The 72,089-nt window shown below is 42.4% G+C and overlaps 1 protein-coding gene, 1 long non-coding RNA gene and 1 pseudogene across 20 annotated transcripts; 2 read left to right on the top strand and 1 right to left on the bottom strand.

Annotated features, from left to right (window-relative positions):
* Positions 1–25,964: 25,964 nt before the first annotated feature.
* Positions 25,965–55,521, bottom strand: CYSLTR2 (cysteinyl leukotriene receptor 2). Of its 19 annotated transcripts, none has more exons than XM_073894552.1 (7): positions 55,331–55,521; positions 39,217–39,515; positions 37,325–37,397; positions 36,221–36,380; positions 32,498–32,570; positions 31,504–31,613; positions 25,965–29,541 (listed from the first exon to the last, which is right to left on the bottom strand). In XM_073894552.1, exon 7 carries the CDS (start codon positions 29,538–29,540, stop codon positions 28,503–28,505), a length of 1,038 nt encoding a protein of 345 aa, XP_073750653.1. In that variant the 5' UTR covers position 29,541; positions 31,504–31,613; positions 32,498–32,570; positions 36,221–36,380; positions 37,325–37,397; positions 39,217–39,515; positions 55,331–55,521; the 3' UTR covers positions 25,965–28,502. The 19 variants fall into 19 exon arrangements, with proteins under 19 accessions (XP_073750653.1, XP_073750654.1, XP_073750664.1 ...); XM_073894553.1 differs by having other exon boundaries at positions 39,217–39,408; XM_073894563.1 differs by lacking the exon at positions 55,331–55,521 and adding an exon at positions 55,242–55,259 and having other exon boundaries at positions 39,217–39,408.
* On the top strand, positions 29,849–49,394 carry LOC112826723 (uncharacterized). The gene is made up of 3 exons (XR_003209024.2): positions 29,849–30,106; positions 40,855–40,988; positions 49,255–49,394. It is a non-coding gene; the product is annotated as an uncharacterized lncRNA (long non-coding RNA).
* Positions 55,522–71,105: 15,584 nt separating the features above from the next.
* On the top strand, positions 71,106–71,935 carry LOC112826855 (peptidyl-prolyl cis-trans isomerase FKBP3 pseudogene; annotated as a pseudogene).
* Positions 71,936–72,089: the final 154 nt, after the last annotated feature.

Here is a 72,089-nt window from a genome sequence, read left to right as displayed (position 1 = left end):
CTGAAAAGAACACCACTTTGCAAAGGAGCTCTGAGAGAGGTAAGAAGAAAGCTCCACTTCCCACTCCCTACCCCGTAGCCTGAAATGGATGTACAAATGCTGTCCTGGGCTCTCTGGGAAGTTCTGAGAAGCCTGGTAATGGTGCTCTGTTACAAAGCTCCAGGCTCAGCTATGGCGGACCTGGCAGGCTGACCAATGTCGTGTGGTCCAGACATTATATACATCCTGACGCAATCTCAAAGCCAAAACTGGGGAGGATGAACCTTGTTTTCCTATTAAACATAACTGCAGAGAAGAAGGAGATCACTGCCACGGAATGACTGAACAGAACACTCCCTGTTGTGTGCTGCTAGTAGATGGTGTGGAGGAGGCACAGGCTCTTCTCTAAGGGGTGAGACTTTGGGAAAGTCACCTCTCCCTTTGTTTCTCCATGGGACTGCCCTCCTCATGGTCTTCAGAACAACTATGTTAGTTGTATGCTTATTGGGCAAAGCCATTTTACCAAAATAGTAGTAAACCATGAGGAAGGTAATTTCCAGGCATGCGATGTCTTTAGTCAACAGGATTTTGTTTCACACAATGATTGGGCTTTAGCCTGGTCATTTCAGTCTTTTCTTGTTGGCTACCTGCCTAATTAGGTCACTTCACCTGGGCCCCAGGAAACATTTTGCACTTTCTCGATAGACATTCCAGACTTGGTACAGGTTGAACGGTACAGGTTGAACTGTTGTTCCATAGCCTCCTGAATGCCAACCTGATGTTTCTTTAGCATTTTTCTGTGTCTCTTAACCCAAGCTCCCCTCCTCGGCCCTTTCTTTCCTCACAGGGAATTTCTCTCTCAGAGATCACATTCCTTTGTTTAAGTCTTTGTAGCAGCCATGGGAGTCTCCCATCAGTGGCAGCGGTGGGGGACATATCACATGGGTCCAACACAGGGGAAACTGCTGTGGCATCTGGCTCTGGAACATGGGAGGACCTGGCACCATTTTTCTATTTCTGACTCAGATTTAGCATCCTGCTAAACCATGTTCCTAGTGTGCTGGGTCACAACATGGACCCTAGCTCTGCCACTGTCTTACTTGAATAATCTTAGTTACTTAACCTCTTTGTGCCTCACTTTCTTCGTCTGTAAACGGACACCCTAACGGCACTTGGCTCACGGGGTTGTCCTGAGACCTGGTGAGCTACAGCTGCACAGCACTGAGACAGCGCCGGGCCCCGAGCAAGAGCTGCTGAGTGTTGGCTTTGTTCTGGCCACAGCTCCTGTGCTCTTGTCTGCCTCCTTCCTGTGCTTCCTCCAGACATGAACAAATCAGCCGTTATTTCCCCCATGTCTTACTTAGTTAACATTTGCGTACAGAAATGCGTTGCCAGGGAGTTAGCGGTTTTCATTTGGGAAGCGGCATTCCTTCACAGTGACTTCCCCAAGACTCCAGAAAGACCACAGGACAATGTGCCCGCTCTCCACTCATTCCTCCTGCTGGACAAAATTACACTCTAGTTTCTCTAGGGCCGCCTTCCAAAGGCCCAACTGAAGACTGTTCTGGTTATTGTGCCCATTTCATCTTTAGTGTTAGTTCTGAGCCCTCTCAAGTAAGCTCGAATAGTAGGTGTAACCAGTTTATATTAGATAGCTTTCTATTAAAATTTGTAATTTATGCTCATGGAGACCAATATTCTAGTGTGCCATTTTCCACTTTTCGGTCTTGTGGTCTGCTGCATTCACTTGTGGGTTTCTGAATGGAATTGGGATAGATGTCTCTGTTGGTGTTTTCCATATATTCCATAAACCTGAACAAAAACCCGACATAGCACTGTACCCCCATCATTTCCTTCTCTTTAGGAATGGCTCTGTGCAATAATGAAATGCTATTGTTTCTTCATGATTTATTTGTGACAAAAGAGCCAAAAATTATATCCTGCTGGAGAAAGATAATATTTGCCTTTAAAAACAAAATTCTATTTCTTTCAGATATAATATAGTTTGATTTGTCATTTTCCTCATGGATATTGCATTTTCATCTTTGTTTTTCTGAATGCTAATATTTTGGTTCTCTCTGTTTATCGTGGAGAAGATGAGAATTGAAGGCAAAAGCTCTCAATACTTGAGTTCAGCTTTACTTTTACCTTTGCAAAAGTGTAAGAGATAAAATGGCTTTTCCTGTTGCTAGCTCCCCCCCCCCCAACTGCCCTGTAGAAGGGACCACTGTAGACTTAACTGGAGTCCATGTCCTGGTGACTTTGCAGTTAAGAAATGCTAAGAGTAAGTACTGGCATCTTTGTTTACTGCCGCAGCTGTTTGGCAACAAGGAGAAATACTCTGAGCTGTTAAGAGGAGCCCATTAACACAGTGGATGTGACATCTGAGGCAGGTCGAGATAGGTGCACTTTCTAGGATTAAGTCCCCTAGTCATTGGGTGGTTTCAAATTCATAACACTACCTTTCCATCATTGGATGGGAAACTAGGGAATCTCATATACTCCTTGGCAAAAGGCCTCCATGCCTCACCCTGAGCTGGGTGCTCCTTGACAGCGATATGCAGTAGGTAGTAGGCCATACTCCTCCACATCCCTCTCAGGGGCCCTTTGCCCCACTCTGGGCTCCCTACTCCTGTGGAGTTGGGGGCTGCCCAGAGCCCTTTTTTGTTGGGCCTTACCCTTGGCAGCTTTTACTTCTTATCCTTCTTTCTCGCTTCTCGCTGCCTTGGAGAGAAAAGATAAATATGGAACATTTGCTTTTGACACCTAGTTCCATTTCAAAACCCTTTGTCACAGTACTTATCATCTCTATCGATGATTTTAAAATTACTTTGTTGGGTTTTTCCAATAAAATAAAATATGTATAGAACTTGTATGCTGAAAACTACAAAATATTGATGAATGAAATCAAACAATATTTAAACAAGTGGAAAGACATATCATGTTCATGGATTGGAAGACTCAACATAACAAAGATGTCAGTTCTGCCCAAACTGATTTATTAACACAATTCCTATCAAAATCCCAGCAAAAATTTTTTAGTAGATATAGACAAGTTTATTCTAAAATTTATATGGAAAGACAAAAGAATTAGAATAGCTAGAACAATTTTGCAAAAGAATAAAGTGGGAGTCACTCTACTCAATTCTAAGACTTACTATAGTAATTGAGACTGTGTGGTGTTGGTAAAAAGGCAGAAACAGATCAATGGAACAGAACAGAGAATCAAGACAGAGACCTACACATACGCTCATCTGATTTTTTTACAAACCTGCAAAAGCAATTCAATGGAGGAAGGATAGTCTTTTCAACAAATGGTACTGGAACAATCAGGCATCTATAAGCAAAAAAAGACAGAAAGACAGAAAGGAAAGAAGGAAGGTAGGAAGGAAGGAAGGAAGGAAGGAAAGAGCCTTGACCCAAACCTCATACTTTAGATGAAAATTAGCTCAAAACAGATCATAGATTTAAATATAAAACATCAAACTATAGAACATTTAGAAGAAAACAGGAGAAAATCTTCGGGACCTAAGGCTAAGTGTGAAGTCCTTAGATGTGATACCAAAAAGCACAATTCATAAAAGAAAAAAATCAATAAATTGGACTTCACCAAAATGAAAAACTTTTACTCTGCAAAAGATTATTAAAATGATGAAAACCGAAGATCCAGTCTGGAAGGAAATATTTGCAAATCACATATCTGACAAAAGATTTACATCTGGAATAAATAATCTCAAAACTGAAGCATTAAAAAAATACAAAAAATCCAATTAGAAAGTGAGCAAAAGACATGAATAGACATTTCACCAAAGAAGATATACAGATGGCAAATAAGAACATGAAAACCTGTTCACTATAATTAACCATTAGGGAAATGAAATTAAATATCACTACACACCTATTAGAACAGCTAAAAAGAAAAAATAGTGATATCAAATGTTGGCAAGGAGCCTAGCACCTGTATTATTTGAACATTGCTGGTAGGAATGCAAATGATACAGTCACTATGGAAAATAGTTTGACAGTTTCTTATAAAACTAAACATATACTTACCTAATAACCCAGCAATCACAAACCTGGACATTTATACCAGAGAAATGAAAAATTATGTTCACACAAAAATGTGTACACAAATGTTCATAAAAACTTTATTTGTAATAGCCCCACATTGGAAACAACCCATATATCCTTTGGTGGGCGAATGGTGGTTCATTCATACCAGGGACTACTACTCAGCAATAAAAAGGAATTAACTACTGGTACATGCAACAGCTTGAATCTCAAGGAAGTTATGCTGAACAAAAAAATAGTCAGTCTCAAGAGGTTACATACCATGTGGTTCCATTTATATAACATTCTTGAAATGACAAAATTATAGAACAGATTATTGGTTGCTAGGTATCAGGCAGTGGGAGGAGAGGCAGGAAATGGGTATGGCTATAGAGGGGTAGCATGAGGGATCTTTGTGGTGATGGAACCATGGTGTATCTTGATTGTGATGGTGATTACACAAATCTACACATGTGATTAAATTGTATAGAACTATATATATGCCCACACACATACACAAGTGCATAGGATACTAGTGAGAACTGAATATTGTCTATGGATTGTGCCAATGTAAATTTCCTGGCTTTGATATCGTACTATCATTATGTAAGACATTACTATTGGGGAAAAGTAGATGAAGGGAGCACAGGATTCTCTGCACTATTTTTGCAACTTCTGGTGAATCTATAGTTATTTTCGAATAAGTATAAAAAGAAAAATACTGGCTCAGAGTAACCACTTATATACTACAAAAGTATCTCTTAAAACTGTGATAATTCCCTATGTCCTTTCAGTTCCAGCCTCTGAAGAAGCCCAAGTCTACTGTGTAAAGCTTCCTTATCTTTCCTATCAACACAAACAAAAACGTACGGGTTTCTGTTTCTTTGGATTGGAGGGGGTAGTTGTCTTTTTTCTTTTTGTTTATTTGTATACAAGTATAAATACCACATGCATTATTCTGAAACTTGTTTCTAGCCCTTAAGAATATTCCCTGGACATCGTTTTGATGTTAGGTCAATTTATAAGCATAGGTCTAGCTGATTATGTTTAATGGCTGCAGTGTTTTGGGCACAATAGCTACGCCGCCTTTTATTCAATTGTTCTTTTAATGACTGACTTTCAGGTTGTCTTGAGTTTTTTGTCACTAGCAATAGTAATGCCTCTGCTTTTATTTCTGGTAGGCCAGACCCCCCCACCAGTGATTCTCACACTTTATTTTAGTAGTGGAACCTTCTTTTGAAATTAAATCCTATGTAAAACTCGATAAATAAAACACAAAGACCTGCTCAGGTTGAATGGGGGTGGGGAGCTTGGAGTCCCCGAAGCATCTCTGAACCACTAGGGTTTAGGAAACAAAAACAGAAAACCATAGTCTTACGCCTTGTGATTCCTGGGCCATCACCTGACCTTCTCCGACCTGGATTCAGATCCTGTCCATATCCCCACTTCTTTCTAGGGTCCTGTTTTCTCGGATGGACCCTCTGAAGCCCAGATGCTTTAGGTCCAGCTTCTAATTCCATGGGTCCCCCCTCCACCCAATCTGCTGGGACATCCTCTTACCATCATCAGCCTGAGCTAGTCCTCCATTTGCCACAACTCTTGGGCTACCCTACTTAGGCAGCCAGGCTCACAGCCAAAATAGTTCTGTAGACAGCCTTTCTTTTCCTGACTTACTTCCCTCTCTCTCCCCACTCATACCCCATCCTGCTGCCAAGGGACCAGCGTGCCTTGCTGTGGAGCCCTCCTTTTCAAGGTTAACACCCTGGCCTATTCTCTTCACCCCATCTTCCCGGCTTTTCCTCCCTGCTCCTTCCATTGCACTGATCTCTCTGAAGACTTTCAGCATCTCCTCAGCCTTCTCCTGTCTTAAATCTCACACAGGCACACCCAATCTGGAGAAAAGTCAACATAACTTCACCATCCACTCCTTGCAAATGCCATCCAAATCTTGTTCGCAGCCCAGAATCCATTCTCAACCCCTGTCTCTTATCTCCAGTAACTTGCTGGCCATTTTCACCTTTACGTGCTGGTTGTGACACCAGACCTCAAATTTAACTTGGTTAAGCAGACGATACATCACCGGTAGACAAGCTCCAATTGTCAGCCTTCACACCATGGTGCCATTGCTTCTCGTGTCATCTAAGTCCATATGTTTTTGCCCTCCAACTTGTATTTCACTTGCCCCTTATTCCTCTTTCCCTCCAGGAGTATCTTAGTTTAGATTCTTACGGTTTTATATCAGCTCCTGGCAGTAGACCTCAAATTACTCTCCCACCCTCAGTCTGCTCTTGTGCTCCTTGATGACACCCCTCCACACCCCACCACCAACATTACTTTCCTAAAACACCACTTTCAGTATGCCATTTGTCTGCTTGAAAACTTGCAGTGACTTCACTACCTAAAGGAATAACCCCAAACTCCCCAGCGTAGAACTCAACCTCCCTTTCACTGACCCCAATTTATCTTTACCAACTTGATTCCCACTATTCTAAAAGAAATTAAGCAAATATGCAGGCACACTCTCCACGCCGTAAACACATTGGGCAAGTTCTCACTTTGGTGCCTTCACTTGAGCTGTTTCTTCCACCCAGAATGCTTCCCATGTTGATGTTCGTTTCCTCGATTCCTGTAGATCCTTGAATACCCCTCCACTTAATTCTTAGTTTCCAGATAACATCCCCGAACCTGTCGGTGTGTTGATTTATCTCTCACTTCGCACACCGCAAACATTGATCAGGTTTGCCTTCTCCACTTCAGCATGTCACATCTGCATCCACATCCTATCACCGGTTCCTGAGGTCAGGAACCACACTGTACAGATATATAGTCACCAACTTGCCTAGCACAGCCCCTTGCGTGTAACCAGAGCTCCGGACATAGCTCCTGCTCACTTATGTGCCTGAATGATAGACATTATTTCTGTCCTCAGGGCACATGGCTACATCTGTTTCATTTTTCCTTAAACTTGAGGCCAAAGTCATATAGACTCTAATGAAACCACAGAAAACTGGATATGAAGTGATGAATACTCATGCTGACGAAGCTACTTCCCAGAAATCATTGAAACACTGCTTCTCAAGAAGCACCACAGTTCAGCCAAATGAGGTCTACCTCTGTCCAGCCTGAGAAGCGGCGACCGGCGTCCACACTGCATTGGCAAGGGAAGCAAAGCATTTTACAGAAATCAGTTCGATGAAGATGGAGGACTTAAAAATTGTACTTTTGGCAATTGAATAACCAAAGGCTAAGAAGTCAGCATTACCAGCTCTGAAGCAGGATGTAGACACTTCAGTAGAGGCAATGAGGGAAAATCCAACATCAGACACAAGAGGGTCCCTAGGATGTGGCAAAGAAACATTACGGTGAGGGCCTCTGGATGGCCTCTGACACACTAGAGCAGTCCCCCAGTCCTGAGGTTAAAGAGGAGTTTGATGCCAGAATCCGGTAGGCGTCACCACACAGCAGTGTCTGAATGTTGTTCTCATTAATACAGGTAGGTTTGGCCATCTTTGGCAAATCCCTTAGTCATCTTCATAAATTCTCCAATGTGGGTGGAATATCTGAACAGGGTGGACCCAGGCAACTCTTCCAGAGTGGGCGGAGCCCAGTAAGGAGCCTCTCACACAGCCTTTCTTCATCCGCTGCACTTTTGCCCTTGTGTCTATTATAGATGCATATCTCTAAACATGGGCGTGAGGAAGAGAGAGCGCAGGGGCGGGGAGGGGACAGATGGTGAGGGAAACAGAATCGTAAGCAGACTCCCCACAGGGCATGAAGCCCTCCCCTGTGCCATGCAGAGCTCCCTCTCACGACCCTGAGATCATGACCTGAGCCCAAATCAAGAGTCGCATGTTTAACCGCCTGAGCCACCCAGGTGCCCCCAGACAACTCTTACTAACTACCTATTATATTCTGGACTTTTTGTTAGGCAGTTCATTCACATTACCTGCAGTTCCTACAGGTGTCCCAAAAGGTGGCCAACTATTAAGTTCATTAGGTAAATAAGGACCCTGAGGCTTAAAGAGGCAAGGCCAGCTGGGCTGATATTCCAGCCGGGAATCTACAGAGCCGGACTCCGCCCACCTCAGAAGCTCCCACTGTGTGGCCTTCCGTCCCTCTGGTCCTGAAAATCTACACGCAGCCTTCCTTCTCCATGCCCTTGGGGCCTGTAGAACAGGAGCTGTTTCTGAGATTAGCCAAGTTGTTTCTTAACACAAACAACAGCTATTTCATGTAAGGTAGCTTCTTGGTGAAGAGGTTCGGAAACGCTCGCAGGAAAGGACACGTCCCAGCAGAGCACAAGCCCTCCAGAAGGCAGCATGAGAAAGTGGCTCCGAGTGCTCGCTCAGAGACGACAAAAGGAGCCTTGACTCACCAGAAGGGAGTCATAAGAATAGTTTCCCTTTTTGCCTTGCAACCCCCCCTCCTGTATCCCCCCAACATTATCTAGTTTAATCCCTGTTTTCTGCAGAGTCCATGAGAGGGTAAGGAAATCATCAAGGCCGCACAGCTCCTAAAGAGCAGGGCCATTCGCACTCAGGTGTCCTGCCTCTAGAACTCATCGTTTCTCTGCTGTGGGGAAGATGCAACACTTTCCAGAAGACCCGGTTCATCCTCCCGGAATTGAAATTGTGCCACCAGCAGCCTCAGGCTGGCCAGCTATCTGGCGTGATTCAGACACTAAGGGAGCTGTCTGCTGACCCTTAGACTCTCCAGCCCACCTATTTCCTAAGGCTTGGATTTTTTTTTTCTGATAAGGAACAAGTCCTTTTATTCCGTAACTAGACATGTTGCAAAAGGCAAATACTGTTACAGAAGGTAGCAACATGGATTTAAATTTGCAAGAACATGTAAATGGGTTACACAGTGAAAAGAGAAGAGCATGGGCTTTGGAGTCAGAACAGAGTTCAGACTTGGCTCTACAGATGTGAGCTGTGTGGCCTCAGGCTTGTTGGTTCATCTCTCTGAGCCTGAGATGCCTCATCTATAAAGCGAGCAGGAAGATCACTTGAGAAGTGCACAGAAGTACCCAGTGCAAACCCTACGGGACAGTAATATGCTGAGTCAGTGATAATCATTCTTTTTATGACCATCACAACTTCTTGATATTTTTGAGTTCCCAAAAGGTGTAACCATACCGAAGAAATAGTAAATCTTACTTGCTGACCTCAGCTCTGCCATTTGGTAGGTCTGTAATCTCAGGCCCATCACTTACCCACTTAGCCTTGGGTTCCTCACTTTACAACCAGAGTGTTATGTGAGGATCAAGTGAGATAATGCATGTGAAAGTGCCTTGTCACATGGGAAAGCCTGCATCAATATGCAGCTGTGGTGGATATTTGGATGTGCAGGGTGAGTCCAGAGGTTGTAGCAGTTTACAGTTACAAAGCTATTGATCACAGTACTACTCACAGGTTCTAGAATATTAACGGCAGAATCTTGCCAAGCTGTAAAGAAATTTTGCCTCAAATTCTCTGTATGTCTAGTAGTGTGTATATATGTAAATAGACACTTAAGTTTTCTAGATCAGTGTCATAATACATTCTATGATGATATCAGTCTAATTATGCATCACGCAAATCCAGCAATAGACTTGTTCCTTTGCTTTGAAGCACTTTCCAGCACTACCCCCAGGCCAATCTGGGAATAAGTCCTGCTGTCTATGCTGATTCACAAAAATAAACCATGACGCTGCAAGCTGGGTCACCAGACACCCAGATGGAGCCCAAGGTCACAGCTAGGCCCGAAAGCAGCATGCCCCTGAATGGGAGATTTCAAACGACCACGGTTGGTATGAAGGCATTCACAGACATGAGCTTCCTCTGAGGTGACTGGACAACAAATATGAAAGAGTCATTTGCAAGTTTCCCCAGACACATAAAGGTCAGGAATAGGCTCCACAGAGCGGAAAGCACCTTTGAGGTTGTTGGCAGATGCTGGGTTACGGTTTCCGCTGGCAGCCCAGCTCTACCTGCGGGAACCTCGCAGAGCCTGAAGGGAAAGACACTGCTCACCAAATGCCTTCGCTCTTCCACTCTCTTCCATCAGCTAACGCAGCGTTCTTACTGTTCATCTGTTTGCCCCACATTCTTGATCTGTGTCTTACTAGAGGATTCTCTTCCCACCAGAGAATTTGCCAATATGGCCTGGCATACAGAGCAGTTTTACTCTAGAAAAGTCAATATAGCCTTTTAGAATGCAAATAAATGCAAGAAGGAAAAACCCAGACTGTTTTATGGAGCCACTGGCCAAGTGGATATAGTTAACAGCTATCAGGCCCTTGAAATATGAAAATTAATTAAATTCAGTTTGATGAATGACAGTAATCACTTCAAATAGGATAATGTGATAAATAACCCCTTACCTAAGGAAAGGAATCATTTTAGTGCTACAGATGCCTTATTTCAAGGATGGCTGAAATGCAAAAACAAACAAACAAACAAAAAACAAAACCAAGTTTATCATGTGTTAATGGTAATGGTGTTAATGATAATAAAGTGCTGCCCTGAAGGCCGCATCTGTGAGACTCCTGCTTCTCAACACTGGGTTTGTTCTCACATTCCAGCCAACTGGGGTGTTCTGATCCCTAGAGGTATATACTTCTCTGAGTACTCAATTCCTGCTGGGGCTGTAACAGATTACCATAAACCTATTAACAACACAGATTTTTACTCCCTTTGCTTCTGTAGATCAGAAGTCCTGATACAAGTCTCACTGCGCTAAAATCATGGCAAGCCTGTGTTCCATTTGCACAGTCTAGGGGAGAATCATTTCCTTGCCTTTTCCAACTTCCAAAAGCCATCTACATTTCTGGCTCATGGCCCCCTCCTCCTTCTTCAAGGCCAGCAACGTAACAGCTTCAAATCTCTCTCACTCTGACCCCTGCTTCCAGTTTAGTCCACACACATCTGGTGTACACACTTTTGCCCAAACCCATAGAAAGTACAACAGTAAGAGCGAACCCTAAGGTAAAGTATGGGCTTTGGGTGATTGTGACATGCCCAAGCGGCTTCATGAGCGGTAACAAATGTACCACGCTGGTGCAGGATGTTGGTAGTGGGGGAATCCGTAGGTATCTGAGTGAAGGGAATAAGTGGGAAATCTCTGTACTTTCTGCTCAATTTTGCTGTGAACCTAAAGCTGCTTTAAAAAAATAAAAAATAGGGCGCCTGGGTGGCTCAGTTGTTAAGCGTCTGCCTTCGGCTCAGGTCATGATCCCAGGGTCTTGGGATCGAGCCCCGCATCGGGCTCCCTGCTCTGCAGGAAGCCAGCTTCTCCCTCTCCCACTTCCCCTGCTTGGGTTCCCTCTCTTGCTGTGTCTCTCTCTGTCAAATAAATAAATAAAATCTTTTAAAAATAATAAAAATAAAAAAAATAAAGTCTTTTTTTTTTTTTTAATTTTACTATGTTATGTTAGTCACCATACAATACATCATTAGTTTTTGATGTGGTGATCCACAATCCATTGTTTTCGTATAACACCTAGTGCTCCGTGCGGTAAGTGCCCTCTTTAATACCCGGGAAAGAATGATCTGAGCAATGTTCCTGGAAGGGTTTATTTGCACTAAACCGTTAGCTCCTTGAGAGAGGAGACCTAACAATTCGACTTTCTATCCGGGGAGCGGCACTAATGCCTGCCCATGGTGGGAGCTAAACCCGAGTGAGGACCAGCGTGTGAGCAGGTGGTGGTGAAGCTTCACGCAGCTCATGTCCCCCCTCAGTGACAGTGAGTCCTTTTGCAGTGTGACGGCTCCTTTTGTGGCCCAGAGCAGGAGGGGGGAGCCAGAAACCAGCCCTGTTCATTCAGCCCTGTGCCAAGTACTTCTGATTGTCCCACGCCAGGCTCGAAAGAACCCCACAACGTGAACATTAACACTTCCATTTTGGAAAATGAGATGAGTGGGGCCCAGAAAGCCTAAGTAATTTGCTGAGCTACAGGTTGAAGGGCCTGGATTCAAATCCAGATTTGTGTGCTTCCTCGCCAAGCGACAAGAGTAGAGAAGAGCAGTTCTGCGTGTATTTTGAGCTTCGGATGTGGGGAATGATGCAGCAAGATGGCCCTGCAAACCAGGAGAGGATCCAAGGGAGGACTCACTGTTGAAGGCAGCCTCGTGTTGTCCCATCGAAGACTGGTTGCCACTGGAGGCATTCCCAATCTGGTAAGATGCCAGCCGTCCCTGGGGCTCTCCCCATAAAGGGGAGCCAGGGCTAAGCCACAGCACCAGACCCAGCGGTGCTGGAGCTGCGAGGGGCCACCAGAGGGCACTGTGCTGATGTGGTGGCCCAGGTCTTTCAGAAGCCCGGCCCCGCTCTCCCAGCAATGCCCAGAGCAGTGCTCCGAGCGAAGCCAGGGATGGAGAAATGCCGTTTTGAACTAAATTGGTTTCCCTCCCTTGAGACAAAGTAATGCAGAGAATATTTTTCAGAAAGCAGTGGAGAGTGTAGTTTGCCTCTTGCAAATCACTAATTGTGGTTTTCTTTCACTGACTTAAAATGTCCTTTCGCTACAGCGGATATCAGGAGGCAGGGCGGAAGAGTGAGCATGTGCAGTCCCAGATCTGTCTCTTATTAGAGAAGTGGGTTTTGTGTTTTCTGAGGCTCCTTTTTGTTTTCTGTATGCTGGAAATCAAAGGCTTTATCTTAGGGGTCTGTTCTGAAGACTAAAGATAATGTACCGAAAAGGTAAGTCTGATCTTCTGCCCTTTGCAATTATTTTGGTCTTACAGTCCCTTTAACTCTTACAAGTTATTGAAGACTTAAAAAGCTTTGTTTATGCAGATTCTGTCAATCAATATTTACCACATTAAAAACTAAAATTTACTTTTCAATTAAATTTCTAATTAAAATATTCATTTCATTAGAAAATAATAAGCCCATCACATGCTAACTTTAAAAACATGTTTTTATGAAAAAAACTATATTTCATAATAAAAAAACTAGAAAAATGACAGCATTTTCCATTTTTGCCAATCTCTTTAATATCTGGCATTCACTTATATGTCTTCATCCAGACTGTTATAATATCACACATTATGTAGCTTCTAGAAAACTCTTCCGTGCAGCCAGGAAAGAATGAGAGTGAAAAATGCAAATAACTTCTTAGTGTTCTATGAAAATAGTTTCCATCTAGAACTCAGTAAGTGATAGTGATTACATTGTTCCCTGAGAGAGTCCATTCCAAATTTCTGGGTAGCAACTCCAGCCTGTAACATGGGATGCTCTAAGAGGTAACATGGTCCTTGGAGAAAGTGCCTGACAAGAGGGTTGTGAGGATTATTACTCACCATGCAAAGAACCTGATGAGAGGTGGACTAATCTATGAGATGAGTCAGACTTTGCACAGTTGGACAAGCCTGAGCTCACGGGCCTTCTCATGTATGCCAAGATGATGTCTATCTTGAACACACAAAATCAAGAAGTTCCTCCGAGAGCAACTGTTTAACCAAACACTTGATTTCAAATTTACATAAAGTCTGTCTTGCACTGACTTCCAAAATGTTTTGTTTCCTTCCTGCTTTTGATGATGAGACGCATTAACTGTGTTTCCATCTCCTCCCCAGCAGGCATCCAAGCCTGATGAAGCCTTGTCAATCTCCTGCAGAGACCTGTGAGACTTCCATGGGCCTTGATTGCCCCGCGTCTGCCCAGGTGGGCGCAGGGCTTCCCCAGGCGCCTTTGGCAGGGGGGTGACACCAGCCAGCTCTGCAGCAGTGGGGCGGGCTGCTGTGTCCGCGGGTGTCTGCCAGATTCCTTCTTCCTCCCCCTCTACTCTCCTCCTCCTCGGCTGCTCCCTCCGGGCCATCCCCTTACAAAGCCCCCTCTTTTTGAGACTTTGGAGGCTCAGCCCTCTTTGCGACCCTCATTTCTCCGGGGTTTCCTCAGTCTGCCCTATCTGCATCCTCTGTACTGACACACCACTCTCTCTCTGGCCGGTCCCACCTCTCCATTTAGATCCTTCTCCCCTCCCCTCTCCTTCATGCATTGCACACCTCCCTGTGCTGGGGCCGTGCTGGACTCTCACGCATATGATTCAGAGACAATCTACAAAGTCAGTAGCATTTTGACTCACTTTCCAGGTGAGAAAAATAAGGCACAGAAGAAGTAAGCAGCTTGCCCAGGTTCCCATAGCCAGTTACCACTGGGACCAGGGAGTGACCCTGTGGCCGCCTGGCTTTCCATCTCATCACTGATGCCTCTTCTAAGTGGCTTCTTCATTTGATGCTGTCCATGTTCTCTGTCTTTCCCATGCGCCACCTTCGCTAGGTCTCACCACACACACCCCTACGATGTGCCCTCTGGACGCATCTTCAAGCAAACTACAAATTCACCGGGTACCCGTGATGTGCCAGGAACCGCTCTCGTCCCCAGGGAGAGGGCAGTGAGCCGGCCTTATCGCAAGGTTGGTCACTCTCTCCTTTCTGCCCTGACAGTGGGGCTTGTTCAGGCTCCTTTGCTTCATCTGTCTTCTGCCGTTAGCCCAGAAACACTTTCATCTTGGACACAAAGTTTAGCAAACCCCTCCCAGCCTTTCTTCTTGCAAAGGTCCCTCTGCATGCAATGTGCTATTTGGTTCCCAGCCTTTAAGATGTTAGCTGTCCCTGAGCCTCTCTGCTTTTCCTCACCCAGACCCTCTGTACCGTTTCGGGGTAGCTGTCCTTTCTGGAACCTCTCATGTGCCCACGGCAGCCTGGCGCCCCACTCTCTGCTGAAAGCGGCCACAGTTGGCATGGCTGTGTGCACTGCAGGGTGACTGCCCTTTGGGGTCCACTGAGATGCTTGCACCCGTGAGGCCAAGGACAGGCCAGAGGCCCCCCCCCAAGCGCTAGGCCTGAGTAAGGAAGGGTCAAGTTCGGGAAGCAGAAACTAAGGTTAGGTGCCTCCTTCATTCATAATCATTCATTCAAAATATGTATGGAGTGGCTTCTTTGCTTCTGGGGTTGTTCTTGGCACGGACTAATGAGCCTCTTGGCACGGACTAATGAGCCTGCCCTGGTGGAGATTGCAATATATTGGGAAAGACAAGCCACAAGCAAATAAATGTGTATGATAATATCAGGTGGTGATAAATATTGTAAAGAGGAATCAAGCAGTATTGGGGATGGACCTGATGGAAGGGAGGAGTGGGCACCATTTTAGATAGTACGGTCAGAGAAGAGCTTTCTGGGAGGGGCAGCATTTAAGTAAAGTAATAAATGAAGTAAGAGAATGGTCCAAGCGAATACTTGAGAGAGAGATTTCCAGCAGAGGAAGCAGCTGTTGCAAAAGCCCTGAGGTGGGCGTGTGCTTGTGGGTTTTGAGTAGAAGCAGGAAGCCAGCATTGCTGGAGGGAGTAAGGCGGGTGGTGGAGGTAAGGGGTGAGGTGGAGAGAGCCAGAGCTCCAATCATGAGGGAGCTCATAGGCCATGATAAGCTGTTGGGATTTGAACCCAGGACTTCTGATTCCAGATATAGCGCTTTTTACGTTGCACCACACTGTTTCTTGAAGGAGTTTTCCTAAGAGATAGTCTGGTTTTGAAGGTCAGAAAAAGTGACAGTTTGGACTGTCTTGACGTTTGCTTCCCTACAGTTCACTTGCAAGCCAACCAACAGTCAGAGGGAAGGTCATGGACAAGATCAAGAATACAAAGCACCAAGCTTCCTAACACCTCCCTTATTCTTCCCATAGGGGTTCCCCAGGTTCTGAGTTCACAGAGCCCACGAGAAGAGAGGAATCTGCCACGAGGAGAGCCTGGAGCCATTGGGCTGAGGAAGGTCCTGTTGCCTCAGATGTATTGCTGCATTATCCTATGGACTGAACTGTGTCACCCCCCAAATTTATGTCGAGGCCCTAAACCCAAATGTGACTATATTTGGAAAAGGGGCCTTTAGAGAGGTAATTAAGGTTATAAGGGTAGGGCCCTAATCTGATAGGACTGGTATCCTCGTAAGAAGAGGCACTAGAGAGAGTTCTCGCCCTGTGTTTGTCTCTCTCTCTGTGTCTCTCTTTCTGTTTGTACATACAGAGAAAAGGCCATGTGAGGACACAGGGAGTTGGTAGTTCTCTACAAGTCTGGAAGAGAGGCCTCATCAGTACCAACCCCGAGGACACCTTGATCACCTTGATCTTGGACTTGCAGCCTCCAAAACTGTGAGAAAATAAATGTCTGTGTTTGAGGCTACACAGTCTGTGGTATTTTGTTATGGCAATCTGAGCTGACTAACGTATACTCCAATGAGTTACTTCTGTTTTCTGTCACATCATTGGGCCTTGAGCAGGCCTGGCCATGGCCTACCTCTCCAATCCGATGGTGGGCCACCTCACTGTCAGATTGGAGAGGAGCATTCCCTCCGACTCCTGGGAAAGGCGGTTTTGCTTGCAGAAGGGCTAAGGAAGGCATAGTTCAGAGTCCAAGATGCCTTAACTTGTTTGTGGCTCCATATCTCCATCTGTAAAATGGAAATGATCCTACCAGTGCTGTGCGGAAGTCTTAAGTATAAAATTCAACTGATTAAATGGTTGCTGACATTATTTATGCATAAGTGTTGTACTGGCAAGAATATAAGTGTACGCATGTGTGATCTGTTACGGGAAATTTTCTCAATAATAATGTATGTGTATAAAACAGTTGTGAAAGCATTTTGGGTGTGTCACATTTTTAGATGAGGAGGGTGTTTTCCTATAACGTTAATAATCTTGTTATTTGTTTAATGTAAATGCACTGATTTTTGTAATCATTATTGCCTTCTAAGTATTGTCTCTTATGGTGGTAAAATATTTACAAGGCTCTAATATATTTGTGAATTTAATTAAACATTTCAAAGTATTGGATTAGGTTTGCAGTGTTTAAATATTTAGAGAAAATTAGCTTATTAAATTTATATATTTTTATTTATTAGTTATGTACATAGTCTGAGAATATTTGGGAGGCTGTTGATTATTTAATGTTCAAGGAAATGCTAATCATTTAATAAATGTATATGTAAGATTACAACATTATGTACCATCCCAAGGTAACAAAACAATGGGAAGAAGTGGGGGGCTGTTAACAGTGCAGGGTAGGGGGTATATAAAGAGACTCTAGAGGAGCTGCCAAATTTTTGAGAGGTAATGACAGAAAGAAGGAGGGGGAGAGACTTGCTGTATGCAAAGAAAACAAATCCTCTTGGGCATTTTCTTGAAGGGATGTAATAAAGATTCTAATTGCTTAATTACTCTTTCTGGTGTTTCCTTGAATGTGCCTCCACATGCTGTAACTGGACCACACAATACCTGACTTCACACAGTTTACAGGAGCAAATGTGCAAGGTAAATGCACAGAATTATTAAAATGAAGCCGTTTTCTCTGCAGTGTTATTCAAATAACCCAAAGGCTTCCCTTCTGGGAAGTAAGGACAGACTAAACTTAAAATGCCTGCAATGTGACTTGTCCAAGTTGGCTTATAGATGGCAGATGGTGGTGTTTAGGGGAGAGCATCTCCGTGAGGCCTACCCTGTACATAGTACTTTGCTAGGTGCTTTTATACATGTTGTCTTCGGTAATCTTCACAGCACTATGAGATAGAGCTTAATGTTTTCAGGCTTACCAACTAGAAAATTGAAATTTAGAGAGATTGCTTGAGAACTCCAGAGCCAGAGTTCAGACATAGGACTCCCAGACTGTGAGACCACGGCCTCCCTGTTGCACTAAACCTTAGCCTTGAGTCTTGTTTGTGACCCATAGCCTAGTCCTCACCATTCTGTGGCTTTCTATTTCTTGGGGCCTTGTGGCAAAATGAAACGAACCACAAGGTAAAACCCCTAACCTTTAGTTTAAGCTTGTGAATTTCAACCATACCTAAAGAACAGGTAGTCAGGACCGAGTTCAACCAGGTTTTGGTTTATTCTTGATTTCTAGCACACATTTCTGATCGTCTAACCTTTATCTTTTGAGATTCTGGCTTTGTTCCCATATTTCCAGAAGTAACGAAATATATTTATGTAAGAAGCTATTTATAGATGTCTGCATTTGAGACAGTTCTTACCATTTTTTAAAAGTTGAATTTTACATAAAAACAAAGTTATATTGTATGCCTGTGGAAAAGTTAATATTCATTTCTTTCCTATCATCCTGTGAGTTTTATTAAGACTGCTACCACCTGTCAGCAAGAGAGAGAAAGGAATCACAATGAAAGGAATTGATACCGAAGTAACTTCCTGAAGAAAAGTCGAAGCAGCTTCTTATTTTGAATTGTGATATGTACCATTGGAGTCTTGGCTAATCACTTTTATCAGAGTTTGAAAGGATTCAGTCTTAAGGTAGGCAGGCAGGGCCATAATCAGGTTTTGTGGCATCTGAAGCATACATAATTTGGGGGGTTTCTTTAAGAAAAAATATTTTCCTTTGCAAATTTACAAAAATCTCTGCCTGAGTGAAAACACTGGATTTCCCCCTCAGGCCTCGAGAGGGTTGCTGACAGGGGGCCCTTAAATTTCAGCTTCACTAGTTTCAAGGTTAAGACTACCTTTTGGGCAAAAAGAAGGAATATAGGTTCTGCCTTTGGGCAGGAGGTGGCCTCTAAAGTTCTTCCAGATCTGGCCACATTTTTCAAAGCCCCACCCCCATCTTAAAAGAAGTTTTACTTCAGAATTTCCATCTTTTTTCAGTGCTGGTTTACAAAGCATCAACCTATAAACAGAAATCTTCAAATGGAACTTGCTGAGTAGGTATTTTTTAACTGGTCAGTTATGAGTTGACCAAAATCTAGCACTTGGCCAAAGTTGTTGAAAATTGAGAGAGAAACTTTGTCACGGATCTGGTTGACAATTTGTTGGGGTTTTTTTTCCATGTTTTAATGTAGATTAAGTTAGCACACCAGTGAACAACGTATCTGAAATCACACTATGCCTAGAGAAATATAATCACTGTCTTATAATTTATTGTTATGTGTTATGCAGGCTTAATAGGCGAACCATCTGTTGGAACTGTATTTCTATATCGTATATTACATAATATTGTCTGCCAGATACAGGATGTCAAGGACTATGTATTCATCTTGTTGATCCCAATGTCTAGTGTGCCTTATTAGATATTTAGTTAGTGAGACAGAGAAGTGTTGTGTCCAAAAATACAGGCTTTAGAACGTAAAATATAATCACCATACCTCAGGGTCACTTTCTTATATCTGTTATAAAACATTTAGAAAATGTTCTAGTTTTACATATTCATAAAGGTTATCTTTAAAAGTGTGGATTTTGGGGGGGGCACTTGGGTGGCTCAGTCAGTTGGTTGGGCATCAGACTCTTGGTTTTGGTTCAGGTCATGATCTCATGGGTCATGGATTCAAGCCCCGCATCAGGCTCCACGTTCAGTGGGGAGTCTGCTTGAAGATTCTCTCCCTGCCCCTCCCCCCCACTTACATGAGCACATGCATGCTCTCTCTCTCTCAAATCTTAAAAAAAAAAAAGTGTGGATTTTGGAGCTAGGCCCAGTGGCTTTGAGTATATCACTTATTACCCATGCCATTGGGCAATCTTTTTGTCTTTGTGGTTCCAGTTTCTCATCTATAAATGGAGGTTGCCTAAGGTTCCGGTAACGACTAAGTGGTATTATGAATGTGGGGTGCTTGGTGAAGTTGAAAACAGTGAGCACTTCTAACTCTTTACCTTTTGGTGCAGTTGATTCAACACACAAGTACAGATCTAATAAATTCCTCCTTCTAGTAAATGAACAAAAATTGGTGCCTTTATAAACTTGAATGTTTTCCCTTATCAGAAAATTGGAACTGTGTCAGCCAACCTGTTTTTGTTTCTGCCTTAGATGTCAGTAAGCTTAGAGCAAAATTCATCATTCTGATGGTGTACTTTGTTCAAGTCTCAGAACAACTACCTTGCTTTCTTTCGTGGGTCCCTATACTCTTTGATCCTTTAATTTCTGATTTTGTACCATCGGAATCCATAAATCACTGCCAAGCCATTCGGAATGGGAAGAATTACATATAGATGTCTGCATTTGAGAGGTGAAGGAGAGCCAGCATTGCTTTCAGTCACGATGAAGTTGGCTTCCATGACATTACTTCTTACACAGAGGATTAAAGTCATTTTTTCTGACAGCCTCTGGGGGGCCACCTGGAGCAGTTCCAGAATGCTTGCGTCCCCCTCATCATAAGGGCCAGCACTGTCTTCCGGGCTCCCTACTGTCCAGCGCTGCATTATGCTTAGCATAATCACTGCATTCTTTTAAGCAGGAACATGAGTATGCGTTTTCAGAATACTCAAAATAACAAAATTCAACTATGAAGAACAAATTAGGGACCAACTCATAATTAATTAAAAGTAAATAATTAATAAAAGCTCAGTTTACACAAAACATCTAGTAGCACATGATACCTTGCGTTTCTGTAGGGTTTTACAGATTCCAAGAGGATTGCCATGTGTTTTCATATTTTATTTTGTCCTCACCACTACTTTGCAAGATGGGGCAAGTGTGTCACTCCCATGTTACAGATGAGAAAACTAAGGCAAAGATAGCTAAGTTCTTTGCCCAAGGTCACAGAGCTGGAAAGTGTCCGAGCTGAGGCTGGGTCTCAGCTCATTTAACTCAGTGTTAAAACACTCTATCCTTTATAAACATGCTTCTTTTTCAGATTTGCATTTTCCTTTGAAATAGAACTCAGATACTCAGGAGCTATTTTGGCATATATTCAAATCTGAAATGGAGAACTGTTTCTAAGAAATGATTTGATTTTTTCCAAAGAGGACACTTGGAGGTCTGCAACATTCTGAAAAGAGTATCTGAAGATACACACCATCAGGAGCCCTAGCAAAGCTTTTAAAAAACACAGATAATCAAGCATGACTACAAATATGTTCAATAAGAATTTCCAGGTGTGGGTTTGTTTGTTTGTTTGTTTGTTTGTTTGTTTGTTTGTTTTAAAAGCTGAAGAGTTGATTCAGCCCAAACTAACGAGCACAAGTTCAAATGTGGCCAACGTTAGACAATCTGAGGACTAGTGAAGAGAGTCATCGATTTTCAAAGTGTGCTCAAAGACTTATGCCATTTCATGGGGCGCCTGAGTGGCTCAGTCAGTTAAGTGTCTGCCTTCCACTTGGGTCATGATTCTGGCATTCTGGGATTGAGCTCTGTGTTGGGTTCCCTGTTGGGGTGGGTGGGAGGAGTCTGCTTCTCCCTCTCCCTCTGCCCCTTACCCTGCTTGTACACTCTCTCTCAAATAAGTAAAATCTTAAAAAAAAAAAAAAGACTTATGCCATTTCCTTGCAGGCAAACTTAATAAAATTAATTTGTACTTATCTCCTCCAGCAGAAAAGACAGAATGAATCATATACAATTGAAGATAATCAAGAATAAATTCCGCTTGGCTGTAGGGCATTGTTCTATATTTATATTGAAGATCTAGTCTACATGTTCCTTATAGAGTAATGTTTCTCACACGCAGATGACTCTAGTCATTATATAGTCTTCCTCAGAAGTCTTCCATCACTTGCCAGTGCCTCTCAAATCATGTTCACAATCATCCATGATCCCACCCAACCTGCTTTTACAGGCTTTATGCACTACCACCGCCCCCCACCCCAGGAAGCTATATGTGCCTCAGTTCACATCAGAGTGCTTACAATTTTCAAAAAGCACTAGATTTTGTTAGGTTGGGTCTTTATCCATGTCCCTCAACTGAAATGCCCTTCCCTTTTCCCTTCCTCAATGTCTGTCTGTTAAACTGTGCCTTTTCTTTAAGGGTTAAGATAAACAGCTCCTTTTCCATAAAACCATCACTTGAACTAGAATTCTTTCTTCTTTGTGTTCTGTTGGTGGTTCCTCTGTCTGTTCCTTGCTTATAACATCCATCAGTTTCTGACTTATGTCTTGGTGTTATGTGGTATAAAAAAAGTCAAGTAGTGAATTTAATTTAATGTGGTCCCAGGATTGGAATGTATCCAGGAACCTGGCAGAAATAAACATAAAACCTCTCTGGAGGAAAGCCACATAAGCCTCAAAAAATTCCCACTCATCAAGCTCTGAAGAAGAGGGGCCTGGAATCAAAGATCACAAAACATACCAAATCACCATGGATGAGAGGCAGCAAAAATGATATGCATCAAAATAATTCAGAATACAAGAGATAGAAGATCTCAAGACCAACCAGAAAGAAAGTCAACTCACTTATGAAGCAATATCACACTATAGTTTAGTGCAGTACATAAGCAAATAAGGTCTAAGTGGCAAGTGCTGTGGCTAAGGGCATGAGCTCTGGAATGCGCTGACTGAGTTTCAGTGCCCATTCTATCCTTTGCAAGTACATTTTGGCAAGTTACCTCTCTATGGCTTAGTTTTTTCATCTACAAAATATGATTAATACCATTTTCAATTTTTTGTACTACATGAAAAATGCACACATATTTCCCAGAAGAGTATCTAGCATTTAAAAATGGTAGCTATTATTATTAAAGGAATTGGACAGCTGACTTCTCATTAGCAACAACAAAAAGCAGAAGACAGTCAATCTAGCTGTCAACCTAGAACTCTTGATTTATCCATTATTTATCTATATCTTTGTTCACTATTCCTTCTTGCATTTCAGAATGCCCATCTGTTACCGTTTTTCTTTTGCCAAAAGTACAATCTTTAAATTTCCTTTTGTGAGGGTTTATTGGTTGTTAACTCCCTTAAGTGTAAATAGTATATGAAAATCACAGTGAAACATGAACACCACAGTGAAAGTCATTTGAAACTCACCAGGTTTTAACAGGTTAAAAGTCTAACCATCTCAAATGCTTCCAAAGAGAGATATGTGGAAGTTCTCATACAGTGCTGTCAGGGGTTTGAATTGGTCAAGCCAGTTTGGAAAAAAGTTGGGTATTACATAGAATTGTTGATTATGAATACATTCCTAGGTATATAATCTAGACACGTTTTTACATGTGTGCACCGATAGACATGTATGAGAATATTCTTCGAAGCATTGTTTCTAATAGACAAAATCTGACAATAATCTGTCTCCATTAACAGAAGTATGGATAATTAAAATGTTATGCTCGTACCAGCAGCACTATCATGATTGAACTTCAAAAAGATAAAGCTGAATGGAAAAAAAAAGTTACCACATGATTCCATATCTAGAAAGTGCAAAAACATGCAAAACTAAATTCAGTTGACCCATGAACAATGTGAGTACTGGGGGCGCTGACCTCTCACACAGCTGAAAATCCATGTATAACTTTTGACTCCCTCAAAACTTAACTAATAGCCTACTCTTGACCAGAAGTCTTACTGATAAAATATAAATGGTGTGTAATACATATTTTGTATATTATATGTATTACATACTGAATTCTCACAATAAAGTAAGTGAGAGAAAAGAAAATCTTATTAAGAAAATCATAAGGAAAAGAAAAATACATTTCCAGTACTGTACTGTCCTTATAGAAAAAACTCCACATATAAGTGGACCCACGTGGTTCAAACCTATGCTGTTTAAGTGTTGCTTGGAGATACATTTATATGGTAAAGGAATTATTAACACAAAATTCAGAATAATGGTTACCTCCAGGATCAGGGGTACATAAATAAGTGTGGTGGTACTAATAAGATTCTATTTCTGGAGTGCCTGGCTGGCTCAGTTGGCGGAGCATGTGACTCTTGATCCCCGGGGGTTGTGAGTTTGAGCCCCATGTTGGGTATAAAGATTACTTAAAAATAAAATCTTTAAAAAAATTCTAATTCTTAGGCTAAGGAGTGAGAACTGAGGCAACAGTTTTATTCTTTCTTAATTCAAACATTTTTGTTTGTATGAAAGATCTTGTGAATAAAGAAAGCCTCATGTTTCGTTTGAAGAAAATTAATTTACATCAGACTTGAAGCATCTATCCCACAAGGCTAATAGAAAATTCCACCTTGGCTGTTATACGGGCTCTCCAATTTGAGAGTTATACAACAGTTTGTTTTTCCCTAACTTGAGGGTTATCCAAAGGTCCCGATGTTCTACATGAGCCAACACATCGAGGAGTCCCCTTTGGCCAAGGATGTAGTAGCTTCCTTCCATGTCCCACAGGCCCTGCTATGTCTGCCCCACGCTTGGCATGCAAGGATCTTTGGGGACATGGGAGCAGGGGAGGGGCCAGGGGTCCCTGGGCTTAGAATTTAGCTTCCTCAGCATATCATGCAGCTAAACCTTCTGAGACCTTTCCAACTCCCCATGTAAATTAGCCTCCATTCCTGGCTGTGTATCTTTAAACTCTCTGTGGATTCTCACATCAGTGCGAGCTTTCAAATACACACTAACTTTTTAACAAGTTCTCTGTTGTTAAAATTCTCCTTGTGGCTTTTATTAGCCTTGAGTAGCTGCCCCTATCTACTTGGGGACAAAATGTCTCAGAGAAAGGATCTCCTATCACCACCAGAGGGCTACCCCATCCCCACCTCACCCCCATCCTCCCCTGACGAGGTCTGTATTTTCAAGCCCTTTTCCAGGAAGAAAAATGAAATCTCTACAGAAAGCCATCTCCCTTGTCAATCTCCCCTCCCCACTTGTTTTTGGCCAGTTTGACATCATTTTTGCTGCAGAATAAATTGTAAGTCATCTTAATTAAATCCAACACAGAGAATCGGTCATTCAAAATAGTTACAAAACTTAATGCCATCTGCTTCTTAGGTCCCCACTGAAAAAGCAGGGTTGCAGTATCATAATTCCTCTAAAGCTGACACAACAAACATCCTTTCTCCCAGTTGAACAATTTATGTACTTGCTTGAGGGGCTATCTAATCTCTCAAACAAAAAACTGTATCTAAAACTTCGGGACACTCTTGCCTTTCACTTTGGTAAATAATTCTATTTTATTTTCTTCCTCAAGGACAACATTCTTTACCAGATGAGATGCTTCACCCTGACTGGAGAAAGGGAAAGTCTTGGAAAAAGAAAAAGTAAGTCATTAAGCGTGCACTCTCTCTCTCACACACACACATACACACACGCCCAGGCACCATAGATTTAAAGACACAGTGACTCACACCCCTCCATTACTGTTCGCCCCAAGGATGTTGATTGTTCTCAGGTATCCCAACTTTATCTTTATCTTTATTCCCAACTACGCTTGGAGAGTTGTCGAGATTTCTAATCACCCTTTGAAGATCCTTATGAGTTTACAATATAAACTAATATTTTAGCTTTCATCCTTCCTCTAACACATCATTCCTTCACACTCCTGAGCTGCCGGGGCTGCTGCGTAGGTACCAGCCACGCTAGGCTCGGATGCCTGGCTGGCTGGCAGTTCTTTTCCACTTCACTTGCAGTGCAAGATATGGGGCCTCTGCAAGTTCCATTTCACCCCTTCTCCCAGCTGAGATTTCAGTGGGTTTAACCCTCCTGCTGATGTAGACTCTGACCATCCTTGCTCCATCAGAGCAATCCCTTCCTTGGTCTAGTTTAGGAGCCAGGGTGTAATCTGTGTAGTTCTGGTCAAAAGGAAGCCCAATGACTTTGGTTAAATGCTTAGAGCAGGAGATACCCTGTTTCTTCTCCTGGATATAAGTAAGGAAGCATGTAGCCTTAGGCTGCTTGTAATCAGCTTGTTCCCATGAGGGTATTCAGCCATCAGACCAAGGCAATACCTGGAGAAGGCTCACAGAAGCCCCTGCTCAGTAGCTTGAAGTCCAACTTCTCTTGGGATGTTACGTGAGATAGTGATTGTTTAAGCCACTTGGACTTGGGTTTTCTGCTGCTTGTGACTAATAAATATGCTGATATACTAAATCATCTCTGATCCTAGGAAGTGACTCCAATCATCCCAAGAGGGGCCTCCCTTCCCATGGCTGGGCTGGGTGGGCCTCCCTCAAAGGCCCAAATCCAAGTCTAGCCATTTCCTACTTTCCTTTCTCCTGTCAATGTTCAGTGCCCATTTCTGGTGACCTTTATTTTCTGTCTCATTTCTTAAAAAACAAACATACAAAGAAACAAAACCCACAGAATTAATTTGACTTTTAAAGTTTAATTTAAACTTAATTTTTATTTCAACAATACATATTTGCAAGTTAGATGGCTAAAAAGTTCTTAAAAGGAAAAGAGAAATTTCCACCCTATTGTCCCACCCCAAACTCTCCAGAGGCCATCCCTGCCCGTCCTTTTCATGGTTTCTTCTGGACTGCAGCTCTTATTGCTAAATAAGATTTTTCTACAGCTTTTATCATTCTCTAGCTTTAGTTGTTATGAATTTTCTGTGATGGCAGATGGAGACCTAGACTTCTTACACCCTTCCCCCACATACATATCCTCTCATTTCTTAAAAAAGTTATATCATCGTATTTTGTTATTTACATTATTCTCTGTGTAAACATTATTCACAGCTGAGCCATGTAGTGTACTGTGATTATATTTCTGTTCTTAAACAACTGTTTCTTTCTGCTAGCATTCAATGATCACAGTGTCTTTTCCTTTGCTTATTTTTCTAAGTATTTTCACTAGTTCATCCCAAGTTCTTCAAGAAAACTACAAATCCCTCCAATGCATGCAAATCAATTAGTTTCTTGTTTTTCTGCTACCACCAACATCTTATGTCGTTCACCTTTCTCCTGTGTTGGATTCCTTGTTTCCTAGATGCCATGTTTTCTTCTATCTTGGCTTAATCACTTATTTTGGAGGAGCACATCCTCCAGTGGGTTTCTGATAAAAAGTGCAAGGGTGATAAAAGTGTTGAGACCTTTCACACTGAAAATGTCTCTATCTACCCTCTCATTTATTTGTAGGTGTTTTTCATGTTTGGGCCCTCACCCCCTGCCCCCAAAGTGTAGTGGTCATTGACTGTTCATAGTTAAGAGTGAGACTCTAACAGGTTGACTAGATGCTCTCTGAATGGAAGGGATTAGTTGCAGTGTGAGCTTCCCTTTCAGGTAGGTAATAGGGCAGGTGCTGGCTTTTGTGTTGGGAAATCCTCAACAGTCTGTATCTGTTAGTCTTTTTCTTGGGTTGGACAGTTTCCCCACAGGGGGATCCTGCGGGCTCATGTTTTGACAGGATATGAGTCTATCAGCATTCTGACAGCTGAGTAAGGGAAGGGCCCTGGGGCTCTTGTTTACTATGAAGATATTCCCTTTCTCCCTAGCTTGAGGTCACCAACTCCCTCCCACACTCCACTCTGCCTGAGGTCAATAACTCCAAAGAGAAAATCTTGTGAGAATGAGGAAAGGTAGGTGCCTGGTGAGGAAAGGGAACTTTTATTCACTTTCTACCAATCTTCCCGGAGATTTGTAGGGAGAGTGGTGGCATAAGCACCAGCTAACCCTTCTTCACAGATATTTTTTAAACCCTTACAAGCTGTGTGAACTTGAACAAGCTTCTTAATTTCTCTGAGCTTCAGGTTCTTCATTCGTAAAATAGAAACATAAGACTTTGGTGTGAGGGTTAAATGGGGTTTACTGAATGTGAAGTGTCTGGCACAGTCTGCCCAGCATGGAGAGGGCATTCAATTGTTGGTGGTACAGTGGTCTGGGGTCTGGAGGTAGAAGTTGGTAGTCTCTTTAGCTTTGTTTCAGTGGCCAGAAAGAACCCCTTCCCACTATCCATTTCTTTTCTATACTCCCTCAAAGGAAAGCCACCCTATGCATATTTTGCCAAAATATTAATAGAATTTCAGGGATACAACCACCTTTGCAACTTATCCTCCACCCCACCCTCTCTTTCAGTGCCCTGCCGAACACTTAGAGCAACCTCCTTTATTCTGGCTCCCATCCCGATAGATTAATGTGCAAGACTCAGAACTGCAGTGAAGTCAGTCCAAACCCAAATCCCAAGAGTAACCCCCTCTTCTCGGCTATTTCACACGTAATCCCTCCACCCCTAGGCAATGGCCCAGTTCCTTTTCTTACTCTTCCTATCCTTTCTAGCCCCCTGGCAAGAGAGGCAAAGAGAAACTTCTTGCCTTCAGTGGACTAGAGCCTCCTTCCCAGTGCAAAATGAAATTTCTCCTTCTCCCTACTTTTCACCAGCTCTTTCTTGCCCCAGTCCTTCTCTCCCTTTTTCTCTCACTGTTCTTGTTTGGGACCTTGACTCTGCTTCGTCAAAGGCCAGCCTTCTTCACAAAGTCTTTTCAGTGAATTCTGAGGATGCTTTTCTTATCTGCTCTGGAACCTCCGTTAGCTTTGTAAACTGGCTATATCTTAGGGGATTGAAGATGCAAGAGGAACTGGAGAAGCTGGGGAATCTGAGGTTATCTTAAAGTTAATTTAGAATGCCTGGTGGGACCAAGATCTGGTACAGAATCTGACGAAAAGAAGCACACAATGTGCTAAGTATTTTTTCCCAGTCTAACATTTTAGGTTGCAAGACTAGTGGAGATTTTGCCTGCTACATTTCTCATCTAGACTCAACCACTGAAAACACACCTAATAAAATGTTTGGAGTAGGACTTGATTGACCTTCGTTGGAAATGGTGTAAATACATGGTCATTTGGGACTATGTGTGAATGAAGGTCAGCACAAGGATACAAGAACAGGCCTCACCTCCAAACCCCTTAAACTTGTGTTTCCTTTTTCAACCACATGCATACAGGAATGCTGCACTTTGTCTTCTGTAGGTGATCTTTTCTGAGTGTGGACCTTAGTCTGTCCTTAAAATTTTCCCCAGCAAAGTAATAGAGCAAAGGATTGAGGCAGCTATTGGCTGCTGCCAAGGCCAGTGTGATGACCACTGCTTTATGCAGCTTCTCTTCACATTTATTCACTTTCCACACAAGCAGGTGGAGGGTTCTCAGTACGTGATAGGGCAGGAAACACAGGAGGAAGATGATCAAGGCAATGATGATGGTGATAAGTGCCTTCTTGTGAGAAACCCGCAGACCCGATTCTGGGACCTCCACCTTTAACAGAGCTCGAATGATCAGCAGGTAACAAATGCTGAGCATGAAGAATGGCAGCAGGAAGCCCAACACCAAGGCAATGTAGTTCATGGTCTGCAGTTTAACAATTTTACTGATATTCAACTCTAAGCATAATACAGCACTGCCCCTCTGCTCAGAGCCATTTTTCAGAAGCAATACCGAGGAAGCCATGATAAGGATCCATATGATCCCACACAGAGTCCAGGCATTCCTGATGCTGGTGACATGGAGGAGCCGGAAGGGATGAACAGTTGCCAGGAAACGCACGATGCTCAGCACAGTCAGGAAATAAATGCTGCTGTACATGTTAACATACATAGAATAAGACATAATCCTGCAGGCCAGGTCCCCAAATATCCAGTTGGAGCCTCTGAGGTAATAGTCAGCTCTGAAGGGTAGTGTACTTGTGAATAAGAAATCTGAAATGGCCAGGTTTAGCATGAAAACATTCACAGACGTGGACTTCTTGTAAGACTGCAGGAAAACATAGATGGAAAAGCCATTTCCCAACGTTCCCCAGACAAATATTATCAGGTACACAGTGGGGTAAAAATCCCTTTTGAAGTTTTCAATTGTACAGTTCCCGTTGCTGTTGTTACTGCTGAAGGTGCCATTGGGTTCCATTTCTGGTATGGAGATGGATGGAGGCAAGGACATAAGTTTTCTCTCCATGCTGGATTAAAAAGAAAACAGACATAAAAAGTTACTTCTTGCTCACTACCTACATCTTTCCAGATTTTAATGAAACGGAGAAATACTAGCTTTTCTTTGCTACTTGAGTCAAAAAATACCAGAAAAGTCTTTACTGTATGCTTCATTATATTTCACGGTAAATTTCTAGAATGCAAACTGAACATTACTTTTATCTGACTGAAGCGGAAGCCTCAAACTTGGGAGACCTTTGGCCCAGTGCTTATGTAAATACTGCAGTCTAAATCTACCGGACAGCAGATGTCTCATCAGAATGTATGGAAGACAAAAGGAAGTGACACAACTTTTTCAAGTGCTAAAACAAAACTCTACCAACCCGGAGCTCTTTATCCAGCAAAAATACCCTTCAAATATGAAGGAGAAGTCAAGACATTCTCAGATGATAGAAAACTAAGAGAATTTGTTGCCAGCAACAAACCTACCCTAAATGAATGGCTAAAAGAAGTCCTCTAGACAGAAAGGAATCAATAAAAGAAGGAACATAGGAACATCAAAAAAGACGTAGATCATGAAAAGCAAAAATATGGGTAAGTACAATAGGATTTTCTTCTCTTTTTGAGTCTAAGTTATGTTTGATGACTGAAACAAGAACTCCAACATTGCCAGTGATTTGATACGATGTAGGGGAAGTGTTAAAGATAATTATATTGTAAATGGGGGAGGGTAAAGGGACACAAAGGAGGTAAGGTTTCCACACTTTACTTGACTTGGTAAAATGATGACACCAATAGACTTTAAGTGATGTATGTGTAATGTAACGCCTAGAGCAGCCATTAAAAAGCTATACAAAGAGATATGCTCAAAAACACTAGAGATAAATCAAAATGTACTTCTGAAAAGTGTTCAAGTCACCAACAGGAAGATAGGAAAAAGAAAATAGATAATGCAAACAGAAAAATATAATAAAATGACAGACTTATCCCTAACAAATCAATAATTACATTAAAATATAAATAATTACATTAAATGTAAAAGTCTAAATATACCAACTAAAATACAGATTGGAAGACTGGAATATATATATTATATATATATAATTTATATACTGTATATAAGAAATTCACTTCAAATAACAGTACTGGCAGGTTGAAAGTAAAAGGATGAAAAACATATATGTCATACAAACATTAATCAAAGGAAATCAGGGATGGCTCTTAATATCAAATAAAGTAAACTTCAGAACAGACAAAATTCTGAGAGAGGGACATTATGTAATGATAAAATAGTTTATCTGCCAAAAAGACACACCAGTTCTAAATGTGTATGCACCAAACAACAGAGTTGCAAACTATGTGAAGGAAAAACTGATAGAATTGAAAGGAGAAATACACAAGTCCACAGTTATAGTTGGTAATTTCAAAACCTTGTCTCAATAACTGATAGAGCAAATAGACAAAACTCAGTAGGAATATGGAAAACCTCAAATACAACATCTACCAACAGGAACCAATTGACATTTATAAAATACTCTATTCAACAAAAGCAGAAAACACACTCTTTTCAAGTGCCCACAGAACATATACCCAAATAAACCACATCCTGGGCCATAAAACAAACCTCAACAGATTTAAAAGAATTGAAATCATACAGAGTGTGCTCTATAACTACTATGGAATCAAACTAGAAATTAATAGCAGAAATATAGAAAATCCCCAAATGCTTGGAAACTAAACAACACACTTCTACATATTCCATGGGTCAAAGAGGAAGTTTCAAGGGAAACCAAATAATATATTGAACTGAATAAAAATGAAAATGCACCATATCAAAACTTGCGAGGTATAGCAAAAGCAGTGCTGAGAGGAAACTGTGTAATACTAAATGCATACATTACCAAAGAAAAAGTTTTAAATCAGTCATCTAAGCTACCATCTCAAGAAGCTAAAAAAAAAAATCCTTTAAAAGTCAAATAAACTTGGGTAACCTGGGTGGTTCAGTTGGTTAGGTGCTTGAATCTTGATCTCAGCTCAGGTCTTGATCTCAGGGTTATAAGTTCAAGCCCTGCATGGGGCTCCACACTGAGCATGGAGCCAACTTAAAAAAAAAAAAAAAAGTGAAATAAACCCAAAGCAAGCAAAAGAAGGGAAATAATAAAGGTAAAAGCAGAAATCAAGGAAATTAAAAACAAAACAAAACAAAACAGAGAAAAATCAATGAAAGAAAGAACTGTTCTCTGAAAAGATCAGTACAATTGACAAACCTGTGGCAATACAGACAAAAGTAAAACTAGAGCAGACACAAATTGCCATTATCAGGAATGAAACAGGGGACGTAATTATAGACACTGCAGACATCAATAGTATAAGGGAATACTATGAACACCTCTACACACATAAATTTGATAACTTAAGTGAAATGGAGTAATTCCTTAAAAAAAAACAAAAACTACCCTAACTCACCACATACAAAATGATAATTAGAACTACAGAGAAAATTACAATTTAAAACTCTAAAAAGGAATCTCCAAGTCCAGGTGGTATCACTGGAGAATTCTACCAAATTCTACCATATTTAAATAAGAATTAACAGCAATTCCATATAATCTCTTCCAGAAAATAGGAGAGGAGGATACACATCCCAATTTATTTTATGAAGCTAGTATTACCTTGATACTAAAACCAGACACAGTATAAAACAAAAGACTACAAACCAATATTCCTTATGAATATAGACACAAAATCTCTTAGCAAAATATTAGCAAATAAAATTTAGCAATATTACAAAAAGAATTATGCACCACAACCAAGTAGGGTTTATTTCATGCATTCATGTCTGGTTCAATATTCAATATAGTTCACGTAAAAATTGTCTTTTTTTAGTGTTAATGTCATATTCATCTAGAGCAGTTTCCTCTTCCTTTCTTTCCTTCTTTTAATTCCTCTTTCTCTTTTTCCCTCTCTTAGGAAATGAATGATTACCTGATCAAAAGAGTCCTTCACTCTTTATGTGCACATTCTAGGGATGTATGGTCTAAATAAACAGGCACAATGTCTGAAATAATGGAAGACAAAGTTATTAAGATGTATTTCATTTTGTGGACACTAAAAGTGTATTTACATAATAGCTTTTATTATTACAGTTGTAAGAAAAAAAGAAAGGGCATTCTTTTCAAGTTAAAAGAAGATACCAATTTTGGCATGTTTCAAAGTCTCTAAAAAACTAATTTATTATATGATAACAAGTGTCAGCACAATATTTGATCTGAACAAGGCCAGGGTTAAATTTCCTTTGATTAAATTGAATTTCCTGCATGGGATTTATGAATTAAGCAATATTCCACTATTTCCATAACTTGTTTAAAATTTAAAATTATACATATAAAATTGTATTTAAAATGAATGATAACAATGAATCCTTTTTAAAGATTTAATTTTATGACATTCTTACTTTGGGACAAATCATAAGAATTTAATTTTTTAACTAAAACTATAATTTCCTGATCCTTAACTAACTTAAAGACCTTAGACAAATAGTTAATAAATAATCTTTGGATGCCTAAACAATTTCTAAATAAGAAATAGATACAAAACAGTGGTTATTCAATATAATGAATTGAACGAATATAAATTTTTACTTTATTTTTTACAAGGGTAATAGATGAACAAAATGTGTAAATGCCTTTGGATTATACTTTTTAATTATATTATACTTTAAAATTGTTTAGATTGTATGACAAATGCTAGTAGACAGAAAAATATCTAAATTAGTCTTTATTTTCTCTCCTCTAACTGTTCTTATGCTTGATGAAAAGGAAGGTTGATTACTTTGGTCAAGATGATAATTAATATAATTAATACAGAGAAATACAAGTATGTATACAAGATAATGAATATGATTTTCTGTTTGTTTATCAAGAAGGCTGAAATAGTTTATTCACAGGGCAAATTTAATGTATACACACGTTTTATTTAATAGATTTAATTTAATTTTATTTTTTTAATAGATTTAATTTTAAGGCTATAGTTTAATACTTTAAAATCATTACTTATTAGTGTATTTATACATTTGTGAATACCTAAATGCAAACATATGAGGACATATTAATAAATCCTTTACTGTAGGTTGTTAAACATGAATAATGTACAAAAAGAGTAAAATTAGAATTATGGTCTTTTTAACATAAAATAATTAGGTTATTTTATACTCAGTAGTAAAGATTTCTTTTTGTCAATAAAATATTCTGTTAAATTTCAGTGCTTCTGATATACTTTTAAGTCATTTTTTAAAAGATTCCTTGCTTTCAAAATAAAGTTTTTCATAACTATTGTTAATTTCTCAGTGTTTTTACAATGTTTCCTATAATTATTTCTTTACTCTACTTACGAGTTATATCTTCTCTCCTTAAGCAACTATTCCTGATTCTTTCTTTCCCAAATTCAGGATAAAGCCATTAATTTGTTTTTTGTGCCCAAACCATCTTGGGGTTTTACTAAAATGGCCAAGGGGTAATACAAGCTTTGTTAAAGGAAGGAACAATGGGAATAATTAGATTTCTAAAAATCCTCTGAATTTTAATTAATCTAAAACTATTGCGAGAGCGTTTTGGTTTGCCAAACAAGTAATAAAAAAGCCGATAAGTTACCCCCAAAAAGTTGATTATACTTAGGTAAAATATGCTAATGCAAATATCTTTCAGGGATTACATACTTTTTAAGTTAAAAGAAGCATGTTTGCGTTTAAATGCAAAGATTACTATAACTGAGATAAAAAGATTTTTTCCCAGGTCTCTAGACTCATGAACCCTTTCTCCTTTTTGGTCATGACCAATCTGAACAAGCACTAGACTTTCTGATTCAGTTACATGGGAATCGTCAGAGGTCAACTTTTGATTTCAGTCTTTCATTAGACCTAGTAGCCACATGTAACCATCTTGTTTAAGAGCTATAGCAGCTCCAGCAAGGCTTCTAGAAGCCTTAAGTCAACTTTGTCAACTTAGTTCTATGGTCTCCACTAAACTTAATAGTCTCCCTGTTGGGGGCACCTGGCTGGCTCAGTAGGCAGGGTGTGGGACTCTTGATCTCTGGGTTCTGAGTTCAAACCCCACATTGGGTGTAGGGATTACTTAAAAGAAATAAATAGTTTCCCCTTGTTCCTTTGATTAGATATGACTTGGGACTTCTCAGCCAATCACATAACCTCCTATACAATTCTGTTGGTTTCCCTTAAAACATCATGATCCATTACTGTAACATTGAATCAAGCTACCCTAATTTCCTCGTGTGTGTGTGTGTGTGTGTGTGTGTGTGTGTGTGTGTGTAAAAGCCCATGACTGGTTATCTTAGTAACCGAGGTGTCCATACCTTGCATGGACCTTCTAGATTCTCCCTTGCATATCCTTGATTTAATTTTGTTGGTTCATACTTAGAAAGAAAAAGAAAATTGCCAAGCAGGCTATGCTACCTCTGATTTGAATTTACCCTTGAAATATAAGCTTTACCTTGAAATAAAATAAAGTCAGATGACTAAGTTAATTGCCTTTACCCAGACTTGCTGACAAAAGAATGAAAGAACAAATATTTATACTGATACATGGAATATGATTTTGGATTCATCCATGAATTCAAAATACGTTAGAAATAGAGATTTCCTGACACTACAAGACTCCCTGTAAAGTAAACAATGAATCAAAGAACCTTGAGATGCTTTGCTACTACCCAAAGAAACAGCCATAATAAAAGTAGAGTTTAGCAAGTCTGTTTCATGATATTACTTACAACAGCCGAGATAAACTGGCGATGGTATTAAACCAACACTGGCAGGGTAATATGAAGGCTACGGCTAAGGATGCTCCCATGCATGCCCTATCTGTCGTCAACACAATGCTAGCAAGTCTGTAAAGGTAGAACATGGACAACCACAGTCCCAAGGCTCCTTTGAACATCTCCAGAAGGTCTATGAATGTGTTCTGGTTATTGTTTATTCTCAGAGTGTGTTAAGGCTTTTCTTTGCTACAGAGCTCTGTCTTTATGGTAGGAAAAAAAAATTGCTTAATTTGGGAATCCCAGCTTGTCTCTTCTGTAACAGACACACATTTCACTGATGGAGTCATCGAAGAACAGTAAAGCTTTAACTTTTACTTAGAAACGTCGCTGTCCTTATCCACAGACAACAGGGAATGTAACAAGAACTAATGGAATTCTAACACCCTCAAACTTCTAAGGATTGAAGTATTTCCATTGGCCTTGATTACAGGCAATGAGATCAATCCCCCCTGGAACCCACAAATTATCTCCTCCCGAGTTCATAACAAGCTGCCCTTGTGCATTTGGGGATTACTTCCAATCCTTGATCCTATTCTATTGTGATCTAATGGATGACTACAGGGAAGTTGCTTTTCCAAAATATTCTCCAAAGCAGTCTCCGTGTGATCTGAAACGTAGATATTTGGTCTTCCAGAAAAGACATCAGAGGAAAACTTCTCTTGACCCTAGATGGAGAGGACCCTATTGCTATCTTTAACAACGGACACTGTATTAACACTCCAATATTTTAACTTTTGGACTCATGTCTCCCAACTAAAAAGACACACAGAACTTTCCCCCAACTACTGGAAGTCCATTCCTTTGAAAGACCTCAAACTGAAGATTTTTAGAAATTCTCCAGAAGCTGTTGATTTATAGAAGGGCAGATTATTGGGGCACCTGGGTGGCTCAGTTCATTAAGTATCTCCCTTCGGCTCAGGTCATGATCTCAGGGTCCTGGGATCGAGTCCTGCATCAGGCTTCCTGCTCAGCGAGGAGTCTGCTTCTCCCTCTGCCTCTGCTTCTCCCTCTCTTTCTGCCTCTGCTTCTCCTTCTCCCTCTGCCAAAAAAAATAATAATAATAAAAAATAAAAAATATATATATAAAAAAGAAGGGCAGATTATTGACTACAGAAGCAGATAGCTTTCACACAAGACAGAACAAAATTAATTTTCTAATTCTTTAGCAACTTTTTCTTTCTCCTTACTACTCATTTCGTTCACCATTGTACTTTCCCTCTGTCTATTAACTAATATGATCTCCCTTATCTTCATCCTGGGACCCATTACCGTCTTTGCCACTTAAGAGAAAACAAAATTCTCTGAGTTGTTTTTTCTTTTTTTTTTTTTCAAGTAGGCACCACACCCAGCATGGGGCCCAATGTGGGGCTTGAACTCACAACCCTGAGACCAACACCTGAGCTCAAGAGTCAGATACTTAACTGACTGAGCCACCCAGGCACCCTTCTGGGTTGTTTGTTTTCTCTTAGATCATAGCTACTGTTCTGAATTTAACTGATCGCTGACAAAATTTAATAACTAAAACCAACCAAACAAAAACAAATAAATAAAAAAACACTTCAAGATGTAAATTTTCTTCTCCATATCCCTTCTGATAGTTAAGTTTCCCCTCACATAATTAACGCCAATTTCAGTCTTATAAAAATTGTATATTGACCCCATACCAACAAAATGCTTCTGCTGAAGTCCTTACAACCCTATCAGCAAAACCTAACACTTTGGTAGTGGGAACAAAGATTGGGTCTAACCCGGATAGAAATCATTACTTTATTTTCTTCAAAAACCTTCCAGCCTGCTTTGCAGGACCTGTTTGACTCCACTGAAGGCATCTGTCCACCTCAAATGACTCTCCACCCACAGATGCTCAAATAAAGAAAAGGGCTCATTCCTATTGTGAGAAATGATTCTTAAATTCCCAGTTACCACTTGTCTACTTCTTATGTGGACATCGGGCTTACACCTACCTGCCACACACTAACTTACCCTGTGTACTCAAGGTCATTGTTAGAGGATGTCAGATGTTTAAAATTACCACCCCTCCAGGAATCGTGTTTCCCTAAAAAGAACACACAGAGACATCTGAGAGAGGCAGGTACAGGCTAATTCAGAGAAGTCTCTCTCAGGAGAGATAACCAATTGCCTGGTGTGCATACTGTGGAAGCAGCAACTACCAGAGTTGGAATAATGCAACTGGAAAGAATCACTCATAGCTTATCTCTGACCCTGGCAAGAGTCTTATTTATTTAAAGTGTACAACTTCTGCTCTGGAAGCTGACAAAGACTCGCTCCTTGATCAAACTCTAGCTAGGCTCCTCTGGGCCCTCTCCCTGATAGGCTCCCAACCTGGTCTATAAAGACTTAATAAAGGATTAACAGTTTTTTGTTTTTCAGTGTTAACATTTTTTTAATTATAAACATGACAGTAGATTGTAAATGCTGTTTTGTAGTCTATAAACAATTTTTCTATAAACAAAATGTCATGATCATTTTCCCATTCAATAGATTTTCTACAAGATAAAAAAAGATTGCTTATGTAAACGGTAAGGCTATAACATGACTCTAAGCCAGAGAACTCTGCCTCATGCCCAAACACATAAGGATTAATGGTAGGATGGAGGAGAAAACATTTCTGAAGGGGTAGATGGCCTAGCCTAACCACATAAATATGCAACAACTGTTCATCCAGTTTATGAGGGCTTCTCAACCTGTGTTTGCCACACTCTTTCTTTTTTTTTTTTAAACATTTTTTATTTAAATTCAATTAATTAACATATAATGTATTATTGGTTTGAGAGGTACAGGCCTGTGATTCATTGGTCTTACACCCAGGGCTCATTACACCACATGCCTTCCTTAATGAAGGACTAACAGTTTTTTTTTTTTTTTTTAACAGATCAGGGCTACATCTCTAGGATGACCAAAACCTCCCCTTCTTGTAGAGCCTGAAACAACTCAAGGCCAACAAAAGAACTTACTGTTTGTTCCAGACAACACCTGAAGATAGGGCTCCTGTCTCCCAGCCTCTGTGGGAGGGTAGGATCCTAAGCTTCAAAAGTGTCAGTTAGCAAACCCAGATGCAATTCACATGGGCCAACCTCCCCTTCCCGTTTTTTGTAATTTTTCACTTCCCTGACTCTGCCGAGCACCTGTTTACCCCCTCTCTACTCCTTCATTCTTCCTTAAGAACATCCACTCACCTCTGTAAAAAATGAAGCTAAGTTCAGGTCATGTTGGACTCTTCTCTACTGCAATAGTATATTACCAATTAAAATCTCTCCTTCCTTTAACTAGCATCTGGCTTTGTTTATCTTTGACAAAGCCCAGGTTTAAATGTAAATTCGTTAGGCAGAGTTGTCATGGATAATAACACAGTCCTTAATTTCTCCTTACCTAGCCAAAGAGAATTTTCTGCTAGAGTAAACACTTATTACTACACCTGGATAAATATTACATAACAGCCTATGACTTGAGGTATGGGTGGAGGGAAGCTTCCTGGATGTCTAGAAAAGAACAGAAGGATTGCAGGGGACATGTTTTCATTATCAGAGTATGATAGTATGGGTCCCTGTTTTTCAGAGTCTGTTATATGAACTAATAACCATTTTTGTTCCTGCAAAGTCCTGCTTCCTTGAATCTTACCCCCAAATTATCTAATGCGAGCATAAATCCTATTATAATTCCTAACATCCTCTTTCTGAGATGCCCCAGTTTCCCTTCATGTGCATTCCCCCTTGACACAAGTCAATAGACCCAACTTTGTTCAACTACAGGTATGTTCCCAATGGCCTTTGACTAGAAGACACTGACTCTGAGAATCCACATAATGATCTAAACAATAAAAAAGGTAGGGTAAAACATTAGTTAAATTAACCTACCCAAAGAGATGGCTTGTTAATATATTTCTGATGCAGCAAGGATGTTTTTCAATTCTCCTTCAGACACTTATGTGAAGGTGTAACTCAGAAAACATGGTTGACATGTAAATGATGTCAAAAAAGAAAAACTTTTTTCTTTAATTCAGCACTTCCCAAAGTATCTTCCACAGAATATGAATTCCATAAGATGCTCTGTAAAAGACAAGCCTTCCATGTTTAAATCAGCTTGAGAAATACTGTAAGCTCTAGTATTCCTCTCTTGGAGACTCATAATGCATGTTAAAGGCTCTATGGGGTTCCTGCAGGAAGACAGAAAAAAAAAAAAAAGCCTGATTTACACACAGTATCCCTCCCTTTTTTTGATCCTAAAAACTCTTGGGCACATTAACACATTCTAATACCCCATAGAACTAATGTTCTACACAATCTTACTTGGGAAATGCTGATGTTATTATATAAATTTTCTGGAACAGAATTTTGATAGAAGAGAAAGAGAAACCCCACGTAATGGGCCAGTTCAACCAGCAAGTGTTCAAGTGTTTGGAGTCAGGGAGTTCTAAGCACTTACTTTTGGGTAACTTAGCATTTCTGAGCATCCATTACTTCATTTATAAAATGGAGAGTGCATTCATTTCCTAGGGCTGCCTTAACAAAGTACCACAAACCTGGAGGCTTAAACAAAAGAAATTTATTCTCTCACAGTTCTGGAGGCTAAAAGTCTGAAATCCAGGCATCAGTAGGACCATGCTCCCTTAGAAGCCCCTAGAGAAGAACTCTCCCTTGCCTTTTCTAGCTTCTAGTGGTTACCAGCAATCTTTGGCATTCCTTGGCTTGTGGATGCATCACTCCAATCTTTTGACTTTCCCATGGTATTTTCTTCCGTGTCTTCACATCATCTTCCTACTATGTATTCTGCATTTCTGTGTCTTCTCCTCTTCTTACAAGAACACAGGTCATTCAGCTTAGGGCCCATCTTAATCCAGTATGACCTCATCTTAACTAAATCCATCTATAAAGATCCTATTTCCAAATAAGGTCACATTCACAGGTACCTGGGATTAGGACTTGGATATGTCTTCTTGGGGGGACATAATTCAACCCACAACAAGGATATATAACATCGATTTCATGGGGTTGTTGTAAGCATTAAATGAGAAAGAGAGAGAGAGCTTCACACAGTCCTTGGTACTGAGTAAATGCCCCCAGCTCCTCCACCCTCAGGAATGTAGGTAGAAATGACCTCGCTTCAATCTGTCATCCCACTGACCATGAAGATGATGAACTCAGTTCTCATGTTCATATGAAGTATAAAAAGTAGACTCCTCTTCGTGTTTGCTAGAAGGGCATACTGTACAGAAATACTGATAACTCTTGGATTATTCTGACATGTTTATGATGAAAATCTCTCAAAACCACTCCACTCTTTTGCTTTCAGTCTATTTCTACCAGGCAACCTTCTAATAACCCATCTGTTTCAACAGCCCTCTCTGGAAGGGTGGACTTTGAATCGTGAACTGAAAGATTACAATAAAGAGAATGTAGAACCCCCCATTATAAATATTCAAACCAGAATAACCAGAATTCTGGGTTAAAAATTATTTCCCGGTGAGTTTGACTTGTGTAAATTGATCTCTCTAGGCCTAGGAGTAGACTGACAAGATGAGAGTTCTCCTAATGCAGAGCTGAGGGCCACCTCTTATTTCAGAGATGACTACGGAACCTTAGTTCTGATGACATGAATAATGGCTCTCTGCTTTTGATCTGTCTCAACAGTAAGTCGGGGTTTTCTTGCTTGGGCTATAGGGAGAATGGTGAGGCCATAGCTGGGATGAGGAGCACACACTCTAGAGCTCACGAGAAAGGTCAGGGGTGCAGAAGCAGGTCAGAAAGATGGTCACACAGAGGCTGGAAGTCTGTAAGCCTAACAGGAAAGGGAATATAACAAAATGAGGAACTTGGAGATAGTGTTTTAACTCAGTCTTATAGAGATTTAAAATTTCTATTGGTTGGCAGGGCTAGGACAGAAGGATCAAACTCCGAGTCGGAAATGCTAGAGGTAGTACAGGCAGCGCAACCCAAGTCCGTGAAGCAAGCGTGGAGCTGGATTAAATGCCACAGCTATGTATCTCGAAGGGCGGAGCACTAGAGCCAGGGTCAACACACAGAGCCTCAGGGGACAAAAAGACAAGGCATGAGAAAAATAAGACTGGTACGTGACCAGCCAGAGGAATTTTCATGTTCCCATGGGTTTCGTTACAAGTGGCCTTTTTTTTTTTTAAGGGATGGAGTCCTATCCATATGGCCCCAGAGAACCTACTCTAGTCTTAAAGACACTGACTTTGGAGCTAGGATTCTGATAGAATCTTAGGGAAAGCTCATATCTAACAGAGCAGGGAAGAATCTGAAAAAAGTAAAAATAGACCTAAAAACAACCAAGTCCTTAGACTTTTTGACCATGAAGACCACTTCTCCTATCTCAAGACCCATAGGACTTGTGAACTGCAATGAGAAGGGCAGCCTGTGAAGGTTGGGGAGCAGCCTGCACTCCTCCCTGACTAGGGTGTAGCAAGCCTTCAGGGACACTGTCGGCTACGGGTGCTGAGGAAAGTCCCTTATCATAGGCAGAGCATGGAATCCAGCAGGTATGACCACAGATAAAAGGTCATCAGAAGAGATGGTAACAGGTGTTCCACCAGGAAGTTGAGGGGTGTGGGGGAACCCAAACCACACCCTAGCAACAGGGCCTCCTTGAGCAACCGGGCAGCAAGGCAGAACTCATGGGGAAGTTCGTCTGTAAGCTGCAAGACCATTTAGAGCCAGACCACAGTGCAAGAAGAGGGTCAGTATAGGCAGGCCCTGAATCCTGGAGGCCCTGAGTTCTGAAGATCCTGAGTCCTGATGTCCTTGATTCCTGGAGGCCCTGGGTTTTGGAGGCCCTGAATCTGGAGACCTGAATCCTGGAGGCCCTGAGTCCTGAGATTCCTGAATTCTAGAGGCCCTGAGTCCCGGAGGCCCTGGTCCTAGAGGTCCTGAATCCTGAGATCCCCGAGTCCTAGAGGCCCTGGGTTTTGGAGGCCCTGAATCCTGGAGTCTGGAGGCCCTGGGTTTTAGAGACCCTGAGTCCTAGAGGCCCTGGGTTTTGGAGGCTTTGAGTCCTAGAGGCCCTGAGTCTGGAGGCCCTGGGTCTTGGAGAGCCCAAGGGCTTGGGCACAGAGACTCAGGGATGCCAAGACAGGGGTCCATTTTCCCTAATGAGGTGGAGACCAAATCTCAGGAAAAAGAGAGATGCCCAACTTTAGAGTCAAGGCACAAAGTCAGGATCAGATCACTCCCTAGGGTAACTAAGTTCCAGAGCTGCTTCTATGCCTCTACCTGAGATTGGGATTAGTTCTGGGCCCTGGAGGGGACTGGAGTGGGAGTGGTCGATGGCTGACAAACAGCCTCAGTTGCAGGGGAAGGATACCCTACAGAAGCTGGAGCTTTGATTCCAAGAGCATCTTAATCCCTGGAAAGCTTAAGAAAGAAAATACAGATTCCCTTCCTAGAAGCCTCGTCTAACTAACAGCCACAGGCTAAAAGCAGGACTAGCTCAGTTGCAAAATTCCATTTAGCTCAATACTTTCTCTGGAGAATCCTTTAAAACATTTTGATTGTTCTTTCCTGACCATATAAAATACATCTGACCACATCACACTTCAACATTTTAGACTGTTTTCAAAAAGAAAAAGAAAAAGAAATTGCCTGCTACATGTGGCTGTAGAAATCAGCCTGACCAATTAAGTACGTGACAGGAAGCTGAGAAATACATGAAGAGGTAAATTCAAGGAAAACTGGAAATAAATGGACAGCCTAATTAAGGCTTTGTCTCCTGCTGCTTTACTGGTGACGAAACAACAAAGAAGAAACAGCGACAGCAGGAGATGGGGATTCCATATTTCAGTTATGAAGAAAACCAAATGTGTTGCATGGCCAGTTAGAATCTGCTGTGGACGAATAACTTCCATTGATGCTTGGAATGTTTGCACGGTCAGAGCAAAGCTGCGACCATCCAGAACATCGCAGAGACTATTTTCATGTGTACTTAGAAAAATACCTTTTTTTTTTTTTAAGAAAAATACATTTTTGGACAGGGCCTAAGGATCTCCTGTCACAGAGTCCCTCCCCCTACCCGCCACCCCTCCGCCGCCCCCATCAGCCCTGGCTGGGACTGTGCGCCCACAGGTGTGCTCACCTTCAGTGCTGAGATCTGGGCCTGTGACCGGTCTCAGAACCTGAAGCCCGAGGCACTCAGACACACCGACACGGACATGCCCCGGGGAGCAACAAGTGATAAGCATTACACGACCGGAGGCTGTGAGATTACGATAAACGGCTAAAGAACAGAGAATCTTCTGGAGAATAAAGGTCGGTGCAGTCGGCATCATCTTTACAAGGAATTAATGATGGGATTTTTGTGCAGCACCTAAGCTGTCAGCACCAGGACAGGAGAGCAAAGACGGCCGGCAGCCTCCCAGATTACCACTAGGTGACGTTCTGGGTCCTCCGTTTGGCCACTGTCTCTGGGACTTCTAACTCCCACACTGAGAATCCTTCCGGCAGGTTAACAGCAGGCCCTTGGCCGTCTGATTTCATCAGCTACCCTCACTTCCCTCACTTCAAGCTACCCGCCTTGGCCAGGCCTGCCTGAGGGTTCTGGGAAAGCACACGTCCTCTACCAGCCACAGATGTTTGCCCATTCAAAATGAGCAGCATGCGGCCAGCGCTCTGCAAAGCTCCTTCTGTGTGTTAGCTCAGTTAGTCCCCAAACAGCCCTAGGTAATCTGAATTGGCTATTTTATAGCTGAGGAAGATTACAGTGCAAAGATACGGAATAGCTTGTGTGCCCAAGTTCACTTGTCACTTAGTGGTGGGATGGGGCTTAAACCCAGCTCCAGCTCTCTGTCACAAAGCTCCTCTGCCTCTCTCTGCACAGCAAATACTGGGTCCTAGGTACCTGACAGGGAAGAAAATACAACCTCAGACCTAAAGGAACCTCCAGAGTGGTGAATAAACCAGACAATGTAACAGACAAAGCCGGGTGAGAAGGGCCATCAGAATGAAATGGCATAGGAAACGGCCTTGGGGAACAAGGACGTTTTTAAGGTACTAAGGGGAAAGGTTGACTAGGGAGAGGGGCCAGGGGTTCCAGACAGAGGACCAGGCTGTATGAAGAGACTGGTTGTTGAGAACACAGGGCAAGTTTGGGGAATGGCAAGTGATAACAGTCTAGGTGACGCATGAAAGGGAGAGGGTGGGCAGAGGGTGGTTTGAGAGTGACCTACATCCACACTAAAGGAGTTTGGGTTTTATTCTGAGGGCAATGAGGGCCCTTGAAGTGCAGAAAGCAGATGTGTATTTTTTAGAAGGGTGATTCTGGTAGCAGGTGGAGGACAGTTGGGAAGGAGTCAAGCCTAGGTTCAGAGAGACTGCAAGGGATGCTCCTGTGCCTGTCCAGGGCAGAGGGGGTGGACATAGCTGGATGGGATTGAGAGATATAAAGAAAAATGAGAGGTGGCCAGAGTTGTGGATGGACCAGTTATGGAATGTCAAGGAAAGTGGGTGGGGGGTGGGCCGCGTGGATCTTCTCAGGTCTTTGCTGGGAGAATGGTGTCTTCCACTAATAAAAAGAACGTAAGAGGAAGATGCTGTTTTGCGGGGGGAGGATGAGTTCAATTTGAGTTTGAGGGGGAATGAGTTTGAATTTGAGGCTTTTATGACGCCTGTAAATGGAACCGTCCCCTTGCAGTCTAGAGCTGGGGTGGAGGGGCTAAGGGAGCCTGCTGAATTTATGGCTCGTCAGCACTTGATGGTGACTGAAGCCAGAAAAGTTGGAAGACCTCACACAGGGACATGAGAACAGAGAAGGAAAGAGGGCCAGAGACAAGACCCTGGGGGGACATCACCAATTAAGAGACAGGCAGAGAACAGGAGGCTGGAAAGATGGTTGACAAAGGCTGGTCCAACCCCAAACCAGGAGAGACGAATCAAGAATACAGTGTTAAGGAGGCCAGGAGAAAGACTGGTTGAAAGAGCAGGTGGTCAGTGGGGACAAAAAGTCTCAGGGGACTCTGCAATAAGAAAGCTATCAGTGACCAGAGGGGTGGGGTGGAAGCCCAAGGACAAGTGCATCAGTGGAGAACATGACTGCTGACCTGGGAGAGGACACTTTCCAGTTCTGCAGCTGTGAAGGGCATGTTTGCTGGAGGAAGATTTTGAGTCCAGGAGGGAAGCTGCATGTCTTCTTTTCTCTGGAGACACCTTGATTGTGACTCTTAGCCAAACTCCTTCCAGTGACTTGGGTCTCTTCCTCTCTTCATTTCTCCTTCTCTCTTCCAACTTCATCCACCTGAACTTCTAGACTAGAAGGTACTCTACCTGAAGGCTAGCAGACCTGGTCTGACTCCCAACCCTCCCACTTTCTAGCTGCATAACTCTTACTCTCTGCCCTTCAGCTTCCTCACTCTCAAAGTGTGGCTCTTTAAGAGAGCCTGTAGGATTGTTCTGAGTTGTAAATCAAGAATGTGCTCACTCCACACAGCGGATGGTCCAGCAAATGCCAGTGTTCTCTTCTACCTGATTCTGCAACCTATTCGACTTTTTGTTTTTGCTTGTCCTCTCACACTTAAACTTCCTGAACTCCTGGGCTCCCTGTTGTCATTTCTTTCTCATCTTCCTCTTTTATATTTATGGCAATAGCTGCCCTGCCCCCATCCCCACCATCTCATGGGAGCTGCCTGTGAATCATACAGGACTGGGAGACGGTCATCTGTTCTTGATCAACAGCTGGTTCTACTGCTCTTTCTCAAACTTCCTTCTCAGTTATTTGATCTTCAGATCTTATCAGTGAAACCTCCACTCCTTCTCTGTCTTCTGTGGTCCTGGGTACTTGTGGTTTTCCATTTCCCGATTGTTCAGCCCTTCCAAATCCACTGTTATCTCTTCTTTACCCAATTGTGGACCACCACTGGAGCCCCACCGGGGTCCTCAGCTCACCACTCTCTATAACTCCCCAAGAACTCCCCCACCATGGGGACATTACCCTCTCTGCCTCCGACTCCCAGAGGTCTCTTACATATGAAAATACCATATTTTCATCTGAAGATTTACAAAGAATTTTTTTTCTCAGTTACCTCATTTGTTCCACTTGACTATCTTTTGAGATAGGCTGAGTTGGCATTTTTATCTCAATTTTACAAATAAAGAAAAAGAACTCTGAGATCTAGAAAATGCAAGTGGTTTCTCCTGAATTCTAACCTAAGCTATACTCTACAGGATGGCCTTATTTGGAGATTCTGTCTCTAGCTCAGATCTCACTTGGGTCTAGCCTCCCTCTCAAATCAATCCCACTCAGCTGGCGTTGGGACCGAATGTTTGTGTGCCCCCAAAATTTATATGTTGAAGCCCCAACCTCCAATGTGACTGTATTTGAAGACAGGGCTTTTATGGAGGTAACTGAGGTTAAATGAGGTGATACGGTAGCATTCTGACCCAGTAGGACTAGTGTCCTAGGAGAAGAAACACACTCTGCCATGTGAGGACACAGCCAGATGGCAGCCACCTACAAGCCAAGAGGAAAGGTCTCAGAATAAAACCTATCATGTCAGCATCTTGATCTTGGACTTCCAGCCTCCAGAACTGTGAGAAATAAATTTCTGTTATTTAAACCACCCAGTCTGTGATATTTCCTTATGGCAGCTGGAATGGACCAATATAGCTGGTGACCATTTGGGGGATGTTTTCTTTCATTTTTCTCTTTCTTTTATATCTCACATCCAATCAATGGACAGAGTTATCTCCATTATTTCTATATGATGTGCCTTGAATTCTATCCTTCCTCTTTACGTACAAAGTCACCACTGTAACCTTGGGTTTTGTTAGCTGATGCCTAGAAACCATTAGCATCTCCTGACCTGTATACCATTGCAAGAGTAAACCAGTTAAAACATCACAGAACCATGAGATTTGATGGTCCAGGGGAATTCTCGGCCCCGTCAGAACTCTCCCTTACCCCCTCACTTATGTCTACATCTTCCCCCTATGTCACCGTGAGTTTGAAGTTCTCCACAGTATGAGACTTCTGCTTTAATAATCACCCTGCAGTTCACAACCACCCCCCACAAATGCTCTTCATTTTCTCTGATGACTTTAGAGTATAACTTAGATTTTAGCCCCCAGAGCTACTGTATACTGTGGAATGGCAAACAGGATATTCTTTATATAGCTCACAGAAATATTCAGAGGAGGGAGTTGGGGTAAGGTCTGGAGCCAGATCTGCCACTTACGAGTGTGGGGATCTTTTTGCAAGCGTTTTATCTTGTCTGTAAATGGCATGATGAGTGTGAAGTATTTCACACAGTTTGAGCACTCAACAATGTTAACTATTATGATTAAACTTCAAATTTGGGGCCTAGAGAAAAGATTTAAAAGGCGAAACGGCTCTCAGAGTATTAATAAAAATATGAAAGTGAGCCTGAGAGACGATTTGATTTAAAAGTAAATAAATATGGTGTCTGTGCTGCGGGGAAGCAGTGGAGGACAGCAGTTGTGGGCAGAGACTCCGGATGTGAGCACTGGTTCTTCCCCTCACTAGAGCTGTGACTAGTTACTAGCAAGTAACTGCATCTCCCTGTGCCTCCACTCCTCCTCAGTAAAATGGGGGCAGTGATAATACTAGTCACTCCTTGACAGGGTTACTATGAGGTTGAAGGGCAATGATGCTTGAATGGCACCCAGACCGGGGCTGGGACGAGAGAAAGCACCGTGTGGATTACAGACTGAGCTCCCCAAGTTGTGCAGAGAGGATGCAACCCTTTGGATCAGAAGATTCTACAACATGTTTGTCCCTCAAAATCCCAGAGGGCCCAGAGTGCTGAACTGATACAACCCCCCAAACAGGGAAGTATCATCGAGTGCCTGATTCTTGAAATGCAAGACTGTTAGCTTAGTCCTTACTTGAAACTGGCCCCAAATGTCATGGCAGACACGTAAAGCTTCATATACTTTCTTGCCTCCTCAGAACAGTTTTATGCTTTCAGAATTTTTCCAAAGGGATAAAGTAAATTAAGTTTTAGAGACCAAAATAGAAATAGGGACAAAAAGAACTGAGATTACAACATCTTTTGAATGAGGAACTGAGCTCGTCCCCAGACTTCCAGAATAAAGGGGGGGCGGGGAGGAGGGGTGAACCACACAGGGCCCCGTTTCCAAGGAGTCAACACTTTGGAACATTCTGCTGCTCCCATCCCTCCTCCGCCCTGTCTCTCCCAAAGTGCCTCAAAGTGCCCCAAAGTGCAAGTCAGTTCACGAACCACCAAGCTAACACCCCACTGTCTTCCAAATGCCATTTACTTCCCCATGCCTTATAGCCACCAAGAAGTCAACACTTTGGCCCAGATCTGCTGTAAACCAGTAAACGTTGAATAGTGTTTATGGATCTGCAAGTTCCCTGAGGAGGAAATTCTCTCATTCACTTTCTCTGTACTGCTGAGATTCTCCTTAATAGCTTTGGGACCAGGGGGACTTTTCAGCCAGAGTCCTAAGGCCTGATAATTCACCCTGAGGGATAATTGGTTTCCACTCCATGGCCGATGCAGAGTCTTACTGTCTAGTTTTCGTCCTCTAGTTAGGACTCCACATTTGGAAGTTGCAAAGCTCACAGAGCTCTGTCCTCCCAGATCCCACCAACCCGTGCTTGACTCACCCTGGAGCTCGGCTGGCAGAAAATTCAACATGTGGTTGTTCATAGGATTGCTGCGGGTTTCTGGAGTAACTTGAAACCCCTGAGCAAGAGTCTTTGGATCTGGCCCATTTCCCATCTGGGGAAGACCTGAGTGAGCCCTTACTGCAAGGATGGGAAAGCTTTCGCAAGCAGTTGTCGCAATAGGCCGGGATCTCTGTGGGCTCCTGAGTGCACTGAGCACTTTCTCCCTTGTAATTGTCTGACCTAAGTGGTTTCTTTTGTAACCAGACTTTCCAGCCCCCATTGCCATCTCTCCTCAGATTCTTCAGCAACCCGCCGGGATCAGAAAGGAGGATATTGCCAATTGATTGGTCCGTCTCCCTGACCTGCCTGCTGACTAAATTCCAGAATGTTCCAAGAAAGTTCAGAAACCTCCAAAATAAATTCTGCATTTCATTAATTTGGTTTCTTATTTTAGTTCTAAAGACCAGACACCTTATCGTATTAACTTTCCTAATTAGAACATTTTCTTAAAATCACAGCAGTTGGGTTGTCAGCTTTTCGATGATTTCGCCCAGCTGCTGATCCTCATGTGCCCTTCGGTTTGCATTTGCCTTCCTCTCCTTCTAGCACTTTCCCCGACTTCTGAGAGCTCAGGGAAGCCACCAGAGCCTTCCTGGCCTGGGCTCTGCCTAAAGCTGCTGGGCCTTCTTGAAATGTTGACTGTTAGGCCCGGTTTGGGGGTGGGGCTGGACATGCAGCACCCACTGGCTGTGGCCTTCTTCCACCAAAAGGAGAACCTTGTTCAGACCACAGAATGTATGGTAAAATGACATCCACCACCACTGACGTACATGGACAGACAGAAGAAGAGGCACCTTAAGAACATAATGTGTATTGCCCACAGCCGCCATTTGGGCAAAGGTCTGCGTGGATGAAAAGTGACCATGTCAAAAGTGTCAGAGGTCAGATATCAGCATTAGACTTACGGGTTAGCAAGATTTGCCTTTTTTCTACCCTTTGCTGACAAGCTTTCTTCCACTGTTTACTTGCTTGCTCTTCTCCTCTTGTTTGTACATTCTCCCTGTGAAGTTCCTTCCTGGATAATTTTCCTGTGCAAAAAGGTGCCGATGTATTTTGGACATATTTGGGGATAACTGCCCCTTAAAATTGGACTCTTTTCACAATTTCATCCTTTCCTGTGTATTTTGAGGATACAAATGCTTCCAGAGAACAATTTATCCCCAGGGGCATAGCAGTAGCTGAACCCTAGCAGAAGGTTGGCATCCGAGCATGTGAGGGGGCCTCTCTCTGCCCGCAAGAGTGAGATGCTTGGCATTATCTCTCACATCCTTCTTTCCACCTCTGTCTTCTTAATCTCCTTGTTTCATTCTCTAATGTTCTCCCAAAGCTAGCTTTTCTTCCGTGTTCTTCCTTACCGGTAACACTCAGCCAGTACAACAAACACAAATTGAATGCAAAGAACTGAGTGTGTAAGGACCGCTCTGAGCCCCTTGAAGATATGACTTCATTTTCTTTAAGAATTATTTTGACTAAGTGCTGTCTTTTCTCTGGCTCTTGTAACGTCTCAGTCCTTGTTTGTTAATAGAACATATGAACTTATGACACTGATTATGGATTTAATTTTATAAAAATATCTCAACAACTTTTTGTCCCCGAGTGCACTTCACCAGTGTATCTGGGAAGATTGGCGGTATCTGCGACTAACCCAGTTTCTGACCTCAGGAAGGCCGCAGGGCCACTCTACATCTGCCTCTAACCCTCCAGTCTTCTCATGGCAAAGACAGAAGGAGGACAGAAGGTCGGCAAGTGTCGTCTCAGAAGCCATCACCCAACACGGTCCAATAATATCCTAGGAATTGTGTCAGCCTTGGGATTACCCTTGCCCACAATCAAAGTGACTATATGACATGACTCAGGGGCTCCCCCACACCTACTCATTCAAATTAAAACCGCCTCTCTTTCTCTTCCCTCCTACCGAGGCATTTCATATTCCGCCATTAAATAACACTTCTAAGAGCCAAGAAATTATTTACAAAAGTAGCTTGTTAAACATCCTTTGCTTCCTGGAATGATATAGAGGTATTGTGATATCATAGGAAAGCTTTAAATCACAACAAGAGCAAAATCCTAGCTCTACCCCTTGAGAACTGTGTGAGCATTAGCAAGTACTCAACCTCTTAGAGTTATCCAGAAGGCCAAAGGAGGCGACACAGGTTAAAGCCTCCAACACAGCTGCACCGAGCCTGGCACTCATACACAGTCGATGCATTATCATGCTTGATACAACCCTGTCTGTTGCCAAGGTACGAAGAGCCCGAGAACTTTTTGTATGCCGGGTGTAGGCTATCTGTATAGGAGAGTAAGAAACCAACAGAGAAGGAGACAATGTTCTGATATGTCTGGAAAAATGGAAAACCAGGGGAATTGCCCAGGAAAGCGTCCTAGGAAGCTGCCAGTAGCATGTGGGCAGCAGGCATCTGTAACCTAAAGAGGAGAGAGTATGGAACAAAAGCAAACCATGGGCTTTCCTAAACTTCCCCGGCCTGCCTTGCTGCCCAGTGTCTCCTCCGAGACAGACCTGGCCTCATTACGCACCTGTCTCCACCAACACCTCTTTTCCATCACAGGGACCAGCTGATGGTGGTCCCAGTACAGGTTATCATCTTTCCCCTTCACAAAGGACACGGTCTCCTGCCTCCACTCTTGCTATTCTCAGTCCATTCTCTACACGGTGGCTAGAGTAAACTTTCCAAAATGCGTATCTGACCATATGACTTCTGCTTAAAACCCACTATCACATCAGAATGAAGTTCAACACCAGGCATATCACAATGAGGATCTTGTCAGCCAGCATATTCTCTCCCCACAACTTCCCTCACTAAAATCCATTTCTAGCCTCATGGAACTTATTTCAATGCCCGAAACACACCCCAAACGCTCTCTCTTGCCTATTCACTCCAAGCTCCAGCTCCTCTGGCCATCTCTTACCCCACCTCAGGTTTCTTTCTAGACATCACTTCTTCCAGAAAAAGCCTTCTCTGGCCCCTCCAGGTCTTGACTGGCTGCCACCCCAGCTGGCCCTGCAGCGCTATGGGCTTCCTGTCCCAGCACTTACCCCTTGGGGCAGCCATAGTTCCTGTCTATCCCCACCCGCCAGATTGTTCTCCACTAATGGCAGGAATGGGGTCTCACCATTTTCTCCATGGATGAGTTAATATAAAGAAGTTAATAGTTTCAGCAGCGATAAACATAAGCTCTTAACTAACTCTCTACTGCTGCATTCTCAGGCCCTAGCACAGCTTGTGGCACATAAATGTGCTCCAATAAGCGACCAATGAATGAGCTGGGGACAGTATTATTCACCTCCCTCATTTTATGTTTCACAATAAATATCTTCTAAGGAAAAAAACTCCCAATGGTCTTCTGCAGCAAAATGATGTTTGCATATTTTTCCTCACAAACTTACTGTTTCTTTAAATATAGGTTCTGGGGAGAAGAATACAGAATCAACAGAATGAGGGTAATGGGGTGGTGACAGAAAAGACCCAAATGGTGCTCTGTGCTAAACACTGTAGAAAGGGACACTATTTATGTATCTGAGTGTTGACAGTGGCTTTTTGTGTCTGCTACAGCTAACAAGGAAAACTGCCTTCAGTTCTCTCAGAGAATTTATAAGAGAACAAAATTATTGTCAAGGTAAAACGCAAAATAAAAAGAAACCAACTTCCTTTAAAGATTCTGTGATGCCCCCAAGTACTCTGTAGACAATCAGGTTTTCTGTACTAGAGGTGCAAACAAGGTAAAATGCTATCTCCCCAGCCTCAGAGAAAGACCCTATGTGGGACATAGTTTTTCTTTAATGACAAAAAATTCTTGCTTCTATAATGTACAGTAAAGGTATGTGGACTGGATCCTTTTAAATTCTTTCAGCTTAATCTTTAAAGCTCTAGAGCAAATAGGCTCCACTCCCCTCTCTTTCCCTCCACCTGCTTCTTCTCTCTGTCCCTTCCCTGGCCTGTCCTCCCTCCCTTCTCCTCTTTTCTTCCTTCTTGTTCTTCTTCAAATCTGCTTCCTCCTTTCCTTAAAATCTCTCTTCAAAACACAAGAGATTCAAAAAGCTTTCTTTCCTGACCCTGGCTCTTCCTAAAGACCCTTCCACCTTTGTGATTCTTTGGTTCCAACTCACTGCTCCAAGCTTCCGTTTCTTTCTTTGTCAAGGGCGTCAGCCCATACCAGCACAAAGTCATCATTCCAATAGAAGTTTTCCTTTAAATATTGCCTGACAGTGTACCGTTTTCTCCACGGATGAGTTAATATAAAGAAGTTAATAGTTTCAGCAGTGATAAACATAAGCTGTTAACTAACCTTCACATTTATTGATGAATTAATTTATTTATACCTTTCCGTCTATTCTTAATGGAACCCATGTGCTAGGTTTTGCGCAAGGACACCATCCTCAAGCATTCTTGGTCAGCAGAGGGATTGAGACCTGCACATAAGTAACTCCAGTACAAAGAAGGCAATGGTCAGTGCCCCGAGAAAATCACGGATGCAGTGCTGGAGGTTCTGACAATCATTTGATAAGGCGCTATAGCAAAGCTGAGCAACCCATACAAATGCTTGCCTTTCTCTGCATTACCCAGCTTGGCTACTGCATTAAGGAGAGCCCCCTGGGTAATGGTACAAGCCCTTGTTTGGCTTTTATCTTCCAGGCTTAGCCTTGGAGGACTAGTGTGCCTCAGATGTCTGGTGTGTAAGAAAAACTTGAAAAATGGGAGTCCCTGAGTCTGGAATACACATGATATACTAAAAATGCCCAAGGTGATCCTGACACATAGCAATGAGCACATTGCAAAAAGATGTTATTTTTCTTCCAGAACAGGTGTTGTTTATGTTATGTTGTACCCCTTATGACCCCAGGCCAGTAGGAAGGCAGAATACTAACAGATGCTGGGCATAATTTTGATTCATTTGGAGCATTCTGGAGCCCCAACCTCTCTAACTTTTAACCAATGCACTGGAAACAAATCCATCTCTTTAAAGCATTAGTAAATTGAAATTTGTAGATTCTCATCGCAAGAGTTTATGTGGTTAAGGTGGATGATAGAAATTTCTAGAGGTTTTGGGGTGCCTGCGTGGCTCAATCGGTTAAGTGTCTGTCTGCCTTCAGCTCAGGTCATGACCCCAGGGTCCTGGGATGGAGCCTTGGGTTCCTGGGATAGGGCGTTGCGCTCCCTGCCCAGCCAGGGGTCTGCTTCTTCCTCTGCCCCTCCCCCCAACTTGTGCACACACACTCTCTCTCTCTCTCACTCACTTTCTCTCTCTCATATAAATAAATAAAATCTTTTTAAAAATTTCTAGAGGTTTTGTTCATTTTATGTTTCCCACAAATTATTTTTGCATTATTAATATAGTATACAAAGGGAGATTTGGGAGGCTTGCCTGAAATTGTACCTCTCCTTCCCTTAATATGTATTGATCTCAGGTATGTGTCAGAGACAGGAAAATATTTCAAATGACCTAGGTATAAATGACAGCTATTATTATGCTGGCCACCAATTAGAACAACCTGGGAAATATTTTGAAAAAAACAAAACAGAACAAAAACTACTACAGATGACTGGCTTATCTCCAAAAACAAAGTTTCAGTTATTCTAGGGATACTTTTTAATTTCCTCAGAATCAGGTGATTCTGGCTGAATATGCAGCTAAACAAAATTCAGGTCCCAAAGGCGTAATAAACAGATACACACATACGCTCTCACACATGCTCTCCCTCTCATTTAACCTCCGAGCAAAACCACTGACACTTACATTCTCAAATTTAACCTCCTCTCCCCCAAAAAACCTTCTCTCCCCTGAATGGGAAAAAATACATTTTACATAATAAAATGACCTAATCTATGAAAAATAGTAAAGATGCTATCTGGTCAAAACCAGGGGAATGCTTGCGTGAGGTATGGTAAATCTCAACGCAACAGTATCCAGCTATTTAAAATTAGGATTGTGAAGAATTTACAGCAATGTAGAAACAGTTTATGCTCTAATGGAAAAAATGAACATCAAGTAATCCATGCTGTATGGACACAACTGTGGAAATCAAACTAAAATTATATGCAGACATGCAAAAAAGAATGGAAAAAAATACCCACCCCCAAATGTCAATAGAGACTAGCTCAGTGGTGGTTTTGCTTTCTTCTCCTGTTTTTGTACTTTCCCAATATCTTTTAAATGGCCATATATATGGTAGAAAAAAATTTACAGTAGAACAAAATAAACTTACTTTTCAGAAGGCATGCTTCTGACCATGAAGTGATCAGCAAGGTCCAATTCTCAATAACGAATGAACAAAACAAAGATAAAAATGCTCACCCGAAGGTCTCTGTGTTCCAGCTGGCTTCGCTCTGTCTCCTCTATTACTCCTGCTTTCCTCCTCCAAGTAATTCAGCTTGCTTTTTAAAAGAAAAGTGAAACAGCAAATTTATTTTATAAAAAGTTTCAGCTAACAGCAAGAGAATAAGGAACTTTGGTCAGCTGGCCTGTCTGGGCTTTATAGAACTTGGTGTGGGTGTTGGTCTGGCTTCCTTCTTAAGAAGAAGGGGAATTATTTCACTTAGGGACTATATCTAAAAGGAAGAAGCCTGGATTAACCCTGTCCCTCTGATGACTGTTTTTATTAGCATCTTTCACAACAGATCTTGGGAATGTGATGGGCTAGACTCAGGGGTATTAAGTGGTTATTAGTTCTCCTAAAAGGTTTTTGTGTCTGTAACAGTAACAGCAATGTGGCCTTATATGCCTTATAGGTATAGCACTTTAGAGCTGTTTAGAGCACTTCCCATCACTGACTTGCTTTTCCGACTTACTTGCACATGGGCAGAGACTTTCCCCATTCTGCTACAAATGCTCTGTTGGAGGTCACCAATGACCTCCTCACTGCTCACATAAAAGGTCCTTGCTCAGTTCTCGTCTTCCTTCCCCAATTCATTGTGCAATTAAAGGCCACTTTCTTTAAACTTTCTCCTTTTTGTTTCTCTGACTCTCCTCATTCTTTTTCTACCCCTTGGGCTGCTTCTTCTTGCCTTCCTTTCTGATGCTTTTCTTCTACTCCTTTTCTAAATGTGAGTTTGCCTCAGAAGTCTGTCTTCTGACCTTTCCTACCATATCGTCTTGCTTTTATTTATATGGTCCATATCCATGGATATATTTAACACGGCCTGCCCAAGCATACACAGCAGCATCTACCCCATCTAATCAAATGGCACCACAATCCTTCAGCAAGTTATTCCATCTGTAAGCCTAGAAGTCATTCTTAACTCCTCTTTTTCTCCCACAACCAATATCCAAGCCCAACCAATTCTATTCATTCTACCTGCAAAATGTGTCCTAAATCCAACCATTTCTTACTTCCCCCACCCCCATTAAAATCTTCATCATTTCCTGGATAGAATACTGCAGTAACATTAAACAAGAACTAAAAGACATCCAAATTGGAAAGAAAGAGGTAAAACTATGTCTGTTTGCTGATGATGTATCTTATATGTAGAAAATCCTTAAGATTCCACACACAAAAAACTGTTGGAACTAATAAACAAATTCATCAGTTGCAGGATACAAAATTAACACATAAAAATCAGTTGCATTTCTATATACTAACAATGGACAATTCAAAAGGAAATTTTAAAAAAATTCTAATTACAATAACATCAAGAATAAACAGAAACAATACTTAAGAATTAACTTAGGAGACGAAAGACTTGTACACTGAAAACTACAAAATGTTGCTGAAAGAAATTAAAGAAGACATAAATAAATGGAAAGACATCCCATGTTCATGGTTTGGAAGACTTAATATTATTAAGACGTCAGTACTACCCAAATCAATCTACAAATGCAATACAATCCCTATCAAAATCCTAAAGATGTTTTTCTCAGACATAGAAAAATCTTTTCTAAAATTCATATGGAGTCTAAAGGGACTCCCAAATAGCCAAAACAATCTTGAAAAAGAACAAAGTTGGGGGACCACCACATGACAGACCCGACTGGCTGAGAGTTGGACTGACCTTGGCCACCTCCATCTTCTTGCAGATCTATCTCATCAAACAACATGATGAAGATGGTTTAGCGTACCAAAGAAGAAATGGGTTGGAATAAACTATGGAAACACTAACGCAGTATGCTCCATACAGTGATTATACCAGTTCCTTCGGATCCACCAATCTGTTGAGTCGTAAATGTGACAGAAAAAGTGATCCAGGAATGGATGTCAAATCAGCATTTGTGTTTTGCATCATTAAATGAAAAAATGAAAATACTTTCATATTCTTAAAAAATAAATAAAATTAAAAAAATTAAAGTAGTCAAATTCATAGAGACAGAAAGTAGAAGGGTGGTTGCCAGCAGCTAAATGAAGGGGGAAGTGAGGAGTTATTTAATGGGTGCAGAGTTTCAGTCTTATAAGATGAAAAATGTTTTGGAGATGGATAGTGATTGCACAACAATGTGAACGGACTCGATGTCACTGAACTGTACACTTAAAAATGGTAAATTTTAGGGCGCCTGGGTGGCGGTTGGTTAAGCAACTGCCTTCGGCTCAGGTCATGATCCTGGAGTCCCGGGATCGAGTCCCACATTGGGCTCCCTGCTCAGCATGGAGTCTGCTTCTCCCTCTGACCCTCTTCCCTCTTGTGCTCTCTCTCTCTCAAATAAATAAATAAAATCATTAAAAAAAATAGTAAATTTTGTTATGTATGTTTTACCACATTTTTAAAAATAAGTAATTTTTTAAATAAATTGGATAAGTCTTTAAAAAAAGAATGTTAACATCCTACCTGTCTTCCCATTTCCACTCTTGTTATGCTACCCTAAGCTGGGTTTTGTTTTTTTTTTTAAGATTTTATTTATTTATTTGATAGAGGGAGAGAGAGCACACAAGCAGTGGGAGCGGCAGGTGGGGGGAGAGGGAGAAGCAGACTCTCTGAGGAGCAGGGAGCCCGATGCCGGGGCTAGATCAGACGACCCTGGGATCATGACCTGAGCCAAAGGCAGATGCTTAACATCTGAGCCACCCTGGCGCCCCCTACTGTCAAGTTTTTTAACAGTAAATCAAATCAAGGCAGTCTCCTGCTCAGAACTCTGCAATGATTTCCCAAAATTCTCAGAATAAAAATCCTCTTAATCAAAAAAAAAAAAAAAAATCCTTCCAGTCTACAAAGGCCTGACCTATCAGCCCGTAGTCCTACATATCTGTACAACTTCATCTCTGTCCGTTTCCTACTGCCATTCCAGGCACCTGGGCCAGAATGTTTCTGCCCCTTGGCTCCCTCACTTCATTTGGGTCTCTCCTTAAATGCCACCATCCCAGAGATGACTTTCCCGATCTCCCTTTCTTTTCTTTTTCTTTTTTTAAGACTTTCTTTATTTATTTGGGAGAAAGAAAGAGAAAATGAGCAGGGGGGAGGGGCAGAGGGAGAGAGAGAGAGAAGCAGATTCCCCGCCGAGCAGGGAGCCTGATGCGGGGCTCGATCCCAGGACCCTAGGATCATGACCTGAGCCAATCGATGAACCTACTGAGCCACCCAGGCGCCCCTCCTGATCTCCCTTTCTAAAAGAGCTCCCCACTCCACACACTCTATCCCCACCTTAACCTGCTTTATTTTGCTTTATAGTGTTCATCACCATCTCTACTTCTTTAGTATCATATATTTGTCTGTAAGTTGTTGAATTCCTATAATATGTTTGTGTAGACTTCTCCTTTTCCAAGGAGCAGAATAAGACTCTCTTCAATGGTTAGAAAGACAAGGAAGGAAAACCTCTTTTTTTTTCCCCTCTACCTCTAATTCTGTAAACCTCTGGTAGAGGAGAAATCTCATCAAGACTTTCTTTTATTTTTATTTATTTATTTTTAAGATTTTATTTATTTGACAGAGAGAGACACAGCGAGAGAGGGAACACAAGCAGGGGGAGTGGGAGAGGGAGAAGCAGACTCCCCGCTGAGCAGGGAGCCCGATGCGGGGCTCGATCCCACGACCCTGGGATCATGACCTGAGCCGAAGGCAGACACTTACCAACTGAGCCTCCCAGGCGCCCCAAGACTTTCTTTTATTTTTAGACCAGTCTGGAATTTCTAAGCATTCCAAAAGCAGGCAGTCACTTCACTGCAAAGGACCCATTAGAAAGTCTTTCTTTGTACCGCTTGGCCTGATAACATAGAGATGAAATCTCACTGTAATACAAGATTTCCAGGACGGCGAATGAAGGCATTTGTTTAGAGTAGAAACGGAAAAGATTCATTTCTTTAAACAGAAAAATAAAATCCTGAGAGAGCAGAGAAATAAATCAACATATTTTTCTAATTTGTTGTTCCTGACAACCTTGAGAAAAAACAACAAAAAAGTCAGCCTGTTTCATGCGCAGCATGTTTCAGTGCACAGAGAACTTGTCTGGAACTCTTCAGGGTCTGCAGAACTCCTGCAGGAAAGGTAGGAATCAGCTCTGATTTTGAGGAGATAGTTGATCCTGGAGGACAAAGTGAATCAGGGAAATTCAGGGTCAATTTCTTGCTGATTACACTGATGCACCAGTCACAGAACCTTTTACTCAGAGCTGTAGAGACGTAAGCTTGAATCTAGCAGGTATGTTCTTGTAAACACAAACCTGGGATTCCTACAAAGTCAGAACTACTGTTAAAATGCTAGGGCATCAGAGAACGTAGCTTATTTTCATGATGCAAGATTAAACACCAAGGAAGAAGTCTGTGGGAGTCATGTTTCTATTTAGGTCAATAACAAAGGGAAAAGATAGAAGCGAAGCTCCGGGAATTTAGAAAACACCAAAGTTTATGCATGGGACAGATGATAAGACAAACAGATTAAAAAAAATTACCCAGTGTAGTGGGCTGAATGGTGACACCAAAGCTATGTCCTCATCCTAAACCCAGAGTATTCTGAATCAGAGTAAATTTGTGTTCGCAGTGGCTCAATTTCTTACAAATCATAATCCTTGGATAAATGTTAACACAGTTAAACAGTTTTAATGTTTATTCCTTACTTACACTGGATAAACAGAAGTTTAAGTATACAAAGGCAAAGCCAGCCTGGTTTACTAGGACCGGAAGTGTGGTGACAGTCCCGGCAGCTTTCGAGGGATAAATCCACCTACACCCTACCCTCTAGGACCTCCTTCCCTCCGGGCCATCCTTTGAGCAATCACTCCTCAGGCATTGCTTGATGTTGAGTGAAACAAAGCCTACCCGGGACTTTACTAGTTTACTATTGCAATTACTAATTACTTGGCTGCTCCCTAGCATTCATGTTTTCAAAGTTTAAAAACCCAACCCAAACCAAACCAAAACACCCACAGAGCATCCATGAGAGTTAAAGTACTGCCCTTCCCCAGTGTGGGCTCTCTGGTACTTGGGAAAATTAACAAATATGGCCCTTGTATGGCAAAAGCTGTGACTAAGTGAAGAATCCTGAGAAGATGGATGCCTGGGTGGCTCAGTCATTAAGCATCTGCCTTCAGCTCAGGTCATGATCCCAGGGTCCTGGGATTGAGCCCTGCATTGGGCTCCCTGCTGGGCTTTGAGCCCCGTATCAGACTCCCTGCTTGGCAGGAAGCTTGCTTCTCCCTCTCCCACTCCCCCTGCTTGTATTCCCTCTCTCTCTGTGTCTCTCTCTGTCAAATTAATAAATAAAATCTTTTTTTTTTTAAAAAGGCAGATTGTTAAAAAAAAAAAAAAATCCCGAGGGGCTCTCCTGGATTATCCAGCTGGGCCCAAAATGCAGTTGCAGTTATGCCGGTAACAGAGAGGCTGAAGGACATGTGACAGAGCCACCCAGAGGAGAAGGCCATGTAAAGTGGTTACAGATGTGCAACCACCAGCCAAGGAATTCCTGAAGCCACCTGAAACTGGAAAAGGTGAGGAACGATTTCCCCAGAGCCTCTAGACGGAGCACCTTGATTTCAGACTTCTAGCCTCCAGAACTGTGAGAGAATTAATTTCTGTTGTTTTAAACCACCAAGGTGATGGTAATTTGTTCCGGCAGCCCTGGGGAACTCATACACCTAACCTTCCCCAACCATGAAGACCTGAAATGCAAGGAGAAAGGGATCAGTTGACCAATAGGTTTAACTAATTCACAGTGGATTTTTTTTTTTTACTAAAATAAAAATCCTTCTATTTTAATGTTTTGATTTTTAACCTCTCATATTTGATTCTCCCTTCAAAGGAACAACTTAGCTTCCGGAGTGGGATCAGCTCTCTGGAGAGGCAGTTGGGCTGGAGTGAGCGTTAATGGCCACTCCAGTCCAGTTTAATCAGAGGGGCAGGGAGGAGATGGAGAGAAATGTGCTGTGTGTTGGTCATGTGACGCACAGCCTCCAACCCTCACACCTCCCCTTTGCAAAGTGCTTTTGAACACTTTGGTGATGAGTTGCCAAGTTAGAAATTCTAACAGGAGGTGAATTTCCCTTGCAGAATTTCCATAAGAATGAGAGTCAATAGACTCCAACTTTCAGAGATCCAGTCAACAGCCTTTGGGAAGGAGCAGGTCCATTTCCCATGGTACAGCTCTTACAACTGGGTTCAGGCTGAGCTTTCTGTGCGGAGGGAGCCAAAGTTATCTTTACACCCTCATTCCCCCATCAGACCCCTTCTTCTCCTTTTCGGCTACCCTTCACCAAGACCCGTAAAGTCTCTTGCTGTTTATCCTATGCCTTTCAGAAGAAATCACAAATAATCAAGTCACTTGGGATAAATTAGTGCCTAACAATGTAGCATCCTAAAAGAAAGAAAAAAAAAAAACCAACAACAGAGAATTAGAGCCTCAACAAAATGCATGGTATAGAAGAGAATTCGATGAAACTTGCTAGTTTAGTTTCAAATCTGTAATTGCTCATCAGTCCCTTCTGGTTTCTTCCAAATCACAACAGGTGTCATGAGCCCTGCTTAATGGGATCTCAACACTCCCTCCCTACCCTCCATGGTTTTGGTCCAGGCAGTGAGGGCCTTCTTAATTCCCACCTTGGCCTGAGGTGGCAGGTGGCCAGGCAAGAATCCTGAAGAGAGTCAAGAGATAGTCTGGTCCAATCTTGGCAGGTTAGTTATATGGTCTTAGAAACACACTGAGACCCTCTCCATAGTGGAGGGAAGGAAGGAGGACACAAAGATAAGTAATACAAGGAATTTCTGGGCTAAACTTAGTTTCTTTGCACAAAAAACAATCATAGTGCCATCCCCTAAAAGACAACATTGTAGTACATTCCCTTCTAGGCATTTTTCTGTGCTGTTATTTGCACGTTTGTTTTTTCCTTTGTTTGACGTAAATTTGCATCCTGCTTTTTCCCACTAACACCTTAAAGCATTTTCCCACTTCAGATTAAGTATTTTAATGATTGAATTCTATTCCGTCAACAGGATGCACCGTAGTTGGGAGATTAAACTGCTGTCAGGGTTATTTTTGTTCCCCTGATGCATAAACTTTTCCCAAATTCAGGGTGATAGACCACTGTGGATGCTCTGGGTTCGTTTCAATAATAGAATGTAAGGGGGAATTTTGTAACATGAAGTTTAACGTGGTGGATGATGGAAGAAAGACTCTTGAGAAAAATAGCAAATGTGCTACCAGAAAACCCTAAGGAATGTTCTGTTCTCTGCCTTCCCTGAGTTGAGTTTGAGTCTGAAGCCAGAGCTTTAAGAATTAATGCAGGTAGCTAAGGCTACCTGGGGGACTCTTGATCTCTCACCCTATGGCCAGGCTCTGTGCTAGAGCACCTGGGGTTCCCCCAGAGGTCCTGTGAGCAATTTCTGCCCAGTTCTGGGCAGAGTGGCAGAAGTGGTGGCGTTACCTGATTCCCCTCTCTGCTTGGCCACCCCAGGTCCTGCCTGTGTTCAGGCATTTAAACAATAGGCACAATGGCAGCATGGTGATGGCCTGATGTCACCCTGGGCCTGTGGTCTCTCCTCCCTTCACCCACAGACAGAAGGACGGCCCAGCTTGAGCAGGAAATAGAGAGGCATGGGAAGGTTGGGGACAAGAAGAAGAGGGCAAGAGCTAGTGGGAAATAGACTGTCGCCCCAGAGGAAGACCTCCGCGCCAGACTATTCACCTGGTCCCTTTACCACTGAGGCAGGCTCTGAAGCCCACTGGGCAACTGGAGCCTGGGCTTGCTTACCCTCAGCCCCGTTCCTCACTACCACCCCACCTTCTGCTCTGCTTTCTCTGTGGTGGGGCGGCAGGCTCAGCCCTGGAGGCAACACACCTCAGTCCCTCAGGTCAGCCCAGCTTTGGGCTGGATTTGGTGCTCGTGGAAGGCGGGGTGTGGAAGAAGGGAGTGAGGAGCCAGGGTATCTCTCCCCATTTGCTCTTCAGGGGGTGTTTCCGGTGGCAGTTGTGTCTCTTCTGTGGCTCCAGCTCCTGCCTACCATGGCCCCAGCTTCTGCACAGCGACCCCTGAGCTTGGGGAAGGCCATGTCCTCCCTCTGTCCCTGCAGCCTCCATGGTACTAGCCTCCCACTGTGCGAATCTCTGTGTTACTGTATCTGCCTCTGGTCTCAGCTCCTCCAGCACAGCCTAAACGTTCCGTGTTTTAAGTGCTCAGAGCGGGCTCTGTGTTCCTGGTTGGTCTCTGGCAACTATACCACTCCTGCCCATGTGAGCGGATGGATGGGTTTCTCTGACAAGCTCCTCGCTCCATGAGGGGCATGTGCTCACCACACTCAGAGGCCCCCACAGTCAGCTCCTGGGCACCCTCCGTGCACCTGGCCCATGCAGGCATGCCCCACACATATCCACGTAGTCACTGTAATGACCCTTTGAGATATTGTCAGATGAGCCATCACCTAAATAATGAGGTGCCCACATTTCAGAGATGCCAAGTAATTATGCATCCTCCTACCATTAGCAAATGCCTGGGACACACACCAGAGATCCCTTTGACATTATAAACTATCCATCGGTATTAGAGGATTTCTACCTACAGAAAGGATGGGCTCCTCTTAACATTACTGAGCTTTTCCATGGCACTCATTCATTTGGCATTACAGCTTTCTTAATTTATCAGGCTTCTCTCTGTCTCAACAGCCCTGAAAAGGGGGGGCAGCGTGTTCCTCTTCAATTGGGCATGCTCAGTAGAATGAACAAAGCGGATGGCCCATGAAAACATTAACACAAAATGCGTCATATATTCAAGTATCTAAAGAGTACTTTGCAACAAATGTTGGAGAGGTTGTGGAGAAAGGGGAACCCTCTTACACTGTTGGTGGGAATGCAAGTTGTTACAGCCACTTTGGAAAACAGTGTGGAGGTTCCTCAAAAAATTAAAAATAGAGCTACCCTATGATCCAGCAATTGCACGCCTGGGTATTTAGCACAAAGACACAGATGTAGTGAAAAGAAGGGCCATATGCACCCCAATGTTCATAGCAGCAATGTCCGCAATAGCTAAACAGTGCAAAGAGCTGAGATGCCCTTCAACAGATGAATGGATAAAGAAGATGTGGTCCATATATACAATGGAATATGACTCAGCCATCAGAAAGGATGAATACCCAACTTTTACAACAACATGGATGGGACTGGAGGAGATTGTACTAAGTGAAATAAGTCAAGCAGAGAAAGTCAATTATCATATGGTTTCACTTATTTGTGGAACATAAGGAATAGAATGGAGGACATTAGGAGAAGGAAGGGAAAAATGAAGGCGGGGGGGGACCGGAGGGGGAGATGAACCATGAGAGACTCTGGACTCGGAGAAACAAACTGAGGGTTCTAGAGGGGAGGGGGTGGGGGGATGGGTCAGGCCAGTGATGGGTATTAAGGAGGGCACGTACTGCATGGAGCACTGGGTGTTATATAAAAACAATGAATCGTGGAACACTACATCAAAAAACTAATGATGTATTGTATGGTGACTAACATAACATAATAAAATAAAATTAAATTAAATTAAAAAAACAAAAAAATAAAGAGTACTTTGCAGTTGATTTAATAGCTGGAGACCTCAGAATTGCACAGGGCCCAGAAAATTGCATTATTTCATCTGAGTCACTAGGGAGGACAAAGAACCAAAACACTTAGGAACTGCACAAACCAATTCACTTTGCTTTTTGCAGATGAGCCATGAGGCTCCTATTGATGACTTCTCTGGGCCCAATTAGCACTACCCTCTGCTCCAACAGGGAGGGAGAGATCCCCCCAGAAGGAAAGGACCTCTGCCTGGCAGTCCAGCCTGGGCTTTGCCCAGTGGAGTGGAGAGACGTGGGTTTGGAGAGGAGTAGATGCTATAGAAAAACAAACAGATGGGAAACATGCAGTGAAGAAGGCATTCTGAAATCCAAATTTTCCACACTCCAGGAATGTCAGTGTTTATAAATCCCTTCCCCTGGTATATATAAAAAGGCTCTTCTGTTTTGAACATGTTAGGTAATTAGGAGCCTGGAAGGATGAAACCCCAGGAAACCTAGTAGGATACATTAAGCAACCATCTTGCTGTAAGGCTGTTGTTTTTCCTCTCTGTATGAAATAGCAGGAAAGAATAAATGTGCTTCTCCAATGGGCCAGAACTAGAACATCTCACATGTGTTTGTAGCCCCACTGTCTATACTTTGACTGACACATAGTAAATGCTCAATAAATATATGTGTGTGGATGAAGAAAGAAATGAAATAATCTTGGCAACTTCAAAAAATACATCTAGTCTTTGTTGTTTGTTTGTTTATCCATTCGTTCAGCAGACACTAAGCAGAGTTGTATCAGTCCCCATGCTGGATGGAAGTATACAAAGATACCTAAGACGTGGTCCTGCCCTCAGGAGGGTCACTGCCTAATAGAGAGAGGCAGAAAGCGAACATTCCTCAGTACTTGTGCTGGTGGGGCCCTGGGGAAAGGAATGGTTAGTTCTAGGGCCCAGCTAACACTACAGGTGCCTCTGTATGAGTGACAACCCTTCTGAATATGAGAATTATAATAAGGCATAGCTCCATCAGTTACCCACAACCGAGGACTCTCTACAGAGTTGCCAGGGAGCAGAGGTTGGATTTCCATCCGACTCCCTCTCGGTCCAGGGCACAGCTGGAGCTGCTGCCCTAACTGGCTCTGGCAGGCTCTTCTTCTCTGGCAGAGCCCAGCAGAAAGTCTTCTTAGAGGCTGTGGGGCAGGAACTGGCTCTGGGACAGAAGCAGCTGCCCCAGGTGGAAGGAGGGCCTTCATGGTGGAAGGAATCTTGGGAGAAACACCAGGGACTCTGTCGGGAGCAGCTGGCCAGCACCGGCTCCACCCTGCCTCGCCCTTTCCCGCTCTGTGTGTGTGGGTGCACATGACTTACCCTCTCTGAGCCTCTTTGCTCCCCAGGAAATGATAATAATAGTGTAGCAGCTAAATGGGATTGTTCTTCAGGATGACCAAGTTAATGCGTGTGCAGTGCTCAGCACAGGACCTGGTAATACACAGTATTGTGCTAGGTTTTGGGAGAGGATGGGAAGATGAATTGAAAATAGAGCCTACTATTAAGGAGCTGAAAGAATCCTAGTTCAGAGGAGACACTTTCACAAAAATTATACATTCGATATAGAGTATAAACATTCGGCAGAAAAAACAGATGAATTAAACTCCTTTAGTGTTATCTTCTAGGCAGGTATAATAGTCAATTTTATGTCAATGTCAATTTGGCTAGGCGATGGTGGTCAGTTATTTGGTCAAACACCAGTCTAGAGGTTGCAGGAAGGTATTTTTTAGATGAGATTAACACTTAAATCAGCAGACTTTCAGTAAAGGAGGGTGTTCTCTGTCCATGCAGGTAGGCCCCATATAGTCAGATGAAGTCCTAAGGGAAAGACTAAGTGAGTTTCCCCAAAATAGGAGAAATTCTCAAGACTGCAATATAGAAACCCTGTCTGAGTTTCTGGCCTGCTACCCTATGAAATTTGGACTCAAGACAACATTAATTCTTACCAGAATTTCTGTCCAATGGGTTTTGAACTTGGCCCCCACATTTGCATGAGCCAATTCCTTAAAATAAATTTGTGTAAGTGTATATGGGTGTGCGTGTGTGTGCATACCCTATTTGTTGTTTCTCTGGAAAACTCTAATAGAGATGGTACTGGAAAATTGCAACACAGGACATAATTTTATGAGAAATGAGTAGGATTATACACAAGGAGAAAGATTCGGTTAGTAACTGTTCTTTTTGGGGAATACAGATTCATAGCACTTGGGGGGAAAGGGATAATTACAAAACAAACCATCTACCTCTCTCTATTGGCAAGTTTCTGTTTTGTGGCCCCCTCAGTCTCAGTTCTGCATTGTATTAAAGCAGGTCTTCTTGAGACTCTACAGTTCCACACAAACCTCTTAAGGGATTCACTTACCTGAAAAGAATAGACAAAGCAATTTATTTTCGCTGTTTGGCACTTAGCAGGAGCTGCCTGGCATTTTTATGCATGGTTTATGTCCTCTCTCCAACTCGATTATAAGCTTTTCTAGGTATTCTCAGCATGTAGCCTGCCATTCTAAACACACAGGTTCTCAATAAACATTGCTTGGATTGAATTGAGTCGAATATGTCCTCCCATGGGCCTCAGATTACTCCATTAGAGTCTATTAAACTCCCACAAGTGACAGCACTCTAGGCAGATCCAGGGGGATAGGTGATCATTTAGAAACTACTCTTAACCTCTCTTGCTTCTCCTCCCTCCATCTTACCTACGCAATTCCTGCTCCTTGTTTACCTGTATCTGGCCTCATGCCCAACATGTGGTCAACAATTACCAACAACCAATAGGATAGAGAGCCTCGTACATGATGCCTGGTGGAAAAAGAAAGGAGCAGAACTCTAGCCTCTTGGTTTCTCAGCCTCTAACTCCAGTGGTCTCTTTCTGCAGCCCACCTCTGCCATCTGCCCCCACTGGCATAGCCTTGACTTTGTCTTCACTGTTAAGCATACCATCTCCAAATTCTCTATTTCAATATCCTGTTCATTCTTGGCTGCCACCTCCTCACCTCCTGATTCACTCCTTCAAGCTACCCTTCAAAATCATATGGCCGGCCCTCTAACCCCCAGAACACACGTGCATGCATTCACACATGTGCATACACACACATCATACACTTCCCAGGCTTAGAGCCCATGGTCCAGCATTCCAGCCTCACTCCTCCAAACACCCTTGGCCCCCTACCTCTCCCGCCATTGAACTCACCTGGCAAAACCCCAACCCTAATTAAACCCAACTATCTGCCCACTCTATGGCTGCACTCCAGCACCAGAAACTGGGTGAAGAAAATCAAACAATCCTGCTGCTTGTTTTTTTCTTTAAAGATTTAAATGACAGGTTTTAAATGGTCACATTTCCCTGGTAAATCAAGTCCCCTCATCTCAAGGAGATTATTTGGCCACTTCTCCACCCTCCTCAAACCTACAAGAAACTTGTCCCGCACTTTCAGCTTGTGATCTCATTTCAGACTTCACCGAGAAAATACAATTAGATGAGAACTATCTCATCTTCCCACTAACAAACTCAGAACCTATGTGGAGACCCACACGGATTCTTTGCCTTCTCAACTGATACAAAGGAATAGATTCCTGCTCTTCTCCAAAGCCAGGTGCTCTCCTGTGCTCTCCAGCCAACCATCTCTCCTTACTCAAGCTCTTGTTCCCACAGCATAAATTTCTTCCTTGCTGGATCATTCCAATCAACATATTAATATGCCTTATTATGACCCCTTCAAATAGATTCCTTGACCCCATGCCCCTCTAGCTAGTTCTCCATTTCTTTGTTTGCCTTTAAAGCAAAGAAATTGTCTTTTATATTCTACTCCCTCATCCTCCATTCTCTACACAACTCCCCCTCCCAACCAGGCTTTCGTTCTCATCAACCCGCCCAAAGACTCTTAACGAGACCACCAGTGACAGCTATTTTGTCAACTCCAGTGGTCAGTTCTTGTCCACATCTTCTCTGTCCTCAGAAGCACTGGCCATTAACCACTATGTCCATGAAACACATTCATCCCCAGGTTTCATGATGCCACAAGATTCTGGTTGTCATCCTACTGGATTGGCTACTCCTTTTTTTTTTCTTTAATATGGAAAGTCTTAAATATGTACAAAAGTAAACAGTATAATATAATCAACTCTCATGTTCTTATCTCAGCTTCAATTCATGACCAATCTTGTTTCATTTATCGTCTACTCACTTCCCCCTCCCAAATCATTTACAAGTTCCAGATATATTACTTCATTCGTAAATATTTCTGTTTCTCGAAACAAGGACTCTTATTTAAAAAAAAATAACTACACTTTCTTGTCACCCCTAAAAAAAGTAACAATCCTTAATATCATCAAATATCAATGGCTACTCCCTTTTAGCTTCCTTTGCTGGCTCCCCTCCTCTACCTGACCTCTAAATGTTGGAGTCTCAGGCTGTGTCCTCTGTTCTTTTCTCTTTTTATACTCCTTCCCTAGGTGATCTCATCCAGGCATAGAGCTTTGAATGTCAGCTATATGTTTATGACTCTCCTGAGTTCCAGTTTTCCGTGGTTGATGGCTTAACTTAAATTTCTAATGAGAACATCAATTTTGATGCGACAGAACAGGATCTTTGATTCTTTCTCCACCCACCCCTACCCCAAAACCTTCTCAACTTCCAGCTTTACCCATCCTAATAAATGACACTACCATCTATATTTTTTGCTCAGTTAAGAATCTGGCAGTTATCCTTGATTGCTTGATTTCACTTCTAACTGATGTAGGGTCTACTATTTGGCTCCAGTGTTTTCTCTTCTTCCACAGTATAGAACTTTTGCCCGGCACTCATGCACCCAGAATAAAGATGGCACTTCTCCAACTTCCCTTGCACCTAATTGTGGCCCTAGGACTTGGTTCTGACCAATTGGATGTAAATGGAAGTGTCAAGGGACCACTTTTTGTCTCTCCTTTATCACTTTCTCTATTTTGATGTCTTGAAGGAAGAGGCTGCTTTGGGGATGAGGTTCACACCCTAAGATGCCCTAATAGTGAGTTGTTAGTATGTGGATCATTCAGGGTCTAGTCTGGAGATAGAATTTATTTTTTTTTAAGATTGTATTTATTTATTTGAGAAAGAGAGTGTGTGAGAGTGAGCGAGCAAGGAGGGGGAAGGGCAGAGGGAGAGGAAGAAGCAGGCTCCCTGCTGAAAAGGGAGCCTGATGAGGGGCTTGATCCCAGGACCCTGGGATCAGACCTGAGCTGAAGGCAGATGCTTAACGACTGAGCCACCCAGGCGTCTCTGGAGATAGAATTTAAACAGGCAAAATTTAATATAAGGAATTAATAACTATCTGTAGGAAATTGGGTACTAAAAGGGGATAAAAGAAAACTCTAAAGAATACTTGAGGGCTAAGCAAGAGTAGCCAAGGAAGGAACAAATTCAAAAGGGGGGACGGGCAGGGCGCCTGGGTGGTTCAGTTGGTTAAGTGACTGCCTTCGGCTCAGGTCATGATCCCGGAATCCTGGGATCGAGTCCCACGTCGGGCTCCCGGCTCAGCGGGGATCCTGCTTCTCCCTCTGACCCTCTCCCCTCTCATGCTGTTTCTCTCTCTCTCTCTCTCTCTCTCTCTCTCTCTCTCAAAACAAATAAATAAAATCTTTAAAAAAAAAGGGAGGGGGACGGGCTCAGAAGTTGTTAGAAAAGGTATGCCAAATCCCACTAGAGATGGAGAAGTTTGCTTAGGCCAGTTACCTTAGAGGAGATTCCAGCCAGTGGATTAAAACTAGCAGATGGGAAACTGTGGGCCAAAACTGGACAGTGATGGCCATGGGATGCCCCATATGCATGCTACTGGGAAGTTACTTGTACGCGCAAGAGGAAGAGAAAGGGAACCATAACCAAGAAGAGAAGCTCCTTTTTCCTCTCATATCCCTATAGTACCATCTACTGACAAAGCTAACATCAGGCCAACCAGCAAAGGAAAAATGTTTACAAAATTTACAGCTCCAGTGCCACAACAAGGCAATGAAGAATGGAACTGGAGTGAAGAAGCAAAATCTGTATTGGTTTGCTAGGCTGCCACAACACAGACCAGGGGGCTTAACCAACAGACATTTATTTTCTCACAGTACTGGAAGCTAGAATTCCAAGATCAAGAAGTCAGCAGATTTGTGGGCAGCGGGGGAAGATGGCGGCGGCGGTACCACAGCGGGCCTGGACCGTGGAGCAGCTGCGCAGGGAGCAGCTACCCAAGAAGGACATTATCAAGTTTCTACAGGACCATGGTTCAGATTCGTTTCTTGCAGAACATAAGTTATTAGGAAACATTAAAGATGTGGCCAAGACAGCTAACAAGGACCATTTGGTTACAGCCAACAACCATCTTTTTGAAAGTAAACGTTTCAAGGGTACTGAAAGTGTAAGTAAAGTGTCTGAGCAGGTGAAAAATGTGAAGCTTAATGAAGATAAACCCAAAGAAACCAAGTCTGAAGAGACTCTGGATGAGGGTCCACCAAAATATATAAAATCTGGTCTTAAAGAAGGAGATAAAACCAACTTTCCCAAAAAGGGAGCTGTTGTTCACTGCTGGTATACAGGAACACTACAGGATGGGACTGTTTTTGAAACTAACATTCAAATGAGTTCAAAGAAGAAGAAAAATGCCAAGCCTTTAAGTTTTAAGGTTGGAATAGGCAAAGTTATCAGAGGATGGGATGAAGCACTCTTAACTATGAGTAAAGGAGAAAAGGCTCGACTAGAGATTGAACCAGAATGGGCTTATGGGAAAGAAAGGACAGCCTGATGCCAAAATTCCACCAAATGCAAAACTCATTTTTGAAGTGGAGTTAGTGGATATTGACTGAAATAGCAATGCTTCGGATATAAAGACATCAGCAACAACAAAACATGGCCTTGAAGAAACTTATGTAACTAATTAGAGCTGGTTACTATCATAAGGGAAGAGTCAACTGGAAAATTCAAGAACTCCGATATTATTTACCCAATCCCCAACTTTTAATATATCTAATCCATTATAATTCCTAAAGTTTGAAATATTTTACTACAGCTGTGTAAAATATTGGTTAAGGAGAAATGACTTTCCTTTTACCTCATGTTGTAAACTAAAAGGCTCAATAAAAACATATTCAGTGTCAAAAAAAAAAAAAA

Source organism: Callorhinus ursinus, unplaced genomic scaffold (genome assembly GCF_003265705.2).
Source record: "Callorhinus ursinus isolate GAN/ISIS: 27379988/994484 unplaced genomic scaffold, GSC_fseal_2.0 scaffold7, whole genome shotgun sequence".
NCBI lineage: Eukaryota > Metazoa > Chordata > Mammalia > Carnivora > Otariidae > Callorhinus > Callorhinus ursinus.
The sequence above is the reverse complement of the archived record's forward strand: the minus strand, read 5'-3'. Positions and strand labels throughout refer to the sequence as shown.

Coding starts and splice junctions, on each gene's coding strand:
- CYSLTR2 (XM_073894551.1), bottom strand. CDS start 55,267: ATGGTCAGAAGCATGCCTTCTGAAAA. Junction 29,542..55,241: donor AGAAGCATGCCTTCTGAAAA/GTAAGTTTATTT, acceptor TTTTTAATCCAG/CATGGAGAGAAAACTTATGT.